This window comes from Trachurus trachurus, assembly GCF_905171665.1.
Source record: "Trachurus trachurus genome assembly, chromosome: 5".
In the NCBI taxonomy this organism is placed as follows: domain Eukaryota; kingdom Metazoa; phylum Chordata; class Actinopteri; order Carangiformes; family Carangidae; genus Trachurus; species Trachurus trachurus.
In genome coordinates this window covers 31,397,857-31,458,804 of record NC_139896.1, presented here as the reverse complement: position 1 = coordinate 31,458,804, position 60,948 = coordinate 31,397,857, and the positions used below count along the sequence as shown (strand labels likewise).

Here is a 60,948-nt window from a genome sequence, read left to right as displayed (position 1 = left end):
TGTGTCATTGTATGCTGATGATACCCTAGTGTGTGTCCTATTTGAAACTGCAACAAACTGAAAACTTTAGGACAAATTAAAGATGAGGAAGTGATAATTTTCTGACAAGTTACCACTGACAACTTGAGAGGGAACATTATTGTTGTGACTGTAGTGACAGTCAGACGTATGACTCTGATTCTTTCTCAAGCTGTGTACACACCAAAGCAACAATGATGCGTGGTCGCACGACTTGCTCATTAATTTGTCGCCCTTGGCCGAGAAGTGACAGGAGGGAGGGGGGGACCAACTGCCATCGTGTCTGGGTGCACAACATGCTGCGGAGGCACATTCAGCTTGGAGAGCTTCACTGCCTTCTCCAGGACTGCGCCTGGATGATGGCTGCTCACCAGTGCCCAGTTTGACAACGCTTTGTTCAATACGATCAGGGCCGACTATTTGAAACTTGCACAACAATAGTTGCTTCATGTTGCGCCCACTCTGTCGCACTACAGGTCTGTAGTGGCATCAAACAGGTTGTTGCGTCATTCCATTGACTTTCTATGTAGTTTTGTTGCACCACAGATAAAAGTTGCTTTTGGTGTGTACACAGATTTAGGTTTATATTTGCGCTTGCCATTTCTGCAACCAAATGTTAGCAAGACTAAAAATATGCGGTTTGATTTTCGTAGAAACCCTCCTTCCATGCCACTAACGACCATAACAGTCAGCCAGTATAAATACCTTGGGACTATTCTGGATGAAAGGCTGACATTTGAGGCCAACACGGACAGAATCTGCAAGAAGGTCAATCAAAGACTGTTTTATTTGAGAATGCTGAGGACTTTCCAGGTAGAGAGCTCCCTCATGAGAATGTTTTATTCATCCTTTGTTGAATCTGTACTCACATTTTCTATGATCTGCTGGTTTGGCAACCTCAGTCTAGCTAATGAAAACAGACTAAACAGTATCATTGAACAAGTCGAACAGATACCTGAGATCATTTGTCCCGTTAGCTGTTAAATATTTGAACCAGCTGATGATTTGGGTGATAATTTGTAGGTAATAATTTTATGATGTATTCTGGTATTTTGTTTATTGTGCCAACCGCTGCTGTACACTGAATTGCCCCTTGGGGATATTAAAGCTCAATCAATCAATTAACAGATGTAAGCGCTGTTGATTTTAGCTCACACTTTAACTATCAGTTAATACACTTTACAGTACAGTTCTTTGTTTTATGGGGGGTTATTTTACAAAAATATTCCCTGTTCTTGTTAATGACTGTAAAATTCTCTAGTAAATGTTAAGGTACAGGTAAATTTGTGCATCAACATTGTCTTCTTTAAATCAAGTACAAATACTGCCCAGAAGTCAATGTGTTCTCTTGCGTCTGCTTTTGCACTGCCTGCTAATGTGGTGTGATGAACACTGTAAAACTGCTTAGAAGTCACCAAGTGATAACAATGCTTAGTGCTGCTAATCTTTACTGTCACAGTTTGCAACAAGCTGAAAGTTTCAGTGGAAAGAGCAAATGGATGAACATATTTGATGCACGTTTCATCCCGGAGTGAAAAGATATTTGCTCCAAAGATTCAGAGACTAATTGAGCAGCATTCACAAAACTGAAAAAAAAAACAGTTACATAACATCATGTGAGAAGAGAGTGAGAGCAATGCAGGCAGACAGCTTTATCCACTCTCATCCTCTCACTGTGTTTCATTTGCCATTCAGCTCCTCTTCTGACTTCCTTTTTTCTTGTTCGTTTTGCCACTTTTTATTCCTTGCACCGCTGCCTCTAACGTACTACAGTTCTTTCATTCCACGCATCTAATCTCTTTGCCTATTTTCTCCCTCACTCACTCACAGGCCCTTGTAAAAAAAAAAAAAAACTGATGATAGGTATCCTAGCAACAAGTGCTTTTTTTTTCTCTCAGTGTCCTAACTGGACAGCAAAGTGACTTTGTCCCTCCCGACTCCTACAACCAATGAGACAACAACTATGTGCTCCTTTAGTAGTGAGCCGGCCAATCATCTCGCTTGCTCTGGAGTCAGTAGGCCAGGGGGATAATGGTTGAGGAGAATGACCTGTTGCCGTCTGGTCAACACACCATCCAGTGCTGGAGTGAATGGGTTTCTATTTCTAACATTTTCCTTCTCAAAGCAATCTCTCACACCATAGTCCTCAACCGACTGTTGACCTTCACAAAGTTTGAGAAGGATTAGTCATCATACTGGAAAATATCAAAAGTAATATTTTGTGTGCTTGAGTACAATGTACTTCACTGCAGGATGTGAGACTTCCTAACATGCATATAAAGAGCATGAACATCCACCTCTGGAGCCTCTTACTGTGCTGCAAGAAATTATCAAAGTTTTATTCTCATCAAGCATTCCTCCTCTGATAATGTTATACAGGGCAACATAAATAAAGGACTTGACTCTGCCTGAAAAGCACAGTGAGTGTTTGCCAGCCGCTTTGGGTGGTCATACTTTTTATGCAGGGCACTTCCTTTAAGCTTCTAATGACGAGTGACCCTTGCGTGAAGGGATTCTTAGAGACTAGGTCAGGCTTTTAGAGTCAGGGGAGTTCCTAGTGCACCAAGTCTATCACGCCTGGAAACCAGGCAATCAACTTGTGTACGAACAAACCTTACAAATCCTACAAACTCCCTTTTTTAAGCCCAAAAGGAAACAATTGTTTTCCAAGCAACTTGTTTTTATTAAGACTCTATGACGGGCTGATCATTCATCATCAGCTGCTGACAACAACGATCCTGATTTTAAATGAGGAAATCCAATCATATTGTATTGCTCCGGTGCAGAGTGGCTTCTGGAGGGGACAAAGAGGTGTGACTTGGTATGCTGGGAGCAAAGCCCCAGGAGCAACTGCACTGACAAAAGGAACCAGACTGCTGACATCAATTCATAAATCAAACGGGGTCACCGACTCTTTGAAGATCAGGACTTGACTTCCCACAAGTCTTGAACCAACAAACACCTGAGGTAAAAGAAGTGTTTAGTCTGCTGTTCAGGACACAATGTCAATTGTGTTGTTAGGTAAATGTTCGAGCGACACATTTTTGAGAGCAATAACAATACCTTTGACTAAAGTTTCCAAAAATCTGATGATGATACGCTGGCCGACATAATTTCACTGAAGAAAGATGAACAATTGTGTTAAATTCATTATTAAATTTGGTTGTTGAACAATTTTTAGAAAAATATGCACTATGTGAGACCTTTAGCTACAGTTCAAAATTAAAGTTGTTATTGCCCACTGGTGGCCAAATAGTGTAATAGTTAGTGTGCAGCATCTTTAGTCAATACTGTATATACTGCAATACAAATATATTTGTGACAAGCTAATATCGACAAATAATATGAACTGTGTTCTTGGCTGGGCTTGATGTTGGTTTTATCATTGTGTGATTAACACATCAACACATTTCTCTTGCTCTTTTGTTGTCAAGGTGAAACTTGAACGTAAACTAGATCACAAATTTACCTCTCAAACTTAAGATGTAACAATAGTGCCCCTTGAGGTTTATAGTTGGTTTTATTAGTCTGACTTGTTGCATGCTGAATGTATTTATGGAGGTAAGACATAGGCTATGCTATCCAAGTACGCCCAAATTAAAATGGGAAAACAGAAGTAATTTTGATTACAGAGAGAAAATATCATGTACAATAATATCCTAATGTTTCATTGACAGTAGAACATGAAATATGGCATACAATATCAACATTTTTATTGTAACATCTAGCTGCTAGTGGATGATAGGAAATTTTATCTGTCATAAAACTGTCAGTTACTTTTACTGGCCTACCAGAAATGTCAGATATCTGGTCACCTTACACCACCAACACACCTGGAACTGAATGATAGATGCCCCACCAAGGGCTGCATCTATCACTTATCCTCATTAAGGATTAATCTGCTGATTATTTGCCAGTTTACTGTCCTATATGCCTGAGGAAATCAGTGGGGAAGCTGTTTGGCATTTTTTGTTTGTTTTTGTTTTTGTTTTAACTGATTTTAAGGCTGATTCATTTTCTGGACCCGTCTACTACCTGATTTGATAGGACTAATCGACCAGTTGTAGCCACATCCTAACTTCAACATGAGTAATCCTTTAGTTGGCGTGTCATTATGAGCAAATCGAGGTTATTATTGACTTTTTTTTTTTTTTTTTAAGAATAACTCTTAGACGCTTTAACCTAGAATCTACCCAACTTTTTTCTTCTTCGTGATTTTCCGTCTCCCCGTGTCACCCTGCTCTCTGTACGCCGGGGTAACGCTGATGTGTGAGCGACACTGGTTACCACATGGCTGCTTTCCAACTAGAGGCGCTTGAGAGTAGACCGCTTGGAGAGTGGGAGCGCAGTCGCAGGTTATCCATCGCCCGGTGCAAGATCTACCGTCACTCTGCCACGTCTGGGATCTTCCTTTATATAGACGGGAGACTCAACAAAACCACTTCAGTCAACGCGGACCCAGATTGTTTTCTTTCTCCTCTGTTGCCCCCTCTCTCCTTTTTTTTTCCACCCCCTTGATCAGGCTTAACCATCCTGTGTTTTGTAAAGGCAATTGTTAGTGCGCATCATCGCGGGAGCCAAAAGGAGGTCTGCCACTGTTCCATAGGAGACTGGTGAGTTGTGCCACTCAGTTTACATGTGTTTGATTTTTTTTTTTCATGATAATTTCTATTTTTCTTAGTCGTAATATTGTATTCTATGCTTTTTTTCTGTTTGATTGGCGTTTGAACTTCTTGTTAAGCTCCTACAGTGTGTAGATAATGATGACTGCTGGTTGACTGATGAGTTGTGTCACTGTAATTTTATTTTAACAACTTAAGTTCTGTTTTGCTGTATGAATGTTGTAGTTGTAAATAAGCTTTCACAGAAGTTTGTAGCTGCAGGTCCCTGAAGTTTTGTGTCTTTGTATCTGCCCACTTAAAATCCTCACCCTGGCTGTTTTAATTGGTTAATTAGTCTGCTTTCACTTGATTCTGATCTCACATATATGAGGATCATTACATGGCTGTGATGTTGCATAAAAGGGACGGTCCTGTTCAGACTCAAATGTCCCAGAAAGAGTCAATTTAAAGTTCTGATGATGTCACCTCTTTTCTCTCTTTAAAAAGAAAAAAAAATCTTCTGTCTGATTGTTTTTCTCTCTCTCAGCGGGCTGCTGGAGCGTCATGACAGCTGAGAAGAGCGGGCCCGTTACAAACGGTAAACCAGAGGATGGCCGAGATCCGGAAGGGTCCAGCTCCAGCCTACCTGTTGGGGAATACAATGAGAGAGGACATTGGAACAACAAGATCGAGTTTTTCCTGTCTGTGGCCGGAGAGATCATCGGGCTGGGCAACGTCTGGAGGTTTCCCTACCTCTGCTACAAGAATGGAGGAGGTAGGGAAGTCTTCCTTGCCTGTGCTTGTTTGGATTAGACCGTAATAATCATAATACAGCTAACAGGACAGGTTTTTGTGGGTTTAGTGGGTATTTGATACACTTGCATGCAGGAAGGAGGACGTAAGACTGGTACCTGTAAGAAGGGATTGCACAAGATTGGAAAAGAAAGAAACATAAGCAAATATTAGACCGATAAGAAGAAAGTGTTTACGACTGGGTCTTGGGAAAGGATGTAAGACAAACTCTGTTGTCTTCTCCCGCTCTAAAGGAGGAGGTACATCACTGGATAAAAACTGAGTAGGCAACAGTATCAAAGTTTCAAAATATGATGTCCTTTTAATATTTCATCCATTATGCACAATCGTGTCAATAAAAGAGGTGGGTTCCCTCATTAGACTGCACAGTAAGGATCCACCTCATAATCTGAAAAGGTCATCCCGCTCTGAGTGAGGCATCATAGTGAGTGTTTTCATGTGAACTTCATGGATTCATCCTTACTATTTAAAGTAAGCATTAAAGGGATAGTTCACCCAAAATTCAAATTTCACTCATTATCTACTCACCCTCATGTCACCCTCATGTCGACTAACTTCGCGCAGCAGTATTTGTCCATATAATGGTTGTGAATGGTGCTCACTTTTCTTCGTCCAAAAAGACACACCAAAAAACATCCATATAACTCCATAGGGCTCGTCTGTAATGTCCCTCTTGTATTGAAGCCCCGACATGAGAAATTGTTCCGCCGGTCAGTGCAAATCACGCGAGATTTGCACTGACAAAGGAAGAGCAGTGAACTGAGACACTGGGAGCTTCCGCTACAAACAATCTTAAAACATATACTTATTTCATTTTTTTCGGAACAATTTCTCATGTCGGGGCTTCAATACAAGAGGGACATTACAGACGAGCAGTATGAAGGTATTTGGATGTTTTTTGGTGTGTCTTTTTGGACGAAGAAAAGTGAGCACCATTCACAACCATTATATGGACAAATACTTCTGCGCGGACCCCCCCCCCCCCCCCCCCGTAACTCAGAGAAGGCACGGAGGACTCTGAACATTCTCCTAGCCCTTAGTCGACATGAGGGTGAGTAGATAATGAGTGAAATTTGAATTTTGGGTGAACTATCCCTTTAAGAAGTATGTTTTGTTTTTTTGGGATGAATTAGTTTAATGCTTTCTTACTCACACTAGTGCACGTTCCTGATGTGCTCTCTTTCGTGTTCATACAGGTGCGTTCTTTGTTCCATATGTCATCTTCTTCATTTGCTGCGGCATCCCTGTGTTTTTCCTGGAGACTGCCCTGGGTCAGTTCACCAGTGAAGGAGGCATCACCTGCTGGAGGAAAGTCTGCCCGCTGTTTGAAGGTAAGAACACACTCACTTCACATTAATATAAATAATAATCAAACAGAAAATAATACATTTTACAGAGAAGTAATGCTCCAATGAATGAAACTCACTTTTTGCACACATATGCTAAACATGAAAGTATTCTTTGATGATTTAATGTAATATATTTTTTTTTAACTCACTGTACACCCTAATTAAATGTCTTTTGGACAATGATCAGATCTGACATTGTATTAAATTTACAATCTATAGCCTTTCACTTATATTTTTTTTCTCGTTTCCTCTCTTTGCCTTTTCAGGAATTGGCTATGCAACGCAGGTGATTGAAGCTCATCTAAACGTGTACTATGTAGTGATCCTAGCCTGGGCAATCTTCTACCTCTTCAACTGCTTCACCACTGAGCTGCCCTGGGCTGCCTGCGGTCACTACTGGAACACAGGTAGGAGGAGGGGACGATGGAAAACCTGTTTGCAATCACAGATCATCATAGGCATCCTATTTTCCTTAAAGGAAGTTGAAAATACAGATTTCGATATTGAGTGTCACATGAGTCACCCAGTGTTGTGTTTCTACAGAGAACTGTGTCGACTACTATGGAGAAAATGCCACCAACATCACAAACCCCAACGCAACTTCTCCCGTCATTGAGTTCTGGGAGTGAGTACATTTCCTATTTAAATGTTTTCACTTGATCTTCACGATCTTTATACTGTATAAGACCTCGTACTCTGTGTTTGTAAAGTCGCATTAAAGAGCACACTATAATGGTAGCTTTTATCTATGCGGGTATGAAATATTAATGGACGTGCCATTTGTCCTGTAACGCCATGAGTAGACGCTTTGTCTGTCCAGACATTCTTCCACAAATCTGCTCATTATCTAACTTATTGTTCAAAACGCTGAGCTGTCGATGCTCCAGACTGTTTCACAGACCCCTCCCTCGCTCCCTCCCTCCCCCCAACCTTTCCCCCAATAATTAGTCAGCCCTTTTCATATTTGTGTGTCAGCGGGCCCTGGTAGGCCAGCTGTCTCCCAGCTAGAACCATGTGTGTGGCAGCAGATCAGCCCTTGTCAGTGTGTAGCGCTGACCACGCTTCCTGTCTCGCTGCCAGTGGCTGTGTTTACACTGCTGGGTCAAATCTAATTTTCAACCCTCTGATTAATCTTTTCAAATTACATATCAGCATGACGACAGTTAAATTCAAAATTGCCGTGTGTATTATTGTGTTTAAATCAAAGCACTCAGTAAGATTCCTGGAGTAAAAGTTATGAAAATGTCAGATATGAGCCAGCAACCTATTCCTACATGTAAGCCACAGAGACAGACATGGCCCAAAGAGCCAATCAACATGTTGCTGGCAAAAATAGCAACTTACCGAGCCTTGTTCAGCCTGTGCCAAGACAGACTGTTGTGTTTTGCACTGTACTGTATATACAGCATAAACAAACTGTAGTACCATAAATTAAACAAGCTGTATTTTGCCATCTACATGGATTTTTGCGTTGCTTCCACAAAACCAATGCACACGGTTTTATTCCATCTTTTATGGTTTAAGTGATGCACCACAATCAGAATACGCACATGTGTAAGATTAATGAAAAACTGTGAACTAATATTGCAGTTGAATTATGCACATATGTTGCTACAAACACATACAGTATATACTATATTTTTCACATTTCAAAATTTCACAAATAGGTAAAGGATATCTATCCTTTTTTTCTTTGCTCTAGTAACAACCACACAGAGTCGATATTAAACAATAGATATTACTGTTCACCTTATAAATCTGCACACCTCCTCTAACATACTCACAGTATGTAAGTGAGTTACACACAAAAGGGAAGCTGTTCTGTGCACCCATATAAAACCAATTCACCCTCACTTTAGACCATGGACAAGCATATTTACACACATTAGCGTTCACATCTTGCCCTCTCGGCTGACCAGGCAGGGACAGGGGGGCTGTGTTGGACCTACCCTGTGGCCAGCCACCAAGAACATGTCATGATGATCAATGGCTGGTCAGGAGCTCCGGGGGTGAACTCGGTGGCAAAGATTTGGCAGCACCGTTTAGCTCTGTGGCTCCGACTCTCGCTTCTCATCCTCCATCAATGCTGTTGCCTGGCTATGCTTCAACAAACAGGAAATGAACTGTTGTTTCACCTCCGCAGACAAGCTATGATGTCATAATCGCTCTTAACATGCGCGGTATCCTGCATCCACACTTTTGCACCTGTAGGCATATCACAGGAGAAAAAGAGAAGCCTTAGTCCTCTGAATTTACGACAGGCCTCCATTTTACTTTGGTAACCCCCTGGACACATAACCGCCATGAGTATCAACAGTATCTGCAACTGAAGGACAGGCAGGGTGTATTTCAGAGGAAATTGTTTGGGGATATTATACCAGCTGGTTCCCATCTGTTTATCATGAAGATGTTGTGAAACTGGGGGTCACCACAATGTCTGATATCAGTGTGAGGATGGTTATCATGCAATGCCAATGCCATCCCAAATTCTACACCAAGCACCACGTAGTGGTTGTCTTGTCCGATGGTGGCCACTCCTCGGCACCACAAAGCTGTTTGTCTCTATCCCATCATACATGGAGTTTAGGGAGGGTTTCTGTGCAGCTTTAAAGGGATAGTTTAACATTTTGGCAATTTGGCCCATTGCCATAACCCCTATAGTCTTAGGAGTAGGTTTGTTACCTTTAATTGTTGATGTAAACTATTTTTAGAATGGCGGAGCAGAGCTGCGAGCTGCTCAGAGCTACGCTACGGAGGCTAATGGGATTTCTTGGTTTCCCTCATCAAACTCATCAAATACACAATCCAACAAATCCAAGATGCTCTCGTGGACAAGTTGTGACCTGCACATTCACCACGCTATGAGATAATAACGAAGCGTTATGAGACAAAGTTGTTTTCGAGGTAAATTCATGCAAAACCGCTGATTCGTGTTCCTTTCAGGAGCAGAATTTCGACAAGCAGTCTCTACATTTGCCTCGAAAACAACTCTGTCTTCTAACGTCCCGTTATTATCTCATAGCTTGGTGAATGTGCAGGTCACAACTTGTCCACAAGAGCGTCTTGGAGTTGTTAGATTGTGTATTTAATGAGGGAAACCAATAAATTCCATTAGTCTCCATAGTGTAGCTCTGAGCAGCTTGCGGCTTGGCTCCACTGTTCTAAAGACAGCTTGCACCGACAATTAAAGGTAACAAACCTACTCCTAAGACTATAGGGATTATGGCAATGGGCCAATTTGCCAAAATGTTGAACTATCCCTTTAAGAGTCATCAAAGGTTTGCTCACTGCAAAGGTAGAGGAAGCTCAGTAGAACAAATTCTACAATAAATGCTTAGAAATTTGGCTTTAAATGTGGTGATGAGCCAACATGGATGAAAGGGAGTGATGGTGGAGGGGAACATGCAGGTGGATTCGGTTGCTCTGTAATGCTGAACAGCTTGCTCTAAGTTGTGTTGCCCTTTCAGTCACCGACAAAAAGTGGATAAAGGGTTTGGTCATATCCGTGACCGGTAGTGTGGAATAGGTTATTTCATCCTTGGTGACTAAGCAATTATGTGCAAATCTGCAGTGGAGAACACTTAGCGATTTAAGCTTGTGTATAGTTAAAGCTCAAGAAATAGTAGTTAGCGTGCCGGTGTTTTGAAGATGAGGAGTAGAAGTCCCAGGGAAGTGGTTAACCAGCAACTGACATGACATTACTATTTATATGGAACAAACTCAAGCAAATATTTAGTTTTCATCATCCTCACTCTGGGCTTTAACTTATTTAGCACAGGTTGTGGTTATAATCATCCGTAGAGCGATGTCATAAACTGCAGGTTTCTTGCTACTTCAGCTTCACCTACACTGGCCTCTACACATGTCAACCCCGTAGCATGGACTATATGCCCTGAAATCAAAGAGAGACAGTAACCATCTATGATTTGTCTGCTGAAACAGGCGCAGAGTGCTGAAGATATCAGATGGTATTGAGCACATGGGGGGAGTGCGCTGGGAGCTGGCCATGTGTCTGGCCCTGGCCTGGTTCATCTGTTACTTCTGCATCTGGAAAGGACCCAAGTCAACTGGCAAGGTAAGACACAGTAATGCATGTATACAAGTGTGTGTGTGAGTTTGAATTATTTCTAATGCGATACAATGAGTGAGTGCATGATGATCTTTAAAGGTACATTGTGTAGGAATTACTCCCATGATCATCTAGCGTTGTGGTTGTATATTGCAAGCAACTCAATCTTATTTTTCATGCTGCATTCACGTGAAATTGGGCAGACGGATGCAGCTGCTGCACGTAATGGCATAAACAAGCCTCTATGTAAACAAGTGGTCCATCAGCCTGAGGCAAAACAATACACGTGACAATATGTTGTCATGGTGATGTCGTATTGTTTACCTGAGCCACGTTTTACCGGCTTTCTCTCCACTTCTGTGACTAAAATGACATCTGGTTTGTCACCGACGGCCGTCTGCCCGACTGCAGGTGAATGCAGCATCAGTGTAACGCTCCATTCCTCCTCACTGCGTTACCGCGGTGACTTTTCACAGACGCCACCTGGACCTGAGCCGACAGCTCCGGTGTCTCCGCTGAGTTTCCGTGGTTTCCTACCGTCACGCTGCCACTGAACGTAAAAACATGGCGACACCACATGGCAGCAGCACCGAGCTTACCCACTCCATGTAGATATGAATGATATGAACGGCTAATTCAGAGCTGAAAGGAACACTTCAGTTTATTGATGGGGGGGGATTACTGATTAATGAAAAACAGACTTTTGAACGAAATAATCGATTTTCGTGAACAGATAACAGGAGAAGTTACACAATGTCCCTTTAAATTTCGAATATGATGATGTGTATGTGTGTGTGTGCAATGTTGTTACTACTGCTGCTGCCAGTTTCATTTGGATGAACATTTTTCATGTTTGGTCTTACACGCTGAAACAGCCACAAGCTGAAGCACTTTCCCTTCTTGTCCTCAAAACAACTCCCTCACAGAGAGCCACCAGCATTTTCCCCCAGCAAGCGGAAAACAAAAGGGGTGTCTGTGCAACCCACTTGTACCTTTTCTCCCATCAGCCTTTCCATTTTAATGTCCTCCTTCAGTCTCTTCTAGCAGCCTTGAGGAGGATAGTATGGAGTCTGCGTCTTGCTTTGGGTGCTCGGTTGCCCTCAAGGAACTCCTCTCAGGTTCAATGAGCCAGAATGAGTCGAGAGATAGAGATGGAGGAAGAAAGAGGGGGAAGAAAGGGAGTAAAGAGAAAAGAGGAGAGGTGTGCGAGGAAAAATGAATGGGTTTGCATTCTACATGACGGGGGGGAAAAAAACAACTAGGCGGCAATGCCTATATCTCCCTGAAGTGTCTTTTGTGTGGCTGTGAAGTAAGAGGGGAGAATGCTTCTTCATGGCTGGGCTTTAGCAGCTGGTCCAAGATTGATTCCTGTATTCACTGGGGGAAAGGAGAGTGTTCATGAGGAGCATGCAGAGTATATCCTCATCCTCCGCCTCTGCTGTATTCGGCCTCTCTCTCTCTCTCTCTCCCGCTATGAGAAATTAACCACAGCTCACTCATTGCAAGAGAGAGAGAGGTGCTTTCTTCTCCACAGACCCTACAGCCCCATTCAGTTCCGACTCTGCTAAGCTGTTTGCTTTTGTTGGCCGTGTTTGCCGGCCATTCTCACATTTAAGCCCTCCTGTTAGATTTACGACAAGGCAGGGGCAAGTTTGACCAGTAAATTTGCGGTGGCTTAAATGTTTGCCCGTGGTGAGCTGGAGGGAGCATGTGGAGCATCAAAAGTTCATGGAGAGATTGAATATTGTCCTTTTCATCTCCAGAGTGATGGGGAGAAAGAGGGAGAGAAGGTTTAGGATGTGTAATTGTTTTATTTGACAAATTAAAGCAAGGATCTGTTGGGCAGGAGACAAGTTTTCCCACACTTTCCCTGTGGGCCACGCCGGGATTAACAGAGCTTAGAGTGGACAATCTCATTAAGTCTCATGGATTCTCACTGTTCAGACACCTTTCTTGGTTAGGATTTCATTTATCTATAAAAAGAAAATTGAGTCTGGATTTAGTGGTTATTAAGACATCTAAATACATTCAGTAAAGTAAAATGTCTTCTGAGCTTTATGTGGTGTTTCAGATCACAGACGCGCTGTAACTGTGGAGTTTGGCTAAGAAGCTCATCCCCCCCATCACCACCATCACCACCACACCTCTCTAAAAAAGCATCTCCCATTCAGAAAACTGCTGCTTGCAGTAGTACAGTAACGTGACTGGGTAAATGGTGTGTACATCTGTGAATTAGTGTGTGTTCAGGCCGACCTGTGAATGGTCCGTTTTGTCTGTGTCTGTAGTATGTGTACACCCATTTCTATGTTGTGAATGAAGTTGTGTGTATGTGTGTGTGCTCGTGCACTTCTGTGCATGCTTCAAAGAGAAGCACATTTTCCCACACTGCCAGCATCACTCCTCTGGGCTTCTCCTGTTTAAGAGACGGGGCCAGAGGAGCCTTCTTTTCTTTTCAGTCCCCTGGCCTGGCTCTGTTCTGTCCTGTTCTGTCCTCAATTGGACTTTGACTAGATGCCAGCAAGCCAGGGGATGTATGTTGCCCGCCTCTGCCTTCCAAGGGGCCAGGGTTTTTGTTCAAGGGGGTTTCTAAGAGTCTTGAGATGTTGAGCACAATTCTGCAAAACCTGAATGGGTCAATAAAAGAGGGAGTGTTGGTTTGATGGTTTGCAAGCGCTAGCTACTGTACAGAAGGAATGTGTTGTGTTATGGAGTCAACTCGGGTGCTATGCCTGATACTCTGCTGTGTGAACATATCTCTTACATAACATGAGTACTGTTATGCCCGATCCTGGGTAACAGTCTGTGTGGTATGTCATTAGCCATGATACATATCAGATGCTGCATAGATATGGGCAAATAAAAACATTTGTAGTTTGTGGTGTGTAGCCAATGAGCCTATGCCAATGATGTTTGCTGATTTAAATAAGTTGTTGAGCATAACGTATGGTAATATATAGATATATAATTAGCCATCATTGTCGCCACAACTAAGTCCAAAGAAAGGACACTGGCCAGGATTCAGGAAGTCAGAAAAATAAATGTATACTGTATGTGTGTACCAGAAATTAAATACATGCACCTGTAATTATCTTGTTGCCGTCCTGTTTGACCAGTCTTGCAAGTTGCATTCTTGCTCTTTAGAACAGGACAAAGGGTTATAAAAGGTTCTCCTAAACTCAATATCAACCATACTGTATCTGTAAAAACTTGCAGCATGTTGTGGCCCTTGTCACTGATCTTTCTCACTTATTTTCACAGTCATCTTTTTGTTCCTGTCTGGACATGTGCGGTTAGATTACTGCCGTGACCTCTCACCTCTGGGTGTGAGCAGTCACATGTTTTCATAAGAGCGACACAAAACTGCAAACTTATTCCTCCCCAGGCTTCTTTCAGTCGAGTCAATCCAATGTTTTCTTGACGATATGAAGTAGTTTTAAAAAGTGGGTGGAAGAGGAGGTGGCAGCGTTGGTTTAAGTCCAAGATTGTGAAGTCCTGGATATTGCTGGCAGGCGTTTTGCTTTGCGTGGCTCTACTTTGATTTCATTTTTGCTTGCATCATATCAGGTTATATAAGTTCTGACAGTTATTCATTGTCAACAGTGTTTTTTTCATAATCTGCACATAAAATAAACTCTTAAATCTGTGTATATTTGTGCCTTCAGGTGGTATATGTGACGGCTACCTTTCCCTACGTCATGTTGTTGGTCCTGCTGGTCAGAGGGGTGACGCTGCCAGGAGCATTCGACGGCATCAAGTTCTACCTCTATCCGGACATCTCGCGTCTCTCCGACCCTCAGGTAGGACGCAGTCTGTCTGTCAACATGGAGATAATGCCACCTGCAGGCAAGTCAAAAGTTGTTGATATTTGAATACTTTTGCCACCTGTAGGCACTTAGCGGTTATGCAGCAGTTTCACAGTGGAGCTGCTGTTAGCTGTAGTTGTGTGTTAGTTAGCCCAGTTGGAAAGTTCAGGGTAAATGCTCAATTTTTCCTCGAATTGAGCAGAAGATTTTCTGTCATCAAAATGTAAATTTAAGACATCCAAACACTATAGCTACAAGAAAAGAAACAACTAGACAAGGTTGTAGAAAATGTTACTCTCCTTGCCTGTAGACGTGTGTGGCTGTGGTTACTTGTCCTGCTGCTGGTGGGACAGAAATCTACACTGCACCATACTCTATACCCCAGACTCCAGAGATTTCAAACTGACCCATTATATGATGAAATCTGGGATGCCACATGCTCTGATCGTGGCATTTTAAGATACCACTTTAAAACATCTCTACTATACTAATATAATCCAAATTCTTGCAACAACCTTAAAATGAATACTCTGAATTCTTGGTGTATTGCTTTAGTCTGTACTTGCACCCACGTTTATATTGTTCTCAAAATTCCAACGGGAAGCCGAATGCAGCATAATGACAATCTGATCTGTTGACTGAGGCAGATTGTACTGGATTGAACTGTGGCTGTTTTCGTCAAAAGCGCAAGATGCTGAGGCAAAGCAGGAGAGGTTATAGAGACAAGACACATGGGAATGCATTTATACACTTTCCTCACATCCACCTGTCTGGAGCTGAGTAACTGCCAGTGGGACAGGTGGTGTTGTTGATACTGTAATGCCACAGGGGATGAGATTTTTTTTCCACACCTATCACTATTTAGCACTGAGAACTATGTTGTAGCAAAAACAGAAAAACAACTGCTTGTTTAGTCGTTCCCTGTTGACCACCTACATCGTTTGGAGTAAAACATAATTAAGTGTGTAATTAGGTGTATTTAGATACCTCTAGTGGCTGTGATGGTAACGTGTCTTAATATGCAGCTGAGATTGACATAGCAGGGCTGACTCTTCCTGTCGGTGATGAGCTGATCGAGGGTCAGATAAACACTGAGCTCTAAGAACCTGGAGGAGTTGAAAGATGAGGGCTTGAGGTTAATAGAGGTGCTGCATTAACATATCACTCATACAGGCAGATACATACGCACACACACTTGGAGCAGCAGACTCCTTGACCTCGTCTGGAGAAAGGCAGACAGCTCGGGTCGCTAGGCAACAGTGCAAGTAGAAAATGTCATTGGACGGGGTGTCATGACAACACGAATCAGGACAGATGAAGAATTTGAGTGAGAAAGAGAGACAGCAGATTGGAGCAGATAGAGTGATGACACTTTTCTATCGCCACGTGTCACGTTATTCTGCAGGCAGTTGGATTGATGGATTGATGGTTCTTTGGTATAAAAGTCAAGAAAGAGTAATAATGTAGCCTACCAAAACAAAGGTAGTAGAGGGAAGGGATGCAAGATAGTAAAAATGGATGTAAATAAACCAGTTTGTTACAATTCTATTACATCTGGTGTTTCCTTCATTTACATCTAAGTGTTAAAAAAACACCAGATATACTGTAAATGAAGGAAATGCTAAGAAATACTAAGTATTAAGAGTTAACAATATGTCAAAACATCACTTAAGTGTGATGTTATTGCCTATTTTCTAGCCCTGCCTCCTTCAAGATTATATTCTAATGAAAATAAAAAACTGTCGCTGTCTTTCAACTTCGACTTTCGTCAATATATCACTGCATGTTCAGGAAACTCTGCGCTGCAAATTGATAATCTCCTCCTGCTCCGACTCCTACCCTATCCTATCTGAACACCTGTTTTACACGCTTCATGGCAACAGCTGGTCCGCAGAGTGAGACACCTCCAATGTGATAGCAAGGAAATGCTGGCTCAGAAATAACTAGATATGCAGTTGATCAGTAATTGCACAGACAGACGAGCCAAAGCAGAAAAGGTGTTAAGAACATACAGTCTCCTGCTATAACCCTTATATTGTAGGTTTTTTGAAGCCTAAACATTAACCCCAAAAGATATGAGAATATACATTCTAACAAAACTATTCTTTAGGACATGAGCATGAGGTTGTTTCAAAGCTCTCCAGCTGTTGTGCAGTGAGATGACTGTTGCTTCTGTTTTAGTGAAGTTAAGAGACAGAGATACAGCGATAAAGTTGGACAGTGAGCAGAAGTGAGAAATAAAAGAAGCCGACAAACAAAGACACAAACGGAGGCACGGAGGGAGTGAAGGAGGGCGATAAAGAAGCGCTGCTGTTTGGCAGAGGAAGACATTACTTCTGACACCGATGTTAAATTAGTTTCCTCGTGGACAATCAGGGCTCTGTTCTGTCCAGCAGCCTGTATAGAGAGTGTATGTGTTGTACCCTCTCCTTTGACACCCTTGAACTTCATCATGCCTCCCCTCGTCTCCTCTTTCCTATACCTGTCTATCTCTAGCTGTGACCCGCTTTGTCACCCTCCACCCAGCCCTGTGCATCTCTTTTACACTCCTCACACCCCGCAACCTTCACTGTTTCTCTTTCTTTTACTCTACTGCTGCCGCTCATCTTCAGACTTTCTTTTGCCAAAGCTTTTGTCTCAGGATGTCAGGATGTTGTTGTGTGGTTCCCGCCTTTGTTTAGAAAATACAGCTGCCGGTGTCAGGAGGGCAATATCATGATTAACCTACTTAACGGAGGCAAACACTAACTTTGATTTTTGAGAGATGCAGTAAAAGATTTGACACTCAACACTGCAACATCATCTCATAAAGTTGTAGTCACCTATGTGCACCTCCAGCTCCTAAATGCTCCACCATCTTTTACTAGATCAGTCAGAGAGTCAAAACACTCGAGCTGTGGACTGTAACATCACATCATAGAGTTGCAGGGGAACTGCAGAGTGATAATTTACTGCAGGGATCATTACACTGAGAAACTCTCCACACATTCAAGTAGTAATGTGACCCATTGTTCGCATAAAAAAAAGGTAAGGGCTACTTTGATAAAAGCTTAAAGTGCATGTTTTTGCCTGAGTATTTTTCTTAGTCAAGGTTAGAGCCTGTGTTTGGTGTTAATAACTCAAAATCCATGAGCAATAAGCAATGTTCTGCTCAAAACCAAGACAATACTAAAAACATACACAAACATATTTGAAGTGGATCAGTGGACTATTTAGGGTCAATTGGGGTTAAAAGTTTCCATAATATAAGAGTGTAATAATATTGTGCATACATAATCGTCATAAAATATTCAGATACATAGAGAAATTCAATTTAATAAACCTGCAAAAATAAAAAATAAAAAATTTATAGAGGGGAGGGGGGGGGGAGAAAAATACTGTTTTCAAAGACCTACATTAGGATAGAAATCTCATTGTCCTTGTGAAATGTTTACTTTCTAAAACCAAATTTTTTTTTAAAGATTTTTCGTTTTATTGACTGTGATATAATCTGGAGTAATTATGTGTATGTGTTAAACAAAGATATACACCCTGCAGTATTTCATCGCTCCAACAGCTGTTGAAACTTCACACTCAGACCAATGCTACAGTTTATGACACATCTCGTAACAGACAACATTTTGTTTTTCAGTAAGAGTATGTTTATGTATTTTGCCACACATTGTGAGAGCATCTTTAAGGTCAATGAAACATTTGGATGCTTAGAGCATTTTTCATAGACTTGTAAATCATTTGTATTATGCAGCGTACTGTAATGGGATGTCTTTGAAGAACTTAGTGAACGTGACTTATTTCAGTTAATGTCTTAAAACAGCACACATAAAAATAGGTGGCCCTCATTTGATGTGAGGAGCACCAAAGAGTGATACATTTATATTACAACAACACTACCTTACAACCAATGCCTTCCAGCTTTTACACAGTAGAAATGTTTCCTGGAGCCACAGTCTCAACATAACCAAACACAAGCCGGCCAAATTAGGCACAACATCAACAAGTGATTCTCTCTGAGCCTGGGCCTTTAAGGTTTCGCTGCGCGGTACGGCCATCAGCCGAGGGTGAACTAAAGGGAACATTAATGAACATTAGGAGAGAAAGGCCTGTTCTTCCACAGGAACAGTCCTGTGTTTGTGAGGTCACAGAAGTTACCGTGGTTACTCCCAGGAGGGAGCGAAGACCGTGCGTTTGTTAATTGTTTCTCGGTGGGGAAATGAGATTAGTGGCTGAATGGTGATGTGAGAGAGTTTTCAAAGAGCCATGCTGCATTAAGTTTGAATTCGCTAGCACTCCATGCTATCCTGTGGGTCCTAGGCTCCTGTGCTGCACTACAAACCAGTTCCATAATGCACATTTAACGCTGTCTCATTCAGGAATCCTACATGTGTAACTCCACATGCAGTCCATGAATAAAACTACTCTGTTTCGTTTCCACATTACACCTATTACTATAATAGAGAGGGATTCAAGAGGAAATACAACTTTACCTGTATCGTTCACCAAATATTACGGATGCAGTAGTAGTACAGAACATATACTTTACTTGTATGTATAAATTGAAAACTACTATACTACTATACTTTTACATATCCTTAATAGGGAACTATTGCATCTTACTACATTACAGTTGTCTAGTTACCTCTCATTTCAAGATTTTTCACAAAAAAACATAATGAACTTGTCACTATTCAGTTTGTGTAGCGGAACCTTTTCTTTTTACGATACGATACGATAAACTTTATTGTCCCGTTCAGGGAAATTTGTCTTGGACACTGTAGCTGCTCCATAAATGCCTTGATTTCTTTCATGCTTGATTAATTGTTTTATTGATACTTTAAGTATTTTGTCATTAAATTGGAACTAACCTTGGAGTTCTTCTTCCACCTCTGCCAAGATCATTTTCCTTTAGTCCAGTATATCCAGGGATAAACTGTGACAGGGAGGATTTAACAGCGATAGAAAGTTAAGAATTAATGAAAATGTAATGCCCAGAACAAGGTCAGCAATAGAACAATACCCCTACAGGAGTATAGTCACAGACATTTCAGCATCACCGCTGAGTTCAAACCAACAATTCCTGATACCTAGACTCAGTCCAAAACAAGACATCATAATATCAATCTGGTCACATGTATAGTTCATTACTTATGATGGTAGAGAAAGATTACTTACTGTAGCTAAACATTAACTTTTTGAGAAAGTACAAGATGCAAATGTGTGTCACAGTGCTTTGGCTTTTTGTTAAGTAGGCCATAAACACTGGTGAGCTGGGCCCCTTCCACCACCTGCTATGTCAAGTAGACGGTCACATGACCTCACTGATTTGCCCAGAAAAACAACAACAGCCATCTCTGTTGTTTTACAGTTACACATGTGGACTCAAAGAGCCAGTCCACATAAACTGCAGCAAAAACAACAGTCTGCAGCCATGCTAGCAGAAGCACCAGTGTTTAGAGCTGAATGCTGACTTCAATATGCTAATATAGTCACCATGAAAATGCTAAGATCAGATTTATGTTAAATAATGGATATCACTTAATTGGAACCACTCTCTATCAGGGAAAATGTTCAAATGAAAACCGGTCACTGTGTGCAAAATGAAAATTTTAAATGTTTTGACCTCAAATGAAATCTACTTCACTGCTCTACTCACTATGCCATGGAGTCAGTGAAGCGTAATATGAATATTTAGGCACTGGAAGACTTTAGAGCTACTTTAAATATGTTAATCCATGATTCGAGCTGCTACACTGTGCGCCCCTTTAGAGGGTAAAGAAAACGGTGGAGCTGCGCCGTAATTTCATTATAGAGTCACTGAGATGATGGAAATCAGGTAGATGAGGGTTGACTACAGAAATGGGGGTTTCATTAGACCAGAGAGTCACCTCCTGTCATATTGTGGTGGTCCCTTGCAGACGAAGACTCTCTATTCATTCTAATTCTGAGGTTTAATTGATATTAAAAACGTATTGGCTCCAGTGGGTTAAACACATGCCATTAAACCTCAGCATGAGCCAGAAAAGAAACATTTGGTGCTTGTCGCTGCTTCCCTCTTGCCATATAGTTTCTGTATGTACCTTGAGTGTCTGATGAAAGTCTATGAAAATGAAAAAAAAAAAAATCAGTTTTATAAAGGTGATGTGAATAATATGATACCACACAGGGTCTAATCCCAGTGAAACTTTGGTAAGTAGTAGCAGAGTTCAAACACATGCAGGCGCTTCCTTGTACTCACTCTCTCCTCTCTGTATATGTACTGTATCTTTATGCCACTTTTGTATCAGGTATGGGTGGATGCAGGAACCCAAATCTTCTTCTCCTATGCCATCTGCTTGGGCTGTCTCACAGCTCTGGGAAGCTACAATTCCTACAACAACAACTGCTACAAGTAAGAATGTGCCAACTGGGTGATGGAGGATTGTAATAATGGATGAGGTGTATGTTTCTAGTTTGTGAATCTGTCTGTGTTACCCGTTGTATAAGGTCCAGTGACAGTGCGATCCATTTCTCTTTCCCTCTGTCTTCCCTCTCAGGGACTGCATCATGCTGTGTTGTCTGAACAGCGGCACCAGCTTCATCGCAGGGTTTGCCATCTTCTCTGTGCTGGGCTTCATGGCCTACGAACAGAACGTTCCCATTGAAGCTGTGGCAGAATCTGGTGAGAAAATAACAGACTATATAAAATCAGATTTCTGAATTACCAAATTTAAGTTACTAAGCATATATGCTACGTATAAGCAGACAAGAGAAAGCTTGTGTGAATCTCTATGCTCCATCCACTATATTCTAGTAAAATGGATAAACATAACCAGTTATATAAGTCCACACTCTTCACCTAGGCACTTAGACCACCGCATTATGATTTATTCAAGTCAGTATGAATGATTTAGTGGCGGAGTGAGCGATTTGAAATGTTTGTCTTAGAGCACGGGGAGGACAGTGCTTAATGTTTTAGATAATATCTTTTCTCATGTCAGCAGTTGTAGGTGTTGAGTAAAACTAGGGCACACCACCTCTCGTTTTAAAGCAGCCACTCTTATTTCACAGCAGCATCTCATTTCATTTTATCTACAACCATTGTGAGACTTTTGCTTGGCTGCACTTGTGTTTACGAGTCAGTTTGTCTGTAAATCAAAGGTTTTATTTAGATTAAATAAAAAAACTCCATAAAAATGATGCAAAATATATAAACAAGTAAACCACCACTTTGCTTGGCAGAGTTTTATATATATATATATAACGACTACGTGATAATAATAAAACCATGATCAGACCACATTAAGCCCCAGTAATTTAGGACACCCCATTAAGCAGAGAAGGGAATTCAATTAACAAAACATCATTTAGCAATAGAAAATAACTGATGAAGAAACTTGGGAAGAACTTCCCAAAAGCCCAGCTCACGGATGTACATTAAACATAAAGTAATATGATAAAGTAGAAGAAGCTTTAAGAAGATTAAAAAAAGTTTGGTACATGACAAGCAAGAGATTTATGTTCTTATTATTGCCATTTTGAAAAACTCTCTGCTGCTTCAATATAACTCCAAGTCATAACTTCAAGATCCCTCTTTCATGACACAGGTCCTGGTCTTGCCTTCATCGCCTACCCTAAGGCTGTTACGATGATGCCTCTGTCTCCACTTTGGGCTTGTCTCTTTTTTATGATGCTCATCTTCCTCGGCCTGGACAGTCAGGTGAGACCAATTTGTGTCAAGGCACTAATATTGTTAAGGCTTTGAAATAAATGTGATCCTTTGGGTAAAATCCGCATGAAGACAAATGGAAGCACCAACACAAAGCACTAGCATATGTTTACCTTAAAAAACTAGTGTTTAAATTTTGTCTTGTTCAGATTTGAAATATTTAATGAGAAAACATATATACATATTTTCTGTGGTTCTTTTCAGTTCTTTTTAGTTCTTCAGCTCTGAGCACACTCTTAGCTGTTTAGGGAAGCAATGTTGTTTTAACAACAACACCCAAACTCTATGTTCCTAAAGGTTGAAAACACATCAAGTTGCTTTGGACAGAGACACCGTTTTTCAATTTAGGTTTAGCTGTTTTAATTTTAATGGAGTTTTTGGACACCTTTGTAGTTGTTACAGGAAACAAATGGTCATGTGCAATATAAACGATATTACTGTCTTGTTGTCACTTAAAGCAGATATCAGTGGAATGTTTTTGTTAATATAAGTCCTAAATAGTCCTATTTTCCGTCAGCAATCACTTACATGAAGTATTTCAGCCTAAACACGAGTCTCTCCGTCACTCTGCTCTGCTGTAACCCGAGGAGAAAATTTTCCTTGTGGGATACAAGTGTTATCCAATGAGGAGAGAGAACGGCATGAAGGGCTGTGTGTGCAGCCAAGGGATGCGCGTGAATGTGGTGACGTAGCACGAGGACCAATTGATGCCTGACAAGGGCGGGAGCTGCTAACTCATGGTGCGTTCAAAGAAACTCGTACTTTGTGTTTTTCTTTCCTGTGAAGTCATACCAGTTCGATCTGGTACGAGTTCACGGGTCGGAAGTTACGAGTGGCCGTTATAGGGAACTTTCACAGACAACAGGATGGTAAAAACACGAGCTACGGGTTACCTGGAACGCTACCAAGTCGTAGTTGTGACTTGAAGCTGTAACTTACGGTTTCAAAAGCCTGCCTTGAACGCAGCATTAGCCGAAACGGCCGTGAAGCTGATATCTGCTTTAATTGCCTGTTTACTAGCTACTATAAGTGGCTGTTGTAGTAAAAAAAATCAGTTCTCATTTTGTAATGATCAAGATTTTGTTTTTGTTGCAGTTTGTGTGTGTGGAGAGTTTAGTGACAGCTGTGGTGGACATGTACCCAGAGACCTTCAGGAGAGGCTACAGAAGAGAGCTGCTGATTCTTGGCATGTCTATAGTCTCCTTCTTCATAGGTCTCATCATGTGTACGGAGGTAAGGACATATTCCATACAGTAAGTATGAATGTGTTTATAGGAGAAACAAACAAACTTACAGTGTACTAATCAGTTACATTTATCCACTGGTACTTAGTTAATAGTCACATAAAGATGTCACATACGCACTGTAGGCCTATGATACAGTCATCAAATTCTAATTTGAGTTACGCTGTTTGTACCTTCAAACCATACTTTTATTTCTATGTAGACATGTCATCATCATCATCATCTTCATTATCATCACCACCACCACCATCATCATCGTCATCGAAGATGAAACCCGGTCAGGTACATTGCAGATGTTGGTCATTACTGACGGTAACCTTTTGTTTAGTATTAAACCTGCAGTGCAGAACAGTGTCTCCTCACTCTGACACTGTTGTTCCCAAAAGCCATACGCACCAGTGGTAGTTTGTGTTAATCCTTGTCGTCAATTGACATCTTTCTTAAATTGTAGAGCGCAAAGTTTCTTTTTACTATCAATATACAGTACATGTTGCTAACTTCCTTCATGGCCACTACAGACATCAGATTTAAAAGACAGATTCACCTGACACTTAAAGGGATACGCCAATTTTTTTTTTTCGTATCTTGCCTCACTCCCATGTCCATGACAAGCAGATAGACACCATCCTTTTGACTGTGCGTGCAGTAACAAGGGAGACACGGGCAGAGCTGGCGCACCGGTAATTAGCTTAGCTCAAACGCTGGAAGTGTATGGGTAGTGTTAGCCTGCCTCCACCTTAAGTCATCAGAGAAACTCGTCAGCAACTCTAAACGGAAACCGGCGGGCCGATCTTCGTCTCAGCTGACAAAACTCTCCGGTAAGGCATCTTGAGAGGTCAAATGCCGGTAACGGGACGAGATCGGTCAAAACGGAGGGTTCAAGCAAAGACGGTTTATTTTGGTTCAAGCTAGCTACACCGAGGGTAGGTTAGCTTCCTATTTCAAAGTAAAAGCACAAATTCTATCGTCATGGTTTTCTGTATGAAAAGGGCAACGGGTGTTTTATTTTGTGAAAGTAACTGGAAGTGCGTTGGTCACAACGGCTAGCTTGAGTAGCGCCGAATTCGTCCGACCAAAATTGTAAACAGCTGGTATTTAATTAACAACACACTGCTGATCACAGCTACTTTCTCGTCTAAATGTCGATAAAGTGATACATTTACAGAGTTTAGAGCTAAAATGAAATCAGCTTCTGACTGCTGGTTTCGGCTCGGGTAGGAGGCAGGCTAACACTACCTATTGTATACACTTCCAGTGTTTGAGCTAAGCTAATTAGCGGTGTGCCAGCTCTGCCCGTATCTCCCTTGTTACTGCACGCACAGTCGAAAGGATGGTGTCTATCTGCTTGTCATGGACTCGGGAGTGAGGCAAGACACGAAAAAAAATGTTGGCGTATCCCTTTAATCGTCAATTAGTCATTAATTGCATGAAATGGTGAATGCTTGAATGCAACAAACACCAAACAAACAACTCTAAAATAAGTTACCACTTGTCTAAGTCTAATATTCAATCAAGACAATTCGATCCTGTGATCAAATTGCTTTCTGCCCCTCTCAGCACTCAGCCTGTATGAAATGAATCACTGATCTTTTCCACTCGACACTTATTCTTCAATCCCAAAGGTCCATAGTCACGTCATCCCTCCAGAGCAGCATCTATGTCACCAGCTCTGCTGTGCTTTTTAGACCTTTCATCTTTCACAACATCAAGGTTACTCATCCACTAAAAGCTTTTCATCTCTCCATATGCATTGCACTCCATCCACCCCCGGTGTAACACTGTACTCTTCTCTATAGTGGACAGAGAAGAATTTAGTGCAAAACTGAAGTATGATACTTTCTCAGTGTTTCAGGCAGCTGCATTGTCTAGTGACCTAACATTCATTCCCATTCTAATCCCTGTCACCACTACACAAAAATCACCAATTTTCCCTCTACTTCCACTCAATCTCCCACCAACACCTGCAGTCTAGACACTTTATTCTTTTCTGCTGCCAAAGAGCCATCATGAATTAAATGTCTCAAGGAGCCCAGAGTGGGGTTTAACACAGTTCAAAAGGTCTTGTGGGAGTGTAGCTCAGTACCTAGCTGAGACAGGCATAGAGGCAGTCACTGAGATATTTTGATATTCTTAGCTATTTACTGGCTGTTTAGAGCTGTGATGTAACCCTGCTCTCCCAGTCGTGTTCAGATTTTCAGATTTTTTTTATGATGGCCCTTTTAGTGGAGGCAGAGAGGAGGAGATAAGTTGCCTCTAGTGAAGGTAGGCTGAGTGGATGATAATATCGAGCACAGCCACAGAAACTTCTGAAAGAATTTGACATTTTCAGATATGTGCTTATTTGCTTTCTTGTGGAGCTTGAGATGAGAGGAGAGAGAGAGTACATCAGTCAAGTAGTGAGCTTTAGAGGTGCTGATAGGCAGATTAAGTTGGAGAAGCGTCTTCAGATTTCGCACACGGACTCAGAGACAGATGGATTTCACTTTGGTGTACAAAGGTCAAAGTTCAAGGTCACAGTGACCTCACAAAATACCACTTATAACTCCTCAACTCATACACTAATAATTACACCATTTAACTCAAATGTCAAGTATGATAAAATGATGATGTGATGACATTCTATATCCAAATGGTCACAGGTCAACTTCAGAGGCATGTCCCCGCAAGGCAGTAATTCTAGTTTATTTCATGCTAAGCTAAGTTAATGCTGGGTCCAGCTTTATATTGAATGGGCAGATGTGAGAGTGGTATTGATCTTCTCATCTAAGCCTCAGAGAAAAAGTGGATAAGTGTATTGCCTACAAAACAGAACTATTCTGTAGCCATATTGGACCTCTAAAACACAAAGAGTGTTTTTGGTGTTAATAATGAAGCATTCAAAACACCAACCAGAGCATGCTACATAAATGCTTCATCAACACCTTTAAACAATGATCTTCAGAATTACAGTAAAAGAAACACAAGTGGTGGGTCACAATGAGGATTTGTTTACTAAATGAGCCTCTGCCATTAGTCTGTGACAAGCCTAATCACGCACTGCTGATTTACTTCAACCTTGATGTCATCCAAATGATGCTCACATAGCGGCTGTGACAGAAACTGACACCTGTCTCGTCCTATCAGGGAGGGATGTATGTCTTCCAGCTGTTCGACGCGTACGCTGCCAGCGGGATGTGTTTGCTGTTTGTGGCCATATTTGAGTCCATATGTATCGGCTGGGTGTACGGTAAGAGCAGAGACTCTGCTTAAAAACACAGCAAGAGATGTGGGATGCAGTGTTTTCTCGTCTCACTCCTGTCATTACAACAGTACTCTGTCTTTTGTCAACTGAACAACTGCCAAGATGTTTCAGCACAGAAAAACAGGCCACAGCACTAAGCTTGTGTAATACTACCTTACCCTTCCTGCTGAAATAATATTTCTTCTCTGCCCTCTGCTGGAGAATGGTCTCAAACACATGGAGCATTTACACAAGGCATCAGATTCATTGTAGTGAGATGCTAAAAAAAACAATATTATGGTACTACTGTATATCAACATGAAAGCTTGTCATACTGTATTTTTCTTAGAAAAGCATGGTGTCTTTTTGCCTACTCAGTATACCAATCTGGCCTGCAGTGTTCCCATTTTTTACACTGACCAAAATAAATGTGGCTTTCATACTGTAGCAGGGCTTTACATACCAGTGGATTTACATTAATTTCTGCCTAATCCCATGGCAACAAGCCTAATTATATCAATTCACTTCAGTATGTAACTTGCAGCAATGCAGAGTGATTTTAAGTCCCTCGGCCAAAACTAGATGTTTTTTCTCCACATCCAATCAGCAGCTCTGTTTTAGACGACCATATTCTGTCAAGGGGCATCAATCAGGTCATTATTTTGAGCGACACTGATTTGCGTTTCAGGTAGCGACAGATTCTATACAAACATCGAGGACATGATTGGCTACAAACCTGTCTTCTTCATCAAATGGTGCTGGATGATCTTGACCCCGGGCATCTGCGCTGTGAGTTCACTGCAGACACAAAATGAAGAGCAGCAGTACCATCAACGACAGCAAACAACACATTGTGCAGATGATCTTCTAGATGTTCTTAACTTTTCTTTTGTATATTTAAGTCATAGTTTAAAGCCATTTTTATTAATCTTTCAGGATGATTACTTTTTGTGAATAGTTACATTGTGTATTGTAGATGTTGGCATATAGTATCTTGTCCCGTTTTATGTTTTAATGCAAGCAAAAACACATGCAGCTTTGAATGATTCCTGGATTAAGGAGAAAATATTCATATTACACATTCTGTTCATGTGAAAACTGGTTTGGATCCACATGAAGGTCCGGTCGTGGGTGGCTCTTCTGAATTCAAAGGGCACGATCTTGCAGTGTAAAAAACATCTTCGACAAATAGATAAAACATCATTTTGTCTGCCACAGGCGATCTTCCTCTTCTTCCTCATCAAATATAAACCGCTGAAGTACAACAACGTGTACACCTACCCTGACTGGGGCTATGGGATCGGCTGGTTCATGGCCATGTCCTCGATGGTCTGCATCCCTGTGGGGATTATCTGGATGATCTGGAAAACTCCTGGAACCTTCTCTGAGGTAAGAAACACTCCTTTTTTATTCACCAGAGCTGTGTATCAAATAATGAAGACATTTTGTGCAGGTGGTCAAGCAGAATTATATTAGCCATACAGTATGCTTCCTTGTGAAATTTCAGCCATTGGATTTGTCAAATTTATTGCAATACAGGTAATGCAAATAGATAAGTGGCTACAACCAACCTTTGTAGCTTTGCATTTGAAAGAAAAGATCTCTACTATCCAAACCAAACATTGCTTTGTTTGCTTCGACCCTTTTTCCCCATTGTACAGAGAATCAATAAAGTAGAAGTCATTTCCTGTCAGCCTTTCACTTGTTCACTATCTCATATTGTCCATCTTCTGTCCCAAGAACTATCTCTTCCCCCGTTGTACTATAAACTAATTCAACTGATAACTTCCTGACCCTTGACCCTGTGGTAGACAATGGAAATTGGGTAATGTCAATGAAGGCAATGCACATCCATAAAAGGGACTCAATGGATGTCCTTCCCATTTCCTAGGACTCCAACACAAAGCCTGGTGCAGGTGTTCACATCTTTTTCTCATCCAAAACAACAATGGACAGTGTCAGCAGACATTTTCCTTTTAGACTCTCACCGACTGGTTTGCATTTGGGAAATATTTAATCAAATCACTTGCCAAGCTTGGACTGAATGAGCCTCACAAATCTCATCTGACATTCTGTCTTTCTCAGAGGGGCTGTGACACAGTTGGATGAGCTCCTATCTTTTGCTTAAAGCAGAAGTGAGTGATCCGGTCGTTTTCGCTAATGCTGCGTTCCAGGCAGGCTTTTGAAATCGTAAATTACAGCTTCAAGTCACAACTTACGACTTTGTAGCGTTCCAGGCAACCCACTCGTGTTTTTCCGACCTGTTTTACCGGTGAAAGTCACTATAACGGCCACTCGTAACTTCCGACCGGTGAACTCGTACCAGATCGAACTGGTACCACTTCACGGTCGGAAAAATACGAGTTTCCTTGAACGCACCATAACAGTCCTCGTCGCTACGTCACCACATTCACGGCGTTCCTTGGCTGCACACACAGCCTTGCATGCCGTTCTCTCTCCTCATTGGATAAAAACTGTAGGATACGATAAATGTTTTCTCTTCGGCTCAGAGCAGAGCAGAGGGACTGAGAGACCCGTGTTTCAGTCCAAACACTCTATGTAAGTGATTGCTGTCGGAAGATATAACTATTTAAGACTTATATTAACACAAATATATCACTCACTTCTGCTTTAAGGGGAGGATCAAGTAAACAAATTATGGGTTTCTGATATGAGATGATCAGCAGTGGCCTCTGGTCTTTGGGTGGATAATGTTTGTATCTTGGTGGGGTAGCTGGCAGAAATGCATGGAAATACTTTTTTGTTTGATGCAACATGTTTAGTATATTAGGGAACTAGTAAATCCCCAACTTCGTCAATTTTTTCAGTCTGTTACAAAATACGGTAACAGGGTGTACCGTATGTGCTGTGGTATCACTGCTGTTTTGTTTACTTAATCATTCGCAAATGGAGAAACTTAACAAAATAACCCAGTGGTTCCCAACCTTTTTTTGGCTCGTGACCCTATTTTGACATCACAAATTTCTGACGTCCCTGCGATCACGTGATTTTCCGTCAATCAAGATGCGCCAGCTCAGATATTTTTATATGCTGCATTTTATTTGAGCTCGATTTATATTCAAGAAAGTGAAAGTATAGAATACAATTCTTTAAGATTTAGTTTGGTGTTTAATCTAATTAGTTTAAAAATATTCTTATCAGTAATTACTAGACTACATTTCATGCGACCCCATTTGAATTCCAGGCGACCCCATGTGGGGTCCCAACCCCAAGGTTGAAAAACACTGAAAAAACCATTCAGTGCAATACAATGTACAAATACAATGTCTATACAAATTAAATAATGCTTAGTTACAGTAGCACAAAATGTGAAAAGGTTGTAAATGCCAACCAAACACATTTATGTTTGGATACATTTCCCCCCTTCTAGCTGCTTCTGCTAAAATAAGTATTTTGGTGTGAGAGTGAGAGATAACCTCTTTTCTCTCTCTCGCTTCCATCTCTGCAGAGGATGAAGAAGCTGACGACTCCCAGCCCAGACCTGAAAATGCGAGGGAAACTGGCTGCCCTCAGTCCTTATGCCGCCAATGACGCCAAACTCAAGGCTGATGGGAAAATATCCACCATCTCAGAGAAGGAGACGCATTTCTAACTGACCGCCTGACTGGCCAACCAAGCTGCCTGCCGTCCAACACAATGAAAACTACAGCAAACAACAACAGTATCCATCACAAACACAAAACAGGAAACAAATGACTCGGGAGTGTTATTTTTGTTTTGTAAAAAAATAAAAGAAAAAAAGGGAAGATTATCACGTGGTTATGTAGTCCGCTTCTGTTTTGCACAAACTTTGAGTAACACCTTTGTGGTTTTCAGTTAACATTGTGACTAAAGCAGCTGTTTCTTTCTTTTTCTAACCATTAATGTTTTAAAAATCAGTTTGATGACATACAGTTTGTGGTTAAAACTTGTCCTGGTACCTTGTCAGTACTGGTCGCACAAGTGTCTGTGCCTTTAGAACAATACCAACGTGATGTGTTGTAAAAGGCTTACACTGTACATTTATTGAGTGCTGTGCCTCTCTATTAGGTACTAGGTACCCAAATGTGACTATCTAAGATGTAGCAGCTTGGGGACCATTCTACATAGTTGTTTGTTAAGAGAGGATACAGCAGCGTGTGTTAGCACTGAGGCTATAGGAGGGCACTGAATCCCCCTGTAAGCAAAACTTTGAGTTGTCTATTAAGAGTTTTGCCATTGAAATCTTGAACGCTCTATGATGCAGCTGTCACTATGAGGGATGTGAATTGTTTTTAGGCCTTCTTGTTTACTTGAATACATTAGCAAAAAAAAAGAAGATATTACAGTTATTCCTCACCCCCCTTTTCTCTACGTACTACAGTTATTGTTCATCATGTTTTGGGGCTTTCCATGGCATTGCTTTTTCTAGAGAGATGTTTTTGCTTCAGAGGTTTACAGTAACACGAAAGGATTAACAAAAAAAAAGGTGTCCAGGGTGTAAACATTGTAAAATAGATCTCCTCAGTTTTTAGATAGCATTAATTTTTTACATCTGTTAGGTTTGAGCTAAAAAATGTTTACGTGGCTACGAATAGCAGTGAGCGACTCGCAGGCTGAGTCTAGAAACACACCTCTCTCCTCCTCCAGCTGCCCTCCCGTAAGTCGTGGATACGTATCTGTCATTTCACAGTAATTATGCTGAGTCTAACACAGAGTGACAGACAGACGAGCTTCCACCCCGGCTTTTTTATTTTTTATTTCCTGCTCCGCCTGTAGAGGAGAAGATGGATGCTCATCAGATGAGCATTTCAAAACCCATCTGTCCTCTTACCCCCCTCCCCTCTTTTCATTCTTTCCTCTTGTCCCCCCCCCACCCACCCCTCTTTTCTCTCGCTGTCCTTCCATCTCATCTTCAACCTCTGCTTGTCCGCCTCCTCCAACTTTTTCCACTTCTGTTTTTGGCTTCTCTTTATCACATGGATGGCTTGAACAAGTCTTTATATAAGACCACAGTGCCACTGAATGCTTTGTATTTCACCACGCAACGATACATCATCACCAGTGGTTTTGCTATCGATTAGTATTCCTGTGGCCTTTTCTTCTCACATTGTGAAGCATGAAAAAAAACAGCTTTTCATTTTCCTGTCTGAGTGACTGCAGGGTGAAAGCAGTCTGTCTCCATCATCCATTTAATTGCGGTTAAGAGACAATGAGCTGGTCTCAGTGTTCAGATCGATCTCAGTCCATTACAGTCTCATCCAATCAGCACTCCAATGGCTCTTGAGTTGTCCTTTCCCCCCTTCCTCACTTTGTCCCACTTTCTCGCTTCCCTTCCTTTCCTTCCTCTGTCCTTGTTTCCCGATGAAAATGCGATCAGAGGAGAGCATCTGAGGGATGGAACTTTAAATGTCTCTTTTTACAGTTTTCCAGGAGGAGGCAAAGAAAGCAGGGGAAGAAATAAGGAAATGATGAGTTGAGGAAGTGTGTGACCGAGTAAGTAACGAGGGAAATCGAGGAAGTGTTTAGTGACCGAAGCCCCTCCTGTCTAAGCTGTGACATCCTCTTAAACATGTGATTGGTCCCTCTGGTGTGGTTGCATTGTGACTTTATCACCTCCTCACTGATGTTTGTGCAAGTTAATAGTTGTGTGCATCGGATATTATAGCCCGCTGTTTTAACACTGATCATGTTGATGTATATTTTTACATCTCTTTTTAGAAATCCGTGGTCTATTTCTTGAGATGAAAAATGTTTAAAAAGAAGTGCTGTAATAAAAAGAGTACATCCTTTGTTTTGACTTTTGATATGCCGCTCAAAAGATCTTGTTATAGAAATAAAATGAAAGGTGTTTTACTGTTCTGTACTGTTCTACACAGATTTTGGTATTCACAGGACACATGAACTGTCTGCTTACTCATTTTTAAGAATAAATATTATAAAGGAAAACTGACTTTGGGCTCTGGTGTCTTTTTTTTCTCCATTTAACTTAATCTTTCAACCAAGATGTGCGGTTATCGGAAGAAAAGAAAAAAAACTACTCTTAGATAGTGACATTTCTTTCTAAAATCCCTTGAAAGGGTTCCATCCCTCTGTTTGTGGTGAAAATGATAGACTCAGATAAGATAACATGGGCCGTACTGGACCAAGTACAGTGGCTGCATCATAGGCTCTCCTTAACAGTTGATATGGAGATGTATAGGAAAAAATATTTGTGCTTATGTGGATATTGCAAGACATTTCAACACATTCATGTTATATGCATCAAATGTACTCATTCATGTTAATATGAGAGTGAGGAATGGAGGAGGAATTGATAATAGAAGAGGTTGTAGGTTAAATCCTCAACATATCTGCCTGATGAGGACTGTATGGCTCCAGACAAACTGGGCTTCATTGACATTTCTCACCTCTTTGCATTTGCATCTGTCTACTTTACCACCGTGCAGTAGCTGGAGCATAGGACAAGAGTGGGGTACACCCAGGAGAGGTCGTTGGTTTATAAAGACAAACAACCTCACACACTCACATTCTCGCCTGTGGACACAAGATCGAAGGCCTGGGGATTGAACGCTGAACCTTCTTGAGAGGGGACAGTGCTGACCACTATACGCCACCATTACACTTACCTCGATCAGTGAAACATACAGTAAAATATTACGGTAACACTTTCTATTCAATGTGTCATATAAACACCACAAATCCAACATGTACAGATTCCTCCCTCTGCCTGATCCTCCCCACCACTAGAGGAGCAGCTCTGAAATTCTGATTAGAGCACAGATAAGTGTAGACCCAGCCCTGAGACTAATATTATCAATACACTAAATAAGGAATGTGCCTATGAGCAAAGATGTACAGATGTGATGGAATCCCAAATACAGTCGTCTACAGTATGTGTTTGTGTGCATCCAGTGTGCTGTTTGTGCATTCATGTGCAGTCATGCGCTTACATCCAACTGTCGCGCTTCGGAAAATCAGCTTTAGTTTCTTTGATCTGGAGGTGACATCTTGACTTGATCCCATAGATGATGTGACGTAAATCTTCCTTTGTTGTTGTGTCACATTAAAAAACTTTCTGGCCTCTGTAAGAAAAGCAGACCCATTCAGAAAGGCATGGTAGGGTTAAATGGCTGTCAGCAGGAAACGCAGCCTCTCTCTAATGCTGATATACCACTTTTTGATTTTCTTATTTTCTTTCCATTTGGAGATAAGCTTTATCTAAAACGATGTGGTTGGCTGACACATACCATATACATTATGAATACAATTTCTGCATACAGAAACGTTTTATTCCAGCTCATCTCGCTACATTCGGTGTAGCATAAGCTTGTCACTGATAAGAGCAATGACAATACAGCAGCTTTTCATGTCTACATAAAAAAATATTGATAAATAGAAGTTCAACCCAATAGCTTGTACTAAGTATTCGACCAGATAAACAGACCAATGCCACTAATTAGCATGAAGAACAATCATGTAGACACTTGGCAGTGAGAGCATGACATGGATGCCTCACCATGCCAGGTGAGAGGCAGGCAAAACAAAGCCACCCCATTAGAAAACACAGAAACAATTATACAGAGCACACACAGCACTAACATGAACTCAGGTTTATAGGAGACAGAGACTGATACAGATGCCATAAGACACGCACGAGACAGCAGATAGAGAAGCAGTCAGAGAGACGAGAGAAAAAGAGAGAGAAGCTGCTTTCTCCCCTGCAGTTATGGAGAAGGCATAGCAGATTAGTTGACTCACGCACAGTGGTCCGGGGCAGAGCTTCAGGACAGAGCCAAGATAGAAACGCAACGCGCCAAAAGTCAGCCTCGCCTAAAGATCACAGCAACCTAGATTCTTATCTTGATCTTTTAATTGAACAGTGAAAAGAGGGAAAGTAACGGAAGGAAATCACTCCACTGTAAACGGATATCAGATATCATTCATAACAGGAGCAGATTTCCTACCAGCATCCAGCTGCTGTTTTCTGATGTTATTTGATGTAAATCATATGGGGGAAAAATACACATAGGAATTAACACTGGTTATTTCAATTTTTCTCAAATTTCTCAATCAATTAAATCCAGTATTGAGATAAGATCATTAGATGAGCTTTGTTTTCTTGGCACATAGGCTAGATATTATTGTTGGTCAACAATTTTCTTTTATATGTGATCATCCTGAACAAATAACAAACTTCCTACTTTAATAAAAGTATGACGATGAAGTGTCCAATAGAGACCTCTATAGGTAACCCTGGCCTTGAACTGCTTCTCAGTGCCAGCTTAGTGTGTGTGCAGGGATGGGTCAATGATAGATATAGAACAAAGAACCAAATGAAGAGGCAGATAAATGAAGAGAAAGACTGACTAGGCAGTAAAGTGTGAAACAAGTTTGTATTCATACCTTTGAATAATAACAATTAAAATCCATATAAATGGATGAATGTAACTCCTCCTTTTCGCTTTTTAAGCATCCAGGGAAGCAATTAAAGACTTACAAGGCTTGCCAATTCCCGGTAGGGGTCAGTGAAGTGTGAGACCACTATAAGAGTATTGTGAGACAATTTTGTACTACAGCTAAATCAAAAAAAGTGAGACAATACGATTAAGAATAGACTAATGTGTGTAGTAATAAAGCAGGAGCTCATCAAACGTTTCGTATAGTGCATAGAGCTTTTATTAAACTGTGGCTCAGAGCCTAAAATCAGCCAGGGGTCGTGTGATTGGTTCTTTAAAAAGACTCTGCTTCCACACTAAATTTAATCATGTTCTGCTCCCTTTTGATCCCCTGCTGCTGTGACATGAAACTGGAGTTATTCTTTTAGTTTCAGCAGGGGGCAGCAAATTCCAAACTACCATGACTGAACAAGCTTTGACACCAGGTGATAAGAAAAACCACAGCGCGTGTGTATCTGTGAGTGCATACACCCCTGCGTGTGACCACATGTGTTTTGATCATAAATGCATGTGTCTGTATGTGTGTGTGGGAAATGCATTTTCCTGCAATAATAGACAATATAGCAGCTAAATGTGTGCTCAACAATCATTATTGCTTAATTACAGTAATATCCTCTGACATGGCATCATGTGACATTAGGTACAATTAATGCTACAGTATGCACGCTTGGTACTGGCAACCTTCTGACTGAAAGCAGGTTAAACACGCCAAGCTCATGTCTTTGTACTTCTTTGTATTTAGTGTGTGTTTGCTCACAAGGAGGCTTTTGCTACATGTATTTTCTTCAGTGACTGTTGGAACAGTGCTCACCTGCGGTATCACGTGCACACGACACAGTCAAAACAGGATGAGAGCAGGATGGGCAGAGGATGGCAAATGGTGAGAAATAGATGGACAAAATGAAAAGGCAAAAACGAGAGGAAAGTGAAAGGTGGGAAAAGGAAATGGAAAGGTGAAAGGCGTTAGTGAGAGTAATCTGGTGAGTAATGTGAGGAGGCAACACAGAGAAAATGGTTTCTGCACCTGGTGAGAAAGAGATTCAAGACGCTGGGCAGGAAACCTGGAGGTCAGAGAGGACACTATGATGTCCATTGTCCTCCATATGCTGGTGAAAAATCCCTTGCATTACTATTGTTTTAAAACAAGAATATCAAATGATTATATATTCATTTTGTGAAGAAATAAGTTTCCTATTCCATGAATATCTCTAAAATACAGTATAAGAAATTCAAGTGGGAAATATAGTTTCATTTAAGCTCCAAAAATGATCTATTTTTTGGTTTGGTTTAGTGTTAGACTGGTTTGCTTGTTATTGTGATAAATATACAGCAGATAAAAAGGTACACATGAGATGAATCCTCTATCTAGACTTTATAAAACTAACTTGTCTACGAGAGCTTTTATGTAAATGTCAATGTGGGGGAAAAGCCCTATCTTTGTTCTTTCACCCTAGTCTCTTAATGTTTGTATCATACAGTACGATCATTGGGCACTTTCCCTCAAAATGTCTTTGGCCGACCACCGATGGAGGTTGCAGCTTATTGGATTTCTAAAGACGCACCCATATAACCTCAATTTCCTGTCAGATGCTGAGTTGGATGGTGAACCAAATTCCACCTCTGTACTGAGCTTAGGTTGCTAAATGCTTGGAGTTTATCAATGATCTTCTTTGTCAAAGCTACAGGGGTATTTGAAGGATGAAATCTTCACCACAGCTGATACATCTTGATCAACTCTCGTCTCTACAGCACGTCAAGCTGATTTTCTGGTGCAGTTCTAAAATCAAGAGAGCAGCTAGGGCTGAAACCAGTCCTGTTTGGCCACATATCTATCTCGTAATCTACTTCAATTTCACAAGGAAACCCACTGGGGAAGAAACAGCATCCTTACTGCTCCTATCTCCATTTAAAAAGTCTCAGTCATATGCTGGAAGCTCTTGTAAAACACACAGATCACCTTCCCAGTATCCCACTGTGACTCGGTGTCCCACAACTTATCAAATAAAATAAAATGTAATTTAATTTGCATTCTTTTGTTGGTGTTGTTTGATTTTAAAGTGTCACTTTGTAATCACCATGACCTTTCCTGTTTGTTTATCCCACAGTCTTTATTCATTATACATCCTGTTAAGATTCTAGACTGAGCAACCCTTTTGCAATTAATCTAAATCACTTAAAATAGTCTTTACCACTATGGGCAGAACATTGTATTCAACCTAATGGACAGTGTTGCTCCATGTATTTTCAAATTATAATTAAAAGAGAGTCATCCATCTTGCCCCCAAAGAAAGCAACTATTTCAATTTTACAAATAAATAAATTAGTCATTCAACCAGTCAGCCAATAAATCAATCATTCTACTTCAGGATCCATTCAACAGCAGTGTACAGCCTCTATGGAACAATGAAACTTCTCTGACACAATGCAGTAAAATGCATTCAGATAATTACACTTTTGTCTCGTTCGCGTACGTGTCCGCTGCTGCCTGCATGTGTTCCATAATAGACACATTCATTTCCACTGACATTTTAAAGAGTCAATGAAAAGCTATTACACCGCATGGTGAACCTTGACCAACATGTCAACATTTTCTCTGTGTAATGACAGTGCGGCACACATTAGCATTGTGTGTGTGTGTGCTAGACCGAAGTGTGTTACAGGGGTAAGGATGTCAAATGGGACCCGATTTGGCACCTTCTTTGAGGTCTCAGTTCATGGGTCAAAGGAGAAGACGCCTGAGGACACTCAGGCATTTCTCTTTCTCTCCATTGACAGCCAATGAAGTGTGACCTCAAATACTCAGCACTGCCACCATCATTATTATTACTACCAGCATCTTGGATAAAATCAGGAAACGTTTATTAATTAACCAAACGAGTGATCCAGCGACAGATAACAGAGATGAGTAATATTTCATGTGGGGTGTGTTTCTCTTTATAACCCCCATGGTATCAAAGACTGGAGCACACACTCATGTTTCCATTATCCTTATCTCTTTACCTCACTGTGGCTGCTGTCCTCACGATTCCATACTTTGATATGAATTACTATTCCAAAAGCCAGGCCTTAATTTCCTACCTGTGTGCAGCCAGCATGGATGAATAACCGTGAAACAGGCAAGTGCCTGCTGCGAAAGGTCAAATTCAGCTGTGTGTGAATGTAGGGAGGATGGAATTGAGGCAGCTCAGAGGAAGCATGACTAGAGGGCTGAGCACCTCTTTAGAAAGCTTTGTTTTCTTTCATGCCTGGTTGAGATCTGCTTACAGTAAATTTAATATTCTATGCCAACGAAAGGTTTTCAGAGTCTATAAAGACCGAGTCAGATTCGCTGTGGTTGAGCCTTTGCGATAAAGGAGAGTGAGGGGAATATCTTTGCTATTTTATCTTTCTCTTTTTTGTTTGAATCATGCAGAGGAGCGAAGTAAATAAAAAGATATTTACGCATTGTATACTGATGGGCAGAAAGAAAATAGATTATACTGTAGATGATCACAGGAATGAAATGTATTAGAGTTTTATGCCTGCGTGTTATAGCTTTGATTATGTAATTTCTCATTTTATACTGCGATACTTTGTCCAGTTGTGTGTAACAGAGATTATTATATACACAACACACACACACACATACTGGCTGTGTGTGTGTCCCGTTTCATGTGTGTTTGCTTGGTAGACTCAATGAGTGGTCTATGCCCATTGGGTAGGCCCGGTGTTGCACGGTTCTGCAGTAATGGGTTTTGGCAGCTGTGTAATTTCTGTTGATTTGTCCCTGACCTTGGAGAAACTCCTCTTCTGTGGTGCAGGTGTCATTTGTAAGACACATACAGTATATACACCCACACACCCAATGCAGTACATAACAGAATAAACAAACACACTTGTGCATACATTTACTCTTGTCTGCACGTGCATATCCACCAGCTCACATCCCATACATGAACCCCCACCAGCACCCTCCATCCACACACATGCACACACTCAGTGTTAGTAGGTCAAATCTCCATTCAGGGGCCAGCCAGTGACAACGTTTCTAATTTCACTGTCAAGTAATGTTGACTGGTTGAATGGGTCACTGGTTAGGTGGGACACCAGCTCTCTAAAGGCGTAAAGATAACAGCATTATTTGATCTAACATGCCTTAATTAATACATTGTATGCACTATGGATATACAGTAGTAATGTTAAAACTATTACATTTTACATCATATCAACCAAATAAATGTATCCACATATTGATGAATTTTATTTCAAATTCTCCTATTTGATATATATATAATATACATTTATATATATATTATAAACTGAAAAGTACTTGAACTGTATATCTCGTAAAGTGAGTTGCTGTTCCTGAAACATTATAGCACTAGAGAAACAAACAACAGCCAGTGTTAAAAGACACTTAGAACACCGTATTTATTAGATGTTCATCAGAGCTGATTGTATCACTCTCATTGACTTTTCTCTCAATCTGTTGAATTTAACTGCCCTTCTTTTCAGTCCTCACACTTCACTGTCATCGATCATCAAACCAGTCAATACCTCCTTACTCGTGGTTCCACCATTATCACACCTCTCACGGCTTGAACAGTGTGTGTGTGTGTGTGTGTGTGTGTGTGTGACTGTGACCACATCAGTTGGACACACTTGAGGGCAGAAGAGGAGGAAACTTACTACAAAATCCAGTAAACAACAGCAACATGACAAAATTTAGTTCAATTTAAGATGCAGTACAGACAGAGATCTGGTGGTCCATGGTTTCATCTGACTCCACATATAATTTGCTCAGAAATTCTGTGTTGATCGGTTGAAAAACTGATTTATAACAGAGAAGTTTATATGTACAGTAAATCTTGTCTGGATCTTTAGTTGTATTACTGATATGTTGTTTTATTCTAGATTCTTTCAATCCAACCAAGAAGTAAGAAACTCTCTTGGCTGATAGTGGAGGTGGTGGTCTTACTACTACACTATGTCAAACAGCATACCACAATTTTTCATCCATTATGACTGTGTCAATCAAAATTCCATTGCTCCCAGTTAGGCAAGCGAACTGGGATCAGTGGCAACCATGTATTGTTGTGCACTGTGCTGCTACTCTGCAACAAAACATGTGTTATAACAATGCAATATATATTGAAATCAACAATCCCATGTCAAAAACTGAAACTATAGCTTCATTAGTGTTAATTTTATGAATGTGCATAAGTATGTAAAGGATGTGCATACTGGATTTTTACAACTCCCCCATTTGTGCATGTGTTTCCCTCTTGCCATCCTTTAGTGCTTTAATGTTCTTTTTATGGTGCCGCTCATGTTCCACCATCCAACCCCCACAGGAGCAGAAAGCAGCTTTGACTGCCCATTGGATTTCAAGATTTTACTGCCAAGTGTTAAAGATGTTTTCTAGCAACACTTGGTGTACAGTCTCTTTTTCAGTTCTGTTTATGCTGTCCTTTCACACCAGTATACCTTAGCCAATTTCACATCGCAATTCAACAAATCATAACACTCTCAAAAGCTGCAATCCATACCGTTTCAAATTGAGAAAACACTTGTATTTTAGTCTGCCTAGATCCTGTGCTGTGTTGTGCTCTTACTTGCAGCACTTTAATACTACAGTCAAAAGCAATAGATTTATGACACTCACTTTGAAAATCTTGGACATGGAATATATGAGTTTCAATAGAATTCCTTGTAAAACTGGGGTCATCCCTATGTTCCCACAGCCCTATGTTCCCTCAGCCCTATGTTCCCTCATTTCTAACTTTTGTCGTCACTGAAAATTAGGCCCTATGTTCCCTCAGCCCTATGTTCCCTCATTTCTAACTTTTGTTGTCACTGAAAATTAGGCCCTATTCCCACAGCCCTTTGGTCCCACCATTGGTTGGGTTTAGGCAATGAAGAAAGGAGTTGGTTAAGTTTAGTAAAAAGACCAGGTAGAGGCTAGACAGGCCAGATAGACAGAGTCCAGATAGGTAGAGAGAGTCCAGAGGGAACATAGGGCTGAGGGAACATAGGCACGCTCCCGTAAAACTAAGTAGTATATCATCGGCATAACAGTGGAGGCTTTGGCTTGTTTCCCATGTTTAGAGAATATCTGGAAAACACAACTGAACCATTAGGAGATCCCTGGGCAACTCCAAACAGAGTCAGGAGTCACCTTCTTCTCTGGAGGAGGGTCTGGCGAGCGAGACTAGGAGTCACCAGACTCACAACAGACTCAACTCTGCTTGGGTTTGATGTTTGACTAATCGGTCATCAGATGATCTGACCGTAAACAAAAGTCTATTTTGGTATGACTGGCCACAAGAAGGCAAGTTAAGATACACTGAGGTTTGTCATTCATTGCTGCTGCTGCTGCTGCTGCTGCTGCTGCTGCTGCGGCGAGGCATCTGAACATCTGAGATGACCAACACATCAGCTGAAGGATGTATATTGTCTCTAAACCAGTCAGCTGTGTGGGGTCAGGTGGTGACGACTGGGTAAAGAGTGAAAGACAGGTCACAAACAGTCGAGAGAGATACTATCTGTTCAAAAAACACCTCTGGCTATACTAAAATGAAACTCCTCATCATGGCTGTGACCTCTAGCCCCTGTTGTAAAGCACAGGGTAATTGAGGTTAACAGTTTAATTTGACCTTTGTGTGGCTCCTGTTGGAACGTTTCCAGCTAAACGGCAAAAATGTAAAGAACTACCACCTTTTGAATATTCTTATCTGGAGCTCCAGAAGGATTGTAATGTGAAGCAGCGTTAAACCCATACCACAGAGGGAGAACATCACATGGAGGGCAGATAAAATGTTTTAGAAAAATAAAATGAGACTCTGAACTGAGGGATATTACTGGCAAGTGTTATGATGAAACCCTCTCTTGCTCTTTGTGTCTTTCCCTTACATAAAACAATGGTCAGTGTTTTGTGTTCAAATTTGTTTCCCTCTGTAAATATTCACATCATCCAGTGTGTCACATTTCGTGAGCCTACCCCCACTCACATTTGCCTCCCTTCCTCCCCCTCCCTCCCATGAGGACATAATAAACTACTCTGTGCATCCAGTCCACCTTTTAGCTTCTCTGTGGAACAGTGGTGCAAGAGCCTGGAGCGCTACAACACTACAACACTACAACACTACAGAGACACCAGAACAAAAAGAAGGACTCTTGACACTTGAAAGAAAACACACACACACACACACACACACACACACACACACACACACACACACACACACACACACACACACACACACACACACACACACACACACACACACACACACACACACACACACACACACACACACACACACACAGAGAGAAACACCCAGCCATGAATGTGTGGCGCAAGGAACACGTACGTATGCTGACTGACGCACACATACATACACGCACAGGCACCTCTTGGAGTCCAGGGACTTGAAAACATGCATGCTGATGAGTTTGGCTGGAGGCACAGACACCTCCCTGTGAGTCACTTCTCCTGCCACTCGGCCCCAACGCTATATACCTACCACTTAGAAAGGTCACCATGTAAAGCCAGCAGCGAAAAAAATAAATGAAGTCGCTCCTTGGGGTGACATCAGTCTTGAGGTTTGGGTAGCTTGTGTGTGTGTGCGTGTGTGTGTTGGGGGCTTAGTGTTTTTAAATGGTAATTTAGTTGTTATAACCAACACTTTTATGATGCACGAGGGAAGATGCTTTGTAGTGTGATATTTGCATTGCTGGAGTAAAATATGTGTCCGGAGGAAGTTAGTGAAATATTAAAGCAGCCATTTAGCCTATAATATAGTAATATTAAGAGAGAGAAGGCTTAAAGGGACAACGAGGAGTTTTGGAAAAGCGAAGTGTTTTCACACTACATTTATGAGCCTCCGCGTGCATCGTGAAATTCTTTGACCGGCGCAAGACAGATTCATGTTTTCATTCATCAAGAAAGAATGAAAGGTTCAAAGAGGTTCAGATACCGTCATAGTTCCGACCATAAACAGCGATTCAGCGGCGTTATTCTCATGACTCGCCGGGCAGCGTCTGCAAAACCGAAAGTAAGGAAACGCTGGTCGGCTCGCCCAGCGTTTCCGCCACCACTAATAATAACAAAATAATGATAGAGACAAAACGATATATTTATCGAAAATGGGCCCATTAACAAGTGTGGGTAACGTAGATTCATCCACATTAATATGAGACTTTTTTATTGTCGCGGAATTTTTCGTTCTGCCGATGGAGAAACTCCTCGTTGTCCCTTTAAAGGAGGATAAACCTTTAAATCTACAGAAAGATGTTTTAATCCCAAACATACATTTTAAAGGTACTATTTGTTTTTAAGTTTTTTTGCATTGCTAATGTTAGCATTAATAGCTGTTGTGGGATCTGCCTTTACTTGCTGAGAGCTGTAACCAGTGGTGGAAAGCGGCATCTATGTTAAGACATTAAGATGTTAAGAATATTTCTATTTCTATCACTTCTGAAGTTACGTAGTAGACATGATGTAGCCTACAGTAGAGGAATAAATGCTGGTACTTATTCACATAACATTGGTCAATCAGTACATTTACATACAGCTAAATCGAGCTAACTGGCAGACAATATGCGTCATTTCAGTGGGTTAACACAGACCGCTTTTCTGTCACCGAGTACAATAATGTAAATAAATAACTTAGAGTTCTCAACTCTTTTTTTCCCCTTTTATAAAACACATCTTCTCGCTGTTCGCACTGTGTGAAATGCACTCAATTGGCTCTGATGCCGCTTTTTTTTTATTTGTCGGTTTTGGGCCGGCTTCTGTGCCACCCTTTGTGCTGTATCTACTGTTGTGAAGCATGTGCACATGCAGTGTCCAGGTTCAGTCCGATTAATGCGTATACATGCAGAAGAAAATGCAATTTCCAATCGCACGCATATGGGTGACTTAGTCGGATTTCAAGAAGTCTGGTCTGAGTTTGACACGCGTTTACAGTACATGCACTTACGGTAAGTTGTCCAGCTATACATTATTATTCATATGTAGTTAGATTAAGGCAATAATCTGTTTTTTTCAGCAGTCATGAAAATGTACTGACTGTTACAGTAAATGTTTACTTGATATCAAATGGTGGTATCACAATATTTTAACCTCTCCTGTGCCTCAGAAATATATTACGTATTGTTTTTCCTCGCTCTGATAATATAAATGATCACAAACAGAGTTGCCCAAGCTGATGACCTGCTGATTTACTAAGAACTCAGATGTATGATGTAGCCTACCTCAATGTAAGTGAACTTTTTCATGGTGACCTGCGTCCATATTTTACACCCAGGCTCTGTCTTTTTCTGTCATGACACATCCTCTCTTCTCTTTCTTCTCCTTGGTTTGTTTTGCTGTCCCTCTCTGTTGCTGTCTGTCATCATATTTTTATCCCTTTTCTGTCTCCATTTTTCTCTATTTATATCTCTCTCTTCCTCTCTCTGAATGAAGTGTGAAATCAAATTAATATCAAGGAGAAGATATCCCTGCAGCACTTGGCAATCTGATAAGAAACTGTTCTAATTTTAGGAAAATATTTATGTCTGATATGTTGTAATACGTTGAGACATACTCCTGGACAGACCTAATTGAAAGAAACTAAACAGTTAGGCCTATTTACAACATTTTACACTGGAGTACTATTAGCACCTGTTAAAATCATGAGCATCAGTGTGTGCCATGTGTTGAATTTACGTATCAACATACAGTGAGTGTCAGGATGTGCGGAGAAGGACCCAAATGCAGGCAGAGGTGGACACAGGTTTCGGTGACAAAAAGGGATTTATTGTTACTCAAATCAAAAAAGCAGGGAGCTGGCACACTAGGGAACACAAGGTAGCAACGCAGACGATCCAACACAGACAAAAGGAGACACTGGGGCTAAATACACAAGGGAAGACACAGGTGGTGCAATCAGCACAGGTCAGACACATTAGGTAATCACAAGCAGGGGGGAGAACACAGGAAGACAGGACAAGGACTTTAAACTAAAACTGGAACCTAACAGGAAACGAAAGACACAGACCATGACACAGGACAACACAGAACTTCAAACTAAAACAGGAACTAAACTTACTAAACTGGGGAACCCACAAAAGGACATGACACTAACACAAGGCAAGGAACACAACAGGGCTAAAGAAACCAAGAGTCCAAAACAAGAAGCTACATTAAAGCAGAAGTAAGCGATCCGGTCGTTTTGGCTAACTTCTTGTCAGCCGATGGAGTTAGCAGTCCCCGTCCTCGTCCCTACGTCACCACATTCACACGTATCCCTTGGCTGCACACACAGAGAGGACCGCCCCTTTATGCCGTTCTCTCTCCTCATTGGATAAAGGTTGTAGGATACAAGGAAAATGTTCTCCTCGGCTTACAGCAGAGCAGAGTGACTGACAGACCCGTGTTCCAGACCAAACACTCTATATAAGTGATTGCAGTCGGAAGATATAACTATTTAAGACTTATATTAAAGGAGCATTATCGCAAATCCAAATTCTTAATTCGGCCACTAGATGGAGCCAGGCGGAGCTTATCAGATATAAACAAGTGGGCAGCTGTCAGAGAGAGAGAGAGCAGCCTCGTTTAGTCCCCCCCCCCCCCCCCCCCCCCCTCCTCCCTCCTCCTCCCTCACCAGGCTGAATGAACGTGCAATCGCGGGAAAAAGAAAACTCGCTAGTGGAAGCGGCAGCTCTACGTCGCGCACAACCACAACAACGACAACAACAGCAACTGCAACTTCCTCCTCCTTAATAACGCTGAGAGGACAGCTGAAGAAAGACACGGGACGTGGAGACAAAGTGTTCTACCGAGCGATTCAGTGACTGTAAGCAGCCTAACACTGCTACATTACTATTTTCTGTTGCATTTTTCCGGTTCGGAGGTCGGATTTGCGAGTTCCGAGTGCAATTGAACGCAGCAAGCGCCGGGCCGGCTTGGATCATAACAAAGACAAATTCTGCATTTGCCCCACGGAAACTATACTGTTGGCGATTTTTTTTGTAAATTTAGTTATGGCTCCCCCCGACCCATCTTTTGCATATTTCAGCTTATTTTATGCTATTACTGCTGTATTTGCGATAATGCTCCTTTAAAGCAGAAGTAAGCGATATTTTTGTGTTAATATAAGTCTTAAATAGTTATATCTTCCGACAGCAATCACTTACATAGAGTGTTTGGACCGAAACACGGGTCTGTCAGTCACTCTGCTCTGCTCTGAGCCGAGGAGAAAACTTTTCTCGTATCCTACAAGTTTTATCCAATGAGGAGAGAGAACGGCATGAAGGGCTGTGTGTGCAGCCAAGGGATGCGCCTGAATGTGGTGACGTAGGGACGAGGACCAATAGATCCATGACGAGGGCGGGGGCTGCTAACTCCGTTGGCTGACAAGACGTTATGGTGCGTTCAAGGCAACCCGTAACTCGTGTTTTTCCGACCTGTGAAGTCGTACCAGTTCGATCTGGTACGAGTTCACGGGTCGGAAGTTACGAGTGGCCGTTATAGTGCACTTTCACAGGTAAAACAGGTCGGAAAAACAGGAGTGGATTGCCTGGAACGCTACAAAGTCTTAAGTCGTGACTTGAAGCTGTAATTTACGGTTTCAAAAGCCTGCCTGGAACGCAGCATTAGCCAAAACGACCGGATCGCTTACTTCTGCTTTAACACAAACATTCCGCTTACTTCTGCTTTAACAAAAACCGAGCCACTGCATGGCGGCAAACTCAGGGCCATGACAGTAAGTCTGGAAAAAGCACTTAAAGGAACAGTTCACCAAAAAATGAAATTCACCCGCATGCTGATGAATACTCTGGAGTAATTTTAAGTGCATCTGGAGACCTGGGAGGCCGGTTTGTAGTCCAACAAAAACTTTATATGAGAGTAATAGGGCCTGACACAAAAACGTCCATAAAACTACACAAAAACCTTGTGATATTCCTCCACACTGCTCGTCCACTGCAATCCAAGTGTCCTGAAGGGATATAGTCTAGAGTTTACTCACTGAAACGTCATTTAGGACATTTTTACAGCCTAAACAGTCCTGTAGTGAATTTGCCTGGTGCGCGCTCTCGTGTTCACGCCATGCACGCGGACGTGACTGGACTTGCCTAAATGACGTCGTTTTGGGTAAACTCTGGACTATATCCCTTCAGGACACTTGGATTGCAGTGGAAGAGCAGTGTGGAGGAATATTACTGTACAAGGTTTTTGTGTAGTTTTATGGACGTTTTTGTTTCAGGCCCTATTACTCTCATATAAAGTTTTCGTTGGACTACGAACCGGCCTACCGGGTCTCCAGATGCACTTTGAGGAATAAAAAACTACTCTGGAGTATCAGCATGAGGGTGAGTCACTAATGACTGAATTTCATTTTTTGGTGAACTATTCCTTTAACAAAGCAGTTATGTCAAACAAATGTAAAAAAAGAAAAAAAAAAAAAAATTTAAAGAAGGAAACAAAACTCTTTTTATGAGAAACTTCTGAGACAATTCTTTAAGGGTATTAATGTCTTTTGGGAGATGAAACACTGAAATGAATTCTGGTGATTGTAGACTTTCTGTGAGCTGTGTGTCCGCCCACAGTGTCTGTGCATAATCTCACTTTTATCTGGAAAAAAAGTAAAAGAAGAAAACAAGGTGGTGCAAGTGCGTTTTCATGAGAGAAATAATGGATAGCCTGAAGATGGAGTGCCTCCCACAGTTGTGTTCAGCAGCTATAAAAATCCTTATGCATAAAACTACAGTAAAGCATCTGCACAAGCATATCTATACGTAAAACACTCTGAAGGACACACATGATGTGTAGAATAGTTTAGAGAGCTGAGTTTTATCGGGTGAAATTGGTGAAATATTCATGATTTAAAAAAAGAGAGATTTTAGAGCTGGGGGAGGTAAGTCCACACTGAAGAGAAAAGCTTCATTCTGGTGACTGACTGCTTTAAAAAGATTATGCATGTGTCAGAAGAAAGTCATGCCAAAGTAATATATCATTTCAAAACCACCTTGTCATCAAAGGGGCTAAACTTTTTTTTACTGGATTCAAATTTCAATTCTGAATTATTTTTCCACCTGACTCAAAATCCGTTTAACTTTACTTATGCAACTCTAAAAGAATCGAGGTAGACAGTGAGCTACGTCTGCTAGGTCAGAGGAAGCAGACCTGAATGACAACATCAGAGCTAGTGGACCATCACCTCCTCTATAGGTTCTGTTTACACTCAATCTATTTCTCATTCTTGTCCCCACATATCTCTTTCTTCCGCCTGCCCAACCCCCCCTAATTCTTGCCTTCCTCTTCACTCTGTTCTCCCTCTCTCTAATTTTCCTCTTTGTTCGTGCCTTCTTCAGTTTCCTCACTTTTCCTCTCCTCAGATGGTGAATCATATGGTTCAGTTTTGCTCCATTTATAGAGTCCTGTCATATAACCACTCACCTATCATCATCAAATCAGAATAATGAAGGTTATTTGTCATTTTTAACAATGCCTCGACAGCATAGTTTCATTAAAAAAAGGCATTTCATGTATACTTCACTTCCTTTTCCCTCATTTTCTCACTGGCTTTTGCATACATCCCCTGAGATGGAGGAGAAGTACATGAATCTATGGTAGAAGCGGTGGTATAGCACATTACCCAAATTCCCTATGCCTAATGGTGTGTCAACATGGATAGGCTATTAACGTATAATGATGTGCTCTGCGATAACGAGTGGATTATTTGGTTTACTATGCCATGAGTGGCTGCACGGAAATAACATGGGGGGAGAGGAGAGGAGGCTAATTCGGTCCTAATTCGGTGCCTGAGGCGATCTTATCCGTTTTGTTATTGTATGTATGAATTGCCTCTCCTCTCCTGTGAGTGCAATATGGTGAAAAGCTATTTTAGACCCTGTGGATGCAGTGCAAGCTTCACATCCTTTCAGATTTCCTCAGCACACGACAGATAGCGGATGAGATATTCTTTCTGCTTAATTTTGCTGCACACTGCATATATCTGTTCTTTTGTTTGATGTTGCAAGTTCATTTGGTTGTGTCCCATTAAAGTAAAGAAAAAAACTGCAGGATGTAATCATTTAGTTTAGGCTGACTATAAGTGATTTCATTTTTTACATCTTTATTCTCCAGTACACTAACCTTAATGTGGCTCTACATCAGCACTCATCTTATACAGCTAATTGCAGTGGGGTGTACATTCGCCTCAGGGTTGTCGTTACATTTAAAGTTATGCAAAAATACAAAACTGTGTTGAAATTTAAGGTGTGTGTCACTTCCTATTTGTGCTTCTGCAAATTATTATCCATGTAATCCTAGAGGCTTCACTGCAGAGATGGGAAATGGATTTTTAGGAAATCCATGATTTCATATTGTATTATCATGATTGACAATTGATCCCTGATTCAAAAGCAGGAAGTGGCACAATTTTTTTCTCTTTATTCAGTTGCATTGTTTGTTCACATTCACTTATCTTTTAAGTCCACTGAACTGCAAAACGTCAAATGACTTTTGGCTCAGCTTAATGGCACTGCATTGTCCAGCCAAACAGAATAAACAGAGACATACTTGTTTTAATATGCAGCTTTTATTTTTTTAAGTTAACTCAAATGTTAGTCACTGGGTGGTAATGTGTGATGTGTTCACAGCCCAACTCACTTCCTACTAGTGAAGCTAATTATAAGCAGGCTTGGGGAGTAATGGATTACATGTAACAGCATTACGTTAGTGAACAAAAAAGGGTAACTGTAATCCATTACAGTAGAGAAAATAAAATGTTAGCGGTATATTTACTGCTATATTTGATAAAAACAGGGATTATTTCACATGATTACATTTTTAAAATCAAACCTTTAGTAGAGCAGACAAGACCACAACAAACCAACACTTGAAACAACCACTCAGGTAGCCTCGATCTGTGTGTACCCCAGTCTGTAAAAGGTGAAATGGTTCCTTTCTGAGGTTGATTTGCTCTTCAACATTACTTACTATTCTTTTTAACTTTCTGTTTGTGTTCTTATGGAGCGGATGGTTTGTATCATAAAATGTTATGGTTTTCCACCTCCATGATTATTTTTTCTTCATCCATGAGGTCCTGTCAGCTTTAGGACCCTCTGACTGCCTGGTGACTTGTGCCCTTGTTGTGCCAAAAAGTGATTGCTTGCCAAAAATGTATTTCCGTCCGTGGAAATGCGCACTGTCTGTTAAAGCTGAAAAGTGTAGTTTACATTGCTCTACAGCTGCTTTAATCAGGATCAAACACCAAATACGAACAAATACACTATGTCTGAGCTAATAGTGATGGTATGCATTTGTGATACGATAACGCGTATTTTAACAGATTTTGCAACCGAAAGCATTAACATGCACAGAGAGAATGACTTAATATCACTCACCGGAGTTATATTTAGAAGATTTGACATTAACCAGTACTTTTTACCACTTGAAAAATGAGTAAAGGACCATTGCAATGCAAATAGGCCTATTACACTCGCCAAAAATTGATTCCAGCTCCTAATGTTGCACAGAGAGGGGTTTTCTGCCTCAAAGTGACTTAACGTCACTCATTAGAGTTATATTTAGAAGATCTGACATTAACTAGTACTTTTTACCACATGGAAAATGAGTAAAGGGCCATTGCAACACATATATCAGATTTTTTCTCCTTGCCAAAAATGATTCCAGCCCATGAAGTTGCAGTGAAAATGTTTTTTCTGCCTCAAAATTACTTCATGTCAGTTTACCGACAAAGTCATTTTGAGGCAGAAACCCCCTTTCTGTGCAACATCAGGAGCTGGAATCAATTTTTGGCAGGTGTAAAACTGCAATATAAATGGCCCTTATTCTCATTTCAAGTGGTAGAACGTACTGGTTAAGGTTAAATCCTCTAAATATAACCCTGGTGAGTAATATAGAATCATTTTGAGGCAGAAAACTACTCTCTGTCCAACACCAGGAGCTGGAATCTTTGACAGGTGTTTGCAGTGATCTGATGTACGTTGATGATGCGTGCTGGCTGCATGATATTCTTAATTTGCATGTTTGGTATTTAAGTAATCCAAAAGTAACTAAAAGTAATCCGGTACATAACTTTATTTTTTTTTTATATTTACTGATTATATTTTTTTATAGGTAGCCTAGTTTGTAATTGTACTGGATAACATTTTAAAAGTGACCCTCCCAACCCTGACTATAAGAAATGTAATTGTCACATTATGTGTTTGTGGGACAGTAAAATAAAGTTATCAACCTTCCAATAACTTGGCCTCAGAAAAGACGACAAGAGGAACAATATCTCTGATCTTTGGGGGAAAAAATCATTCATATCTACAATCATATGCAACAATGACTTCACGCACTGCATCAGATGTAGAGACAGCTATTGTGGTAATGGCTCTCCTTGAGGCTATTCCTTATTTGTCACATATGCAGAGATGCAATGGTGCACAAGAGTGAAAAGATGCAAAGTGTGCACAAATCTCTTCTATTGCATATTCAGGCAGCTCAAAATTTCCATCTGCAAGGCCAAATGGATGCCCAACTATGTTGCGCTTTAGGTTGTGGAGCATCACACACTAAGGGAAGGTTGAATGAAAAGGGATGACTTTATTGAGGGATTGTTCCATCAATAAGATATTACAGAGGTCTACACATAGCATGTCACAACAACACCAGTGGGAACATCGCCTCCCTACTCAAATGCCTTCTCAATTTATACCCTCAGAGAAAATGTTTGAGCACAATTCGATACTAATGCAATTCAATTCCATTCAATTTCATTTGTATAGCTCTAAATCCTAATAAACATGATCTCCAGGCACTTTACAGGGTAAGGTTTAGAATTAACTTTATTATAGAGAAAACCTCAACAGTTCCCATAGAGAACATGCGTTAAGTGACAGAGGGAGGGAAAAAAACTCCTTTTAACAGGAAAGAAACCTCCAAAAAAGCCAGGCCCAGGGTGGGAGGGTCCGTCGGCCTCAACCAGTTGGGTTTGAGAGATGCATGCTGTTAAGTGTTGTAACAGTGAAATTATTCCTACTAAAATCAACTACACATGAGAGACACAGAGACAGGGAGGTGATCTTGAGGGAACATCTGCCTCCCACATGTAAACTGCCTCAAGGAAACACATAGGGTTAAAAGTGTCAGTCTTAGCACAAAGCCTTGTGGAACTTGATGACTACCTTTTATGTGACTTCAATATAACTTGACATCAGTGTAACTCCTTTAATACAAATCACATATAGACATACTGTATAGAAACTAAATTTAAATTCCACTGTCTGAGGCAATGAGTAGTCAACCCCAACTGTTTGTTATGTTTCTATGACAGACTCTGAATCTTGACTGAAGCAGACATTTATATCTAAATAGCCAGACAACATTTTGCAAGTACCTTCTCGAAATACAGGGTACAGGTTTGTAATTGGCTAAAACATCAACACAACATTTTAATTCTTCATTATTAGCTTCCGGTTCCGGGGGCACTGCTCTGCTCTGCTGCGACCCAACTCGCATGGTCTGCTGCATTTGTTTGTTTGTTCGTTTTCGTCTAAGTCATAAGCCTCATAGTTTGTTGTTTTATGTTGTTTTACGTTGTGAAAAGGTGCTTAAGTTAACATGACGACGCTTATCCAGTTCGCCTGCCTGGTGCTGATAATATGGGAACTACTGTACACACGCCTCACCTGGCGGCGGGCGTGGAAGCTAAGCTACCTGTCAGCTACCGCCGAGATGCCCTATATACGGGCAGCCGTATAGCGACTCCACCTATGGACCTGCCTGAGTGTGAAGCGACAACCTGAATACAACAGGTGGTCGTGGAGAAGGGGCAGGCGAGGCGGAGTACGACAGCGTCTAATAAGGCGACGAGGATAGAGACCCCTCCCCGCCCGCCCTCCATGATACTGTGCAATGCAAGATGCCTGTGAGGCAAAATCGACGAACTCCTGTGTCAAGACCAAATCTTGCTTCGAGTACCGCACCGCAAGTCTGATGGCTTTCACAGAGACGTGGCTACACCAGGACATCCCCATCTCGGCGGTGGATATCGAGGGGTTCTCCCTCATCTGAGCGGACAGGAACAAACTATCAGGGAAACACAGAGGTGGGGGCCTGGCTGTGTAGGTGAGTAACGACTGGTGCAAACAGTACACAGTTAGAGAAATCACCTGCCCCCCTGACGTCGAGCTTCTGTGCATGATTTTGAGACCGTTTTATTTCCTGAGGGAGTTTGGCAGTGTGGCCCCCCAGCGGGAACGCAGCAAGAGCAGCAGCTTGCATCGCGGTCTGTGTTCATGAACAGTTACAGCGCACACCGGGTGCCCCCGTTTTAATTTGGGGTGATTTTAACCATTGCAAACTTGAATTGTCACTGCCTGGGTTTGAGCAATATGTCAAGTGTGTGACACGGGATGATAAGTGCTATGGAAACATTAAAGACGCCTATGCTGCCAGAGCCAAAGCCCCTCTGGCTAACTCTGACCACATACCATCCACTTAATTCCCACATGCAAAACTATGCTCAAACGCAGCAAGCCACAGGTGAAAGCAGTGACTGTGTGGTCAGAGGATGGCATAGGCTACTGTAGATAAACTGAAGGGATGTTTCCAATGCACAGATTGGGACTTTTTTAATGATGCAGACATTGACGTGGCCACAGAGGCAACAACAGATTATTAGTTTTTGTGTGGACAGTATACTCAAAAGGAGGTTATTGTATACCCAAACAATAAGGTGTACATAACGAAGGAACTTAAAGACTGCATTAACAGAAAGAAGGCAGCTTTCAGGGATAAGGATCGGGCTGGGCTTAAAACGATTCAAAAAGAGCTTAACCAGTTACTGAAGGAGGCCAGAAGACACCAGAGGGACACTATTGAGCAGCAGTACACCACCATGAACTCTAAAAAGCTCTGGAACTTATTGAAAGCCATCACTAATATGGAGACAAATAAAAGTCAAATTTCCACCACTGACGAACTGCAGAAAGTTAATGAACTGAATGGCTTTTTTTTTTCTGGGCAAATTGAATTGTAACTGGACTCGTAACTCGCCTCTTATCCTCTTATCATCAGTTCGTACACAACAAGTCTCACTAGTCCACACTAGCTAGACAAAGACAGTGGAGTAAGACCCAGGTACTGTATTTAACCTCTGTGGGAGTGGTCACCACAAAGGTACTGGTTTCACTTGACCATTGTTGGGGTCCCAAGTGACAGTCCTTAGAGTCCTGTGCCACTTGGGGAACAACAGTCAGGTGTACCCCTGGTGAACGACGCTCGTTGAGAGTCATTAGAGGTTGAGATGAAAGGGCAGCATTGTAAATGGGAGACACCACCTATCTCCTATCTACCTTTTCAAATCCAGTCATATTTTGTTCATATTTTAGATGTTGAAGGTGCCGACCCAACAGCCACACAATTCAGTAACCTTTGTTCTTAAGAAAATCTATTTGCAAGACGCATTCACATTGTATAGGTATAGATCACTTGACATACAGAGGCATGAAAATTGACTTTTGATCATTCTATAATCACTTTAAAATTCATTCACTGTGAAAGGGAGACGGAGAGAAAAAGAAAAAAACGATTCCCAATTGTAAGTTCCAGCAGAAGCAATCCACTGTCAATCATTTAGCAGAAATTTGCATTGAGAAATTGATCTGCTGTTAAACCAGGGAACATATGAATTGATTGTGGGCTTTCACAGCATCGTGGATGCATCACCAGGGGCTATGGACCAACAGACAAGAAGAAATTACATTACATTGCGGCCCGAGGCACCAACACGGTGATCAGACTTCAGTTTAGCTTTTCATCTTTGAAGGAGGAAATGGGAACATGAAATGCTGCATTTAATTTTGACTCACCAATTCATTTACTTTAATTTCCTGGATTACTTAAAGGAACTCCATAGAGGCATTTACAGGCAAGCATATTTAATTTGAAACAGCTGCTGCTTATGTTTCCCTTTTCTTTTTCTTTTTTTTTTTTACCCTTTTTTAAGGTATATCTTTAGTCAAAAAGGCTTCCTTTTTGTCAGCCTCAGGCTCATCGATTTTTTACTGTCATATATAGTCTGCAGGCTTTTTATCTAAGCCTGAGGAACTAATTTGTTGTGATATCTTTTGATTAAAGCTGTGTACAAACTTCTGCTTAATTTTTAAAGGAAGTATCTGAAATTTAAAGGCAAGGTCTGAAACTCGTTAAAAGCAGAACAGAACAACATCAGAACCTATTGATGTCAAAGCATGGCCTCCGAAACATTTTTAAAATAAAAGGAACACGGGAAACAATGTCCCTATGATAACTTTTTATTTGGTGAGCCGAGAGAGGAATGAAGCTGGCAGTGTGCATGCATGCCATGCAGCATCATTTATTAGCCCTGAAGGAGACGATCAACACACAACACTCCTGTGTGAAACTTCCTGTCAGTATATACAGTAGTCTGTGGTGAAGTTGGACCCACTGTCCTCTTCTTACCCTTTATAAATGGCAGTGTGACGAGAGCCGTAACTCCAGGACTAATGACTCAGCATCACGCAATCATCTGTGTTCATTTAAGGTCTCCATGTTACCCTCCCCTCTGTCCATTTGTCTGTTTTTCCTCTCCATTATTCCTCCCCTCTCCCGATCCCTTTCAATCTCCGTTCAAACTTCCACCTCCTTACTTATGCTTCTTTTCCTTTTTGTCTGTTTCTTCTGTCTGTTCCCCTTATTTTCATTTCTCCTACTCTTCCTCCTCCTCCTCCTCCTCCTCCTCCTCCTCCTCCTCCTCCTCCTCCCTATGCTATGAGTAAAGCATGCCAGTCAAAGCCTAGTAGGCAGAACTGTCAGTACTGCTCATGGTAACCTTTCAGTGATGTAGACATGCAATAGTTAAGCCAGCAGCAGTGCCGAGCTAATGTAACAGTTATTTTTTTAGTCGCTAATTTGTTCAAAACACAGAATGTATTTTCACCTTGAAATACAAATTCATCATGGCCCTTTTTGCAATTTCAGTGTAAGGGTTCTTACAGGTTTGTAATGTGAAGTCATTGTTTCCCATTCTAAAATGCTGCTATTCCAACTGCTACTCTTTTTGGACCAGCCGACCAATACACATGCCACCTGGCCAGTCACCAAAGGTAATTGTTGATTCGCTAAATACACCATAAGAAAAATACATTAATACATTAAAGGTACAGTATGTAAGAAATCTAAAGCAACTGGCCGTAAAATCCTCCTAATATGTCACAGAGACTCAGGAATAATGTTCATATCGCATGATGAACTCACCAACAACAATAGTACAGCCAGAGTATTCGCATTAAAAATCTTTTTTTGCAGACTGCAAATCATGTTTATGTTTTGAATTTACGTGTTTACATGTTGCGCCACCTTGCCCTCTCTCCCAGTAACGGCGGCGTCAGTGGCATTTCAGCCTCCGGTCTGCTTCCACTGAGCTGCCGCTACGACTGGGAGAAAAAATGAGATCGCTGTGTTTTGAATTTGACTGCAGTAACCGTTTTTGGCCACATTCTTACATATTGCACCTTTAAAAGTAAAATAAAATGTTTTGACCAAAGACAAAGGTGCTTTTGACTGGGAAAAAAGTGTGTAGCTTTATTATTATGACATACAGTATAAGGCATAAAGTTTTAATATGTGCAAAAGTTTGATTCAGTATGAGTTTTGAATCAGGAGCTTGCGTGTTTTGCACTTTGGGTGTTTGTTTTTGTGAATTGTGGTGATTGGAAATGAGCTCTGTTTTCAAAATCAAGCTTTAGCAACTGGAGAAAAAAAAAGAAAAACAGAAAGACACAGCTGCCTCCAACCTTTCCTCCTACTACATTTCCTGTAGTTGGTTTGTCTTTGTTGCTGTATCTCTTTACAAGTCATTTTCATCTCAATTTGTCTTTCATGTTCCATGTTGACTTTAATTTTATTTTTTCCATTCCTTCTCCACTTATAAACTTTACCTTTTCCTCTAGTTCCTTCCTCTGGCTGCCTCTTTCTAAACCACTGAATTACATTTGTCTTTTTTCTTGCCCTCTTCAAAATACTCTTTTTCAACACTCCCTCCTTTCACTCTGCATTTCTCTCTTTCCCTAATGGCCCTTCATGTCTCTAAACAAAGGTCCACAGAGAGGGACTAGCTGTATCACAGGGGAAACAGTTCTTTCAGCATCGAGCCATTCCCCTGAAGATTTACATTTCCATAAATAGGATAAATGAGAGAAATGGAGGAAGGAGTCATTACATGCCCTTTACGATAAAGGGTCAGTGTCACGCATGTGGCTCTGGCTAATGAACCAGTAAAGAAGAACCTGACCCATAATAACTGCTCTGCCTAATCACCCATACCTCTACAACAGCACAAGTAAAAGACAAATCTTCTAGTTCTGCTCATGCAAGACATTTGTAACAGAGAATCATTTTTAAGCTACTTGCGTCATCACTACCAATGGACCTCGACAAAAACATTTGCTTGTTTATACTGCAGATGCAGAGCATAGGGAAATCATAACTGTGTCAGTCTGTGCTGATGATATTGTTGTGCAATTTTCCACCACAATATCAATTGTTATTTGGTATAAAAACATAAGGATAAAAATGGACACTATCAGTCATTATTGTGGCTAAACAGTGAGTGACTGCATTTTTTTTTTACCATTACTAATTAACAGTTACATAGTCAAATTATCATTCCTAATGTTACATTACTAATTTGTTAAGCTTTACAGTTGGAGAGGGAGACATCCTGAGCTGCTCTTATGTTTTTGCTGGTTTCTTCCTGGAACTGGGCATTTTCTGTCAAAGTCAATGAGCTCATTTTTTGTTTCTCACATGTCCCTCAACTTAATGGAAGTGCAGCACTAAATCACAAAGGGGACCTGTTAAAATGCTCGATCTACAGTACTGTTAGTACTATGCAGAATTCTCAGTAGGGTAGGTCAATGGATAGTCAAGAGTAAAGTAGGATTTGGTTTTTGCCACGTGTGTCATCACTTGACTAATTAAGCTTACGGGAACCTTCTTCTTGTTTCTCCACAGTGGAGAGTCCTGTACAAGGCCCCGCTGAAAAAGAGGACTGGAGACCTACAGTGGAGGGTTCTCCATGGTGCTATTGCGTCCAATTCTTTTACATCTGTTCTTAATGCTAATGTGTCCAACCAGTGCCCTTTTTGTGGAGTGAGGGAGACGACTTTCCACATTTCTAGCGAGTGTGGGCGGCTCTCTGCATTTTTTACTCTATTGACAAGTGTTTTTAGTCTTTTTAGTCAGACTTTTACAACTGCAGTGTTTATTTATGGGGCGGGATATAGAAAAGAGAATAGGGCAATGTGGCAGCTGTTGAATTTTATCGTGGGGGAGGCGAAAATGGCAATCTACATCCCTAGGAGAAATAAAATGGAAGACCAGGCAGGTGTAGAGGCGTCCGCAGTGTGGCACTCTAACGTCCGCTGTAGGATTAGACTGGAGTTTGCATTTTATAGATTGATGGGAGACCTGGGAAGCTTCTCTGACATTTGGTGCCACAACAACGTCCTGTGTGCTGTTTTCCCTGTGCTGTTTTAAATAATGAACTTTCTTTTAACAGTGTTTTGAACAACTGACAGAATATCTATTTATTTATTGTTTTGGGGTTGTTTGTATGTGTGTATGTATGAATGTGTGTTTATGGTGTGGCTTTATAAATAGATAAGTTGGGTAAAATGAACAGCTGATACTGTCCCGTGATTTGTGAATAAATTGTGTTTGTAAAAATCCCCCCCAAAAAATCTTCTTCTTCTTCTTCTTCTTCTTCTTCTTCTTCTTCTTCTTCTTCTTCTTCTTCTTCTTCTTCTTCTTCTTCTTCTTCTTCTTCTTCTTCCCATACGTGAAAAATCCAGTCCCATGCCAGATTCACTCAACTCCAAGGACATGTCAATATTCCTCATGGGGGCGGCACAATAAGCATTTAAATTTAAAAACTTTGGAAATTCCTACCAAACCAACTGTGCATGCTACAGTTTTGCAACTTTCACCTAAATGTGGCCACAATACTTTAGAAACGTTTGCATGAAGACATGTGACACGTTAGCAGAACTCATGCTGGTTGTCGCAGCCACATGTGCAAAGGTGAGTCTGTCTGGTAGAATGAGTGCATTTTATTCTAAAGTTACTAGCTTAGTTTGAGACGAATTTAATAGGTTCAGTGTTGCTATATTTCACAGCCTGTAGGTTCTTCAGGCAAGGTTAGCTTTGTCCCCATGTGTGCTCTGCTTCAGCGGGTGGCTCAGCCACAAAACACCCGCTGGAACCTTTTCACTTGTCATTGTCAGTCTACATCACAAGAAAGCCAGACAGACAACAATCCTGAGAGCCATGTCACAACACATCTGCTCCTCGTACTAAATGTCTATTTAGAAGCTCCGATATGAAGAAATGCTTGTCTTTTTGTCAAGACAGCTTTCATATTTCTCTGGCACTGACACAGATCTTTGCGACTGTCTTTTGTATCTCACGGTAGGAAAATGGCACAGTGCAACATCTGTTTGCCACAGGGTCGTGATGTGCCTTAATTCAACCTGCCATCATCCAGGGACCTGCACTGTTTTAGTGGGTCAGTAATACCCACAGAAGATCATTGCTCCTTCATTTGTTTCTCAAATGGCCTCTTGGGACTACAAGATGGAAAGTCTTGAACAACAACACAAAATCTTAGAATCTGTGCTATATACACTGAAAATCCCACTATGACATCACTACTACAGAAAATAAAACTAGTGTCTCGTGACCAGCCCGGACTCTGACTGTACTGTGTAAGTGTGTTTTACTACGTCCATATCCTCAAGACTGAATCCTGAAATAGGGCAGAGAGATGATGTTCAAAGAAACAAGTGTCACGGCAATTATCCTTTATCTGTGTTTTGATGTCTCTTTTGCCATCAGGCTATTATACATGATCATCTTTGATCACAGCCTCTGAGTCGTTAAATCGCTGATAAGATTAAAACCTTCCTAAATTCAAAGTGCTGTGCCTGTTTTATCATTCTCTTTTCCACCATTATCATTTCTCTATAAGGACAGCAGTAATGAAACACTCATATAATTAACATCCCTCTTGTTAATAAGAAACAGGTAAATACAAAAGGAATGCGAGTTAGAATACTATTCCATTATGTATAACTAGATACTCAACAGCTGGTATGTTGATCATAAATAAATTCATGATACAAAACTAACATGTACGTTTAATTTGTTCCTCTCTTTGGACCAATAATCCACATCTCTTTGTCACAACTCATGTGCTCCTAAGAATTGACTGCAGCCTACTACACTCCACAACTATAACTCTATAATTATTGATCTCTGCACTCCTATAATGAACACTGATCATGTTGGAGAAGATCTATATAGTGTTAAAAACCCTCATATAGATCTGTAATTGGCAGGATGAATGGCCATTAAGAGTAGGACTATGCTTTTATGGTCATGTTTTTCTCCATTACAATGATAATAGAGTAAATGGGAAACGTCCAGGTTGCACTGTGTATTCTTCATTGCAAAGTGCAAACCAGCAACCTCAACAGAAGAGCTGCAACATCAAAACCTTTCTGCACCATCATAAGTAAGTTAGTATCTTTTATTGGTCTTTTCTTGACAACTTGATCAGAGTTTGTGGTGGATTGACGCATGATGGTGATAATATGTTTCTGCATCTGTCTACAGTCTACTCACT

The 60,948-nt window shown here is 41.1% G+C and overlaps 1 protein-coding gene across 1 annotated transcript; it reads left to right on the top strand.

Annotated features, from left to right (window-relative positions):
* Positions 1 to 5,183: 5,183 nt before the first annotated feature.
* Positions 5,184 to 30,432, top strand: slc6a11b (solute carrier family 6 member 11b; the record flags this gene model as incomplete). The annotated part of the gene is made up of 14 exons (XM_083971095.1): positions 5,184 to 5,394; positions 6,629 to 6,763; positions 7,048 to 7,188; positions 7,325 to 7,406; positions 10,724 to 10,856; positions 14,513 to 14,647; positions 20,935 to 21,038; positions 21,184 to 21,308; positions 22,234 to 22,346; positions 23,451 to 23,588; positions 26,723 to 26,825; positions 27,508 to 27,608; positions 28,038 to 28,208; positions 30,289 to 30,432. 14 exons carry the CDS (start codon positions 5,184 to 5,186, stop codon positions 30,430 to 30,432), a joined length of 1,836 nt encoding a protein of 611 aa, XP_083827221.1.
* Between the last annotated feature and the right edge of the window lie 30,516 nt (positions 30,433 to 60,948).